General features: G+C 42.5%; 1 protein-coding gene across 2 annotated transcripts; it reads left to right on the plus strand.

Moving 5' to 3' along the window:
• Positions 1-13,621: 13,621 nt before the first annotated feature.
• On the plus strand, positions 13,622-42,625 carry ephb3b (eph receptor B3b). Of its 2 annotated transcripts, none has more exons than XM_076088124.1 (16): positions 13,622-13,640; positions 15,420-15,484; positions 19,720-20,392; positions 23,865-24,020; positions 25,008-25,343; positions 27,705-27,829; positions 28,478-28,634; positions 29,167-29,275; positions 30,777-30,829; positions 31,109-31,231; positions 33,240-33,487; positions 33,950-34,165; positions 35,294-35,443; positions 35,838-36,037; positions 39,003-39,158; positions 41,269-42,625. In XM_076088124.1, exons 2-16 carry the CDS (start codon positions 15,428-15,430, stop codon positions 41,375-41,377), a joined length of 2,868 nt encoding a protein of 955 aa, XP_075944239.1. In that variant the 5' UTR covers positions 13,622-13,640; positions 15,420-15,427; the 3' UTR covers positions 41,378-42,625. The 2 variants fall into 2 exon arrangements, with proteins under 2 accessions (XP_075944239.1, XP_075944238.1); XM_076088123.1 differs by lacking the exon at positions 13,622-13,640 and adding an exon at positions 18,919-18,933 and having other exon boundaries at positions 15,425-15,484; positions 28,472-28,634; positions 30,777-30,841.
• Positions 42,626-72,089: the final 29,464 nt, after the last annotated feature.

Raw genomic sequence — 72,089 nt, forward strand, 5'->3', positions numbered from 1 at the left:
GGTAGATGGAACACATGTGAGCTGCATGGAAACATACTGATATTTATGGCGCATTTCATTTCCTGTGTCCTCAGTTGGAAAGAAAAACAAACTTGCACCTCGTTGTTGTGTATTCCCTTCAGATTTCATCGCCACAGGCCACAACAGAAGTGAACCCAGCTGAACACTTGTGCTAATGGGTGAGCTTAGGCATAAACATTGGGGTTGTTATTTTTTAACTAGCTAAGTTCGCCAGAGGCTGTGTTATAAGGATCACAATGAGGCAGGTGGGGAAGCTTTTGAGCGAGTTATAAAAAAAAGTTAATTATTCTCTCTCGGCCAACCGGGTGCCAAACCAGATGAATCTTATTTGTGTTCACTTAAATATACATATAGATGTCCAATTGTGCGTGTACGTAAAAAAAAACCAACAACAAAAAAGATCCCCTGATTGACCAGTCTTTTTTCACTGTGGTATAATTCATCCCATCAGCCACTGGACAATCAAATTATCCAGATAATATATTTCAAAACTGAGTGGGCTGTCAAAACAGCAAAGGTTAATGTATACACTAAGCATTGACAGTCCATATAACCCGACCTTTCCAGCCAATGACCCCTGCAAATGTATGAACAAAACCCCTGTCCTTTTGATCTACTTACCATCTGTTTATATGAATATCATATTTTTATTTATTTTCTTTTGTCTCCCAAGCCACCAGACCCCACATTTGGTTTTCCAGAATGTTTGGCGCACCACAGTACACACACACACACAGCTGCTGGTGTCTGCCGGTGATAATTTGGCACCTCCACTATACTTCTGTGGTCCTTTTGAAATTCCCAGATGACCTTCTGTGTCTTTGCACACACACACACACACACACACACACACACACACACACACACACACACACACACACACACACACACAATCAAGTTTTAGATACATGAAAATATTTGTGTGTGCGTATAAATGTGCTTAAACATGTGTGTCAGCAAATAAATCAATGGGTGCCTAGAGGCCTTGTGGCTAGAGCTACTGTGTGGTGGTTGTGTGGGGGTTATTGGTGACACCCCTCTCCCTCCTAACTGCCAGCTTTAGTTACACATCAATGAAGGGTGAATAATACATTATCTAGGGTAGCCCCTATTCCTCCTACATATCCCAAGAGAAAGAGAGGAATGGAGAGGTAGACAGATGACAAAATGAGAAATAGACTATATATCTTCCATAGAGAAAAATAAGTAAGAAATATATTTGACCCAGAGCTCCACGATTCCACCCTAATCTCATTTGTCATCCACATCATTCAGCCAAACCATGAAACTTCAACCTAGCTCACTTCCTGTTTAGACAGTGTCCCTCTCCTCCTCCCCTGTCCTGATGTACGACTAGCCTGTCGCTGAGATTTATGCTGCTGTTTAGGTGCTTTAAGGACAACAGGACACCTTCAGATGAAACAGGAGTCAAGGCATTGACTCTAGGCCAGTCAGCCGGTGTGGGTTTAGTGGATTTACTGGAGGGTGTGAGGGTCCTTGAGCATGAATCGTTGATGCTAGTGGTTCTGTAATCATGATGCGATTATTTAAACATATATCTTACTAGGACAGGATAAGTGTTTGTGTGTTAGAGAAAGTGTCTATGCCTCTGCATTTTGGGACCTGCGTCCTTGCCAGTCTGTCTGTGTCTGTACATGTGTATGTGCATATATGTGTGTCAGTGTGTGCGCGTTACTAACTGCTGAATGATTTATTCTTTCTTTCTCTGGTGTTGCTGTCTGGGGCCCTCTGTGTGTCATGCCAATGCGCAGAGGTCTTTATGTAATTGCAGTGGGCCTGTGAAGCCACCTGCCATATGGACTCCAGTAGCCTTGTGTGTCTATCCGTCCATCCGTCAATTTCTTTTAATTGCCCAGAGCCCAGAATCTGTGCCGTGCCTATCCATCGAGTGGTTTCTCTATAGGTTAAATACATTAATAAGTAATAAGGTTTGGGACCTCACCAATCCCTGACCATGATATTGACCAGATAATGCAGAGCTGGGCTGAGAGCAGGTAGTGTGGATGCTACAGGCTCTAGCCTGGCTATTACTTTCCCTGTCCTGTCATTGTCGTCCCCATTTTTATTTACATCCCAAATATTCTTCATCCACTTTCTATTTTATATAAAGGGGGTACACAACGATTAAAATATGTCTCTCAAAGCTACTATCAAATTTTCCATAAAGAAGTAGGGGCCGCCACTTCGCCTTTCCACCCTTTTTATTTGTTTTAGAGAGTACATATGAGAATACAAACCTAAATCAAACCGTTGTCTTATTGAGATCATATTGTTGAAATCTTGGCACTAAAATTAAGTTTTGTATTGTTTGCAAAATAAATGTAGTTATTGTTTTGAGTCATTAAGTCAATCTCCTTGTTTAGTGTAAAGTCATATAGCCAGGTTCCTGGAATCTGTGTGTTACCAAATGTGATGTGTATTTTGGAGGTTAGAGGCTGCATTGTAAACATTGTAATAATTGATTAAGCTAATACAACAACTAGTATAAACCCCTTTTCTCTTTCTCCCCAGCTGTTATTTATTACCTTCAAATTGCATCATACTTTTAGATGCACATGAAAGTGTTGTTGCATCTGCTGTCAGAATGATGTAGCGGATGTTTGCATTTTCTTATGTCGTCTTGCAATCTAGAACCTGCAGCTTATTGCACAGTACCGCTACACTTACAAGAAGCCACTTTGCGGAAATGTTATTTAAATTGCTAAATTGAAAATGCAATGCACGTGTAAGGCTGAGCAGGTATTAGCATTGACATGAGCATATTTGAGGCTTTTCATGGATGGTCCTGACTATGCCTGTCTCCTGGCTGGTTCATCACTGGTGCTGAAGAGGCAAAGTCCATTTGCACAGAGGAGGTCTAACAAGTCAAGTTACTACAGCCGCCAAGTGTGAGATTAATTAACTCAGTAGCGATTAAGAATGCAGGTCCGACAAGAATCTTGGTGGCGAGGGGAGCGGAGTGCGAGAGAGAGACAGAGAGAGATACACAGATATCGTGAGAAAAAGAGCTTCAACTACAACACTGATCAATGTGATTAATATCACCCAGCCATTTGTGGGTATGTGACATTGGAAAACAAAATAGCCATAAATAATAATGATCTCGCCCTTGCATCTCTTACTTTAAGTTAATGACGCCCCACATAACAAATAAACAAATTCATCTGCCTCCATCCGCTGCAGAATTGAAATAAAAGCCTGGTCCCTAAAATAAATCTATAAACCCTTTTCAGCAATCAATCCGCAGCTGTTTGTCATCATAGACCATTAACGGTTGCCCACAGTGCGACGAGTGAAAAAAAGGGGCAGACAGAAATTACGTCGTATCAAGCTATCTCACGCAGGAGAGCAATGCTGCTGCTAAGCTTTTAGAGGCAGCGAAACTGGAACGACTTCACTCGAAAGCTGGTTTGTTAGCCAGCAAACACACACCTAGGTAGGAGAATAAAATAGAAAAAACTGGGAGTAGTAGGCACATGTATGAAGGAGAGACTGTCATAAAGGTAGACACAAAAGAGAAACAAGAAGAAAGAGGAAGGAAGCAAGGATTACTGAGGGTAAAAGAAAGGAAATCAAACGACCTGCACCTTGCCCAGTGTTTTATATACAGTAAAGAGCATCTGGTGTGTGAGTGCATCTGGGCCATTGTTCCCCTTCCTGTTTGTATTTGTAATGTTGCATGCTACATTATGCTTTACTTGTTTAACATAAAGCGCCACTCCCACAATTCTTTGTATGTGAGGGTACAGAGAAAGAGATGTCTGTGCTTTTATGTGATCTTTGTGTATATGGATTTGCGTGGCTATAACAGACAGGATGTGTGTGTGCGACAGTGTCTCAGTCACACAGGCCCACAGAGCCCTGACTTGGCGGGTTGCATTCCTGACTTTAACTGCCCTAACCTTCCTTTTGTTCTCTGTGTCTCATATGTGTCACATAAGTCATTAGCCTAAAAGGCTAATGACTGGGCACGCAGGTAAACTGTAACAAGCCCTCTGTCTTCTTAACAAGCTGATGTGAGAAGCATCAGTCTGCCTGCAGGGTTTGCTCGCCAGCTGGTCCTCCTTATCCTTCCTTTTGAAAAGAAAGGACAGGGGAGTGGGGGTGCGATGATGTGCATGTGTGATGGAGGTACTGTAGAGTATAATTACTCATCAGCTTAAATTCCCCATATGCCATATTCTCTCCATTTTCTTTTTTTTCCCAACCTCCTTCTTTTCTTCCTCACAGGTAAATGAGGGCATACCTGGGAAATGAACATGTCTGGCGGTGATAATTGACTTGATAATTACCCTGCAACATCTTCATAAATCATTCGCGGTTGCTCAATGAGCCTTTAGTATGTCTAGCGGAGTCCACGCTAATAGGGTAGTCCCCAGCTCCTATTTTTGTTCTGTTTTTTTGTTTATCCTGTCTGGGCAAGTTTCCGAGGAGAAGCAGAAAAGAAACAAGCAAACCTCAAAGACTTTTGGTCTCTACCACCACAGTACTTTTTAAACTGTTTTAAAGTAATTGGAAGCCACTGGCATGCTGGAAATGTGGACCGCATCAGGGCTTTGTCCCTAGCTGCAGATGCACAGGCAGCTGTTCCTCGTGTAACAGGAAGTAGCCATCTTTAATTAAATTCAACACGATCATTACATGCTGCACTGGAAGGTGATCTGATATGATGGCAAATGACTGAATTAAGAGAGACTGTATTAAGAGAAACAATGATAGAGGGAGAGCGAGAGAGAGCATGTGTTTGTTAGAGAGACTATTGAAACAGAATGGCAAAGCTGGGTGCTAAGCCCTTTACTTGTGGTGCTCAGCCATTCAAAAAGCCACAGCTTTTATTCAATGCCCGGTTCCAGCTCTTTCTAGGCTACACCCCCAGTGAACAAACAGGATTTGTGCTGTGTGTGTGTGTGTGTGTGAGAGAGTCTTAATAACATGTCTTATTTTCTATTTGACGGTGTGTTTGTGTTATTATTGCTTAATAACGTAGTATGCATAATGTGTATTCATTAGCATTATGCAAGTGTACAGTATGTGTTTGTGTTCCCTTGTGATTGAGTTCTGTTTGTTGAGTCAGCCATTGCTGACAGACGGGATTGTTTGAAACCTGCTATTAGAGGTGTGAGGTAACTGCTAACACAATCCAACTGCACAGGCAGCACAATAGCCCTCCTCTATTGAACAAAAGCGTGTGTCTGTGTGTCTGTGTGTGCGTGCATTTGAGCTTGTTTATGCTTCTACTGCTTCTGAGACACTCAGATAATCACCAGCTTCCACCCAAACAAGCAAATACTCATTCGTTCACACAGGTGAGTGTGTGAGTGCACACAAACACCATTCTCGGCACCAATGAAATGTTTCCATTGAAATTCACACATTACTCCCCAAGGACAAGTTGCTGCTATCACGTTTTCATGTGTTCGGTCTGGGAATCTGTGCCGTTATCTTCTACACAGTCTGTTGCCAGACCTATCGAGCAGTTATGAATGGATGCCCTGGTTGGCACAGGGGCAGTGGAGAGGAGAGGAGAGGAGAGGAGAGAAGAGGAGAAGAGAAAAGGACAGCAGAGAAAAGGACAGCAGTGAAGTAGACGATGGCTGGGCTGCAGTAAGGCAATGAGCAAAAACAGTTCCCATCAGGCTGCATGTTAAACACAGACACTTCAGGAAGACACACACACATACACAGGGCATTGTAGACGTCTGCACACACACATTCACACGCAGACACACAGTCTCTGAAGGCCGTTGCATGTCAGCATGCCAAAAAAACAGTGGCAATGAAAGAAGCACAGGGGCTGTGGGGAATACAAGAGAGCATGCACCAGCTTTCCATCCTCTCCTCTCCCTCCTTTTCTCCCCCCCCCCCCATTTGTTACCTTACTGGCCCCCTTGCCTTTCATTCCCATCTCTTTCTCTGCTTTGCTCCCTCCCTCTCTCTTTGAATATCTCTTCTTTTCTCACCCTTCCCTCCCCTGTTTGTTGCATGACTCCTTGTCTTCACCTTTTTCTCTTTTTGCTTGTGGAATTGTGGAATTTTGCTGGAATCTAGAAATCTAGGGAGACTTCCAAGCTTACAATGCTGGTGTAAATGAGCGTTCACTGAATTACTTTTTTTTCCACAAGCAACCACACCCAAAGCTGGGAATCTCACTCTCTTTCTTTCTTTCTTTGTTTTTCTCTCTCCCTGCTTATCTCGACAAACAAACCCATATTCAATAGTTATTTCCTTTGTGCTGTGGCTGTATTAAAATGGGGAGTAATGCATTGAAAATGACTGTTGTTGGCACATATTCTAATATTATTTTCACATGGTTCATTCCTCATTCATTGCTTTTTGACGTGGATTTTTTAAATTGTACTGCTCCAGACAATCACTAAGTAAATACGAGTTCATTTTCTTTCTAAAGGGCATTTAACATAATGGACACACACTGACCTTGGCAATCAAACCTGTGACGCGTTAGATCCAGCATGGTCTCGGTAAACACAAGGCCACTCTCCCAATGAGTCTTTGCTAGGGGTTGATGATGGCATACTATAAGGGCAGGTTGTTGGCTGCCAAAACCCCATTGGCAGACTTGATATGTTAAATGTGACTTTGAGGTTAGCGAGTCTTGACACTCACCTGTCACAATGTTAGCCTGCAGCACTAATACCCAAAATCCCTTAGAGAGGCAGGCCAGGTGAATTTCTGCTCACAGACAGACACACACGCTCAGCCTAACACAATACTGGGATGCTGCCTTCCTTAAATAACGACAGAGAATAAGGTAGGAGACATAGATAGATAGTTGATGCTTGATTTTGTAAACACAAATTTGTGTTCATAACCATGGATGACTGCCTCCCATACCTGCATGCCTCTCTTTGATTGATTTCATTTTCTTTTTCTAATGAGGACTTCAAATTTAAAAGAGACTGTTGAGTAAGAATGAAGCTTATTCTAAACCTAATTAAATCATAATCTATGTTTCCCTCTTCTCGTTTGACCTTCGAGGCACTTCATATTTATTGGCGTCTGCGTCACCTCACATGATTCGTATCAGGGTTGCGCGTTACTTCGCGCCGTTTGCTCATTAGCCATATCCACTGTGGAGTCATCCGAGCAGTCCGCAGGTTTGGCAAGACAAAGCAGCCAATCAAAGAATATCGGCACTGCTTTATCTCAGAGTAAATTACTCCACCGCCCTCCTTTTATGCCTATCTCTTTGTAGATAAACATATAATGAGGCAATTGTTGAACATCAGTAACACGCTTTAAGTAAATGCCAGAGTACATGGAACATGAGATGGATAGATAAGAAGAAATGTATCTTGTTTTAGAAGATGTCAAAGAATATTTTCTGTCATGCTGGCTGTGTTGTTGCTGAACTATGGTGTTTTTACAGTATATGTTATGCATAGGCGTGGTTAAAAGCGAGGTAATGGCGGAACTGATGTTAGCAGACATGTTGCCTGCTTGTTATCTTGATATGTGTCAAATAAGTCTTTTTATAGAAGTTTGAAATGTGCACCTACGTGTATTCATGCGTGTGTGTGTCTGTGTGTGAGAATGATTGTCTTCTTTGCCTTTCATCTGCGTGGCAAACTACTAAATCAATCAGACTTGGCTGAGGTTACACTTACACTATTGTGTTTTAAATACAAATTGTATTCCAGGTATTGCCGCCCCCCCAGGGAGCGTGAGGTGAGACGGAATGAAATCACCAGCTGTAGTGACACACCCACACTATCATACACAAACAAACACACAGATAGGCAGACAAATTACTCTGTCTCGCTTCCTTCCTTCCACTCTGACTAATACATCCATGCACACTCATGCAAATACCCACATAACCTGACTAGGAGATACATATTTGCATAAACAAATCCTTAAAGCAAAAACGAAACCTGCTTCTTACTTGCTTGTTTGCATTTTTAAGGTGCAGTTGGCTGAGTCATTAGCCAGTAAATTAGGTAAAGGTTGAGGCAATAGTTTCCATGTTAGGTGATATAAACATCCTGTCCCTACAGAAACCTGGTTCTGCGCCCGTTTCCTGGTGGTGGTTAAACATAGGCAGACGTGATGCCCTTAACGTAATCATTTGCAAATTAGGAACACGCCGTTCCAAAATAAAATGTAAGTGGTGAATGTGACATTAAACCTTATAAAATCAATGCTACAATGACGCAATACTTGGTCGATTATTACTCAAGTCTGATTTCTTTTACGACCTTTTTAAATTTTAGAAAAATACGAAAAGAGAAGAGGTAGTTTGCAGGGACAATTTCCCTGTTTATTGTAATTGTAGGAGTTAATTTTCCATTTCACATGAAGTCACTATCAAATGAATGGCCCTAAGCTTGGTTTCCACTGAGAGGCAAGTTAGAGCACCGGGAGCCCCAATTAGTCAACGCCAAACATCTCAGTGCAGTAAACCAGCATGGTCTGAGATGACTCCAGAGGAATATTTCGGTGAGGAATGAAACCCTGTGAACTTGCCGTCAAGCAGTGAGGCATGGCTTTAAAAAAAACAAAAGGTGGTTAGACAATGTCCCAGAACTCTGTTATTAAGTCACCATAATCTGTCACCATAATCTGTATTAGCAGTTTTGTTGAAGGAGCAAACGCTTTCACATTCCCTTCCGAGAGCAAAATGCTAAGTACAGCTCTCACAGTATGGGAAATGAAGCGATTACTAAAAGGTTGCAGGTTCAAAGCTAGCTCAAGTATTCGGCTGAAAACACCACGTCAGTCAGCTACAGTATAAGTTAAACTGCACGTCTCGAGCAATCTGCTGTGCTGTTTGAACACCGGTACTTCCATCTAAAAGCAAACGACGAATTTGCTGATTAGATCGAGGTGCACGGAAAGGAGCAAAGATGGCACTCCTGACAAAATGCAGACACTCACAGTATCGAGGTTTCCCATTGAACCTTTCCAAAATTGGATTTTTTTTAAGGTATTCTAAAGTGCTTGTGTCAGAGGAAGTAGCCAATAAAACAAGTGCTAAAGGCTTCCCCCCAACTGCTAATGTGTGTGCGTATGTGTTATTTCGTCAGTACTGTTGATGAAGGGGCTGTGACTTATTCAATAGCAACTGAACACAGAGCCATTCAATGAACCCACGGGACAATGCAGACAGCTGTGAATTCCGGGTCTCGGACAGGGTGAGGGGTTGGGTGGTTAACTAGGAAGTTGGGGAATAGAAGGGAGAGAATGTGCACATTCACACACGCACACATGCACACACACAAAAGAAAGTTTGCAAGCTGGAGTTTGTGAGGATCCAAATTTTAGCATTTTCATTAAAGTCAGTAAGAAAATGTTGTTCCCTAAATATACTTGCACAGAGAGAAACAGAGAAAGAAGCTTAAAATCCTAAGTGGCAAACATTAGAGTGAATAATCCTAAGAGGTACAAGAGTAAAAGCCACAGTGACAATGCAGTAAACAAAGCAGAAGCTCGAGTTTCAACCGCTTACATTTACGCACACATCGATGACTCAAACAGGCACACGTACAATCACTCATACTCATCACAGCCAGACGCCGGCTTCAAAAAACGTGTACGCATATATGCACATAGTCATTGAAACACACACATGCTGACATGTATTCACAGACACACACACACACACACACGAAAGCACACCTGGTTTTGTAGACAGCTGCCCTTAGGGCTACCTGTTCGTCAGATCCACTGTGCTTAGTAATTAGGAGAGTCAGTGAGAGAAGGGGATAGGGAGGGGGAGAAAAAAAGGGGGTAAAGACAAAGAGGCCCAGTCCATCGGCGGTACAGGAACTAGACTAGACTTCATGAGCCCTTGAAAACGCAATACACTCCTTGGTTGCAGCAAATACCCACACTTACACACACACTCACACATATATGTCATTTCAAGAAGCAGCTGCGCTAGCTCACAATGTCCTCCTTACTGTGATCAAAGCTATTTTCCATTTCAACTGCTCTGCTCCCATAAAGCCTCTGACAGAAAAGAACAATGTTGTGTTTGTTTTTGTTTATTTATATCACAAGTCCCAGAGTTATCTGGTAAGAGCTGCTTGTCAGAAATGGCCTCTGCAGACATGATAGGCCAAGCAGACGGACCAAAAAACCCACATAGTATTAGGCCCCAAGGTATCTTTTGACAAGGGGGAAATAATTGAGGGGATGGGGGCCCAGCAACAAATGCAGAGAGCAAAGACTGACGTTCATTAGACCTCCCCACGGGGAGAGATGATACAAGAGTTACACTGAGTGAGATAGGAACGAGCCTTGAGTTAAAAATAAGAGACAAGGAGGGAGAAAGAGAGACACAGAAAGGTGGAACGAGAGCTTATGTCCTATGCACCAACGGCGTAACCCTGTTAACGCACACACACAGGACAAACCTATTGTGTGACAGCCATTGTGGGATGACTGACAGTGAGTGGAAGCGGGGTGAAGTATTTGTGTGTGTGTGTGTGTGTGCTGATTGAAGGGGGGGGGGGGGTTGTCATGAGAGGCGAGTCCGTTCAGGAATTCCACAGAGGAATCACCTCCTTGGCCTGTCCATGTCGCAGCAACCAAGTACCGTGACTATGTGTGTGGGTGTGTGTGTGTGTGTGTGTGCGCTGAAGGGGAGGTCTTGCCATAAAATGGAGGGGACTTCTCCTAATCATCGCACTCTGGCCCTGCACAAAGGCAAAAAGGCTGCTTGGACAATTTGAATTTGAATAGCATCTCTCCTCCTGCTCTCTTTTTTTCCTGTCTCTCTTCCTCTTTCTCTGCGCCACGTTGGCCAACAAAGATAGCACAGAAAGCAATCAGGCTAATAGCGCTAATAAGTTGAGCGTGGGGTCCTCACTCTCAGTGTTGACACATTTCACTGTTCCTCTGGCTAAACAGAGGCTCAAGTGTTTGGCAACCAGACGGCATAGTATTTTAATGGAGTGGCTACCCCATGCCAGGTTGCCATGTGCTTGGTCTGTTTGACTGTAGGAGAATACAACAAAAGCAATTCAGAGAAGAGGTGGGGAGCAGATAATTAACTAGTGGAGTAGCCTAAGGAAAGGATTTCGGGGAAAGAGTCATCGGGGAAGTTTGAAGTTTTTTCTTTTTTTTTTCATTACTTTTTTTCTGGCTGAAACAAAATCCATGTTTCATTAATACAGCAGTTAAAGCTGGAACGAGAATAAGCCATTTTGTTTTGTGCTTATAGCAGGAAACAGGAAGCGATTAAGTCAGCTTTTCACTAACATTTCAGACATTGCTAGACACTGTAACAATTTTATCTCCGAGGTTGTCGAGACATATCTTTGTGATTGGTTCAGTTATCTTTCAGTTGTCATCGGACGGGGTCACGCTAACAAAGACGAGCATGCTAAAAAGCTCAAAGTAGTTGCGGCAAGATCCAAGCTAAATCCCTCACCTGTCTGCTCCTTGCTACTCGGGCCCCGTGAAACGACTACACATTCCTCTCTCTCAATAATAGCCTTTCTTCCCCTTTTCCTCTTTGGGCCTTTTTTTTTTTTCCTTCTTTAAGAAGTCTGCTTGTTTGAAAAAAGAAAAAATTTAAGAGGCTTGTAACTGTGGGTGCTGTGTGTGTGTGTGTGCGTGTACGTGTGTGTGTGCGTGTGAGTTGGATGCGGCCATAGGGACAAATGCTTCAGTGCCCTCCCCTGTTATTAGGCCTCCCCTGTCATTACGGGATTAGAGTGCAGGGGTTGGCTTTGCATGTGTGCATGCAAGTGTGCATGAACGCATGTATTTGCCTGCATATGATCTCCCCAAGCCTGTTTGTATACCTGCAATTTTTCTCACACAATCAGAGCTAGCAAGGAAACCCCCCCCCCCCCCCCCATGTTTGCTATGCTTATCCCAGGTGAGTTTGACCTCAATCATAAATACCACTTTACTAAAGCAATCCCTGGGTTACTTAAACAGTGACTCTCTAATTGAATAGTCTTCGTAAGCGGTGGGAGGTTGAAAAACATTCCCCTGTACCCGAAAAGTCACATCCATCACAGCACAGTGTGAAAACACAAGCACAGATATAGAGTTCGGCGAGAAAAAGAGGAAGGAAGAGGAAGAGGAAAGGACAAATGAAAAGAGGTCAAACCTATCACTTCCGAGTGGAGGGAAGAGAGAGAAAGTAGTCAGAGAGAAGTGAGTCACAACAGGGGGATAGATTGAGAGAAAGAGAAGGGGAATTAGATCCATCGTTTCACAGGGATGATGAGAAAGAGATCGAAAACAACTAAGAAAAAAAGTGAGTGCGTGCAAAGAAGATGGATTAAGCTTGTGCATCTGTGTATGCTGATCCAGTGCTACCTCCCACATGTGTACGCTTCACTCTCACTGTGCGAGAGCGTGTGTTTTTTACGGCAGTAAATTTGCATGTTCATTTGCCTGATTCACTCCGTTTGCTCTCTCCCCTCCCTCCAACCTACAATCATCCCCTCTCTCATTTTACATTTCCAGGATTTCAAAGGGTGAAGTGAAACATATAGAGCTAAAAGGCAAACGAGAGCACTGCCTGTGTACTAGGGAGGATCCTTTAGTCACACAATGGCTGTTTCTCCCCCAACTCGTTCTTCTGGTTTTTTTTCTATTTACTTTTCTTTTTTCTCTCTCTTGGACGAGCCTATAAGGCAAACCGCCAGCACGGTCTTAGAAGCTTTCAGAGGTTGTTTGCTTTAAAAAATACCTTTCGCTCTTTAATCTGTCTTTGGCTCTCTCTCATCCTTTATCATCCATACAGCACGGGTTTTGACAGTTTGGCACACAGAAGCGGTTGCTTTGAGCGTGGGCATAGCACTACATTTTTTGGTTTGTTTTGTTTCCTCTATAGTTTGTGTGTGCGTGTTTGTGTATTTTCTGTGACTGTGCAAGTGTCTGGATTTTGCTGCACGGTCATGAATATTGCAGTGCTCCTCTATTAGCCGATGTACTACACACGCACGCACACACACGCACGCACGCACACATAAACATAGTGTGCAGAGACAAATGAGCATAGCAGCCACCTACATGCACACACATATGCGCACGCGCGCACACACACACACACACACACACACACACACACACACACACACACACACTGACAGAGTGGGAGCAGCCGGGTGAGGTCGGGGTCATTCGGTGCTTTTGCTTTGGCCCATTGACTCCGGATTGGTGCTCCACTTTGGGCACAATACAGAGCTCTAATGCACAAATGCACACAATTACACCAGCACATGGACACACATGCACACATTCATACACACACGAAAGCACAGGCCTGGTAGGGCTAAACAATGCAGATGCATCGAGAAGAGAAGTGTAACTGCTGCACATGCACTCCCGAATGATCCACTGTGTACACCACTGAGTCAGACCGCACATCCGTGTGTCCGTGTTTTCCATATATCTCTTTCTGCTCTCGTTCTTTCTCTCTTGTCTCTGTCTCCCATTTACCTCCCCTCTTTGCCTGTCAGTGTTCCACCGTGTTGTCATTTTCAGCAAGGTCAGCTCTAATGACAAGCCAATTCACCAAACACACGAGCCAGTCATAATAATAAACACCAGGCGGCGGAGGTGTATAATTTCCACCCCAGCGGCTTACCTACCTGCGTAGCTGTCGGTTAAAGGTCTCAAATCACACACTGTCATGGTCTGAGTCAGCGGAAGTCCCACTGCTAATATGCACTTACACGGTTTGTGGGATGAAAAGACAAGTATGCCCTTATTTGCACAAGAGACAAATGTGGCTCATTGCATCTGATTGCAAAGAGAGCTCTCCGCAAAAGCAGATGGAATTCATGATTTGTTTGAAAGCACCTCCACTATCAGCATAGAGAGAAAATCGGAAACTGACAGGCGAGAAAGGGAAACGATTGTTTGGCTGTGAGCTGGCTAGATCCCTGCGCTGCTGCCTGGACATGATATTCGTTCCCTGCACCACCACTCCCAGAGAGACAGTTCTCGCTGTGAGAAGAGGCTCACGGTGAAGCTTCTAGAGCATTTTGCCCATATTTCCCCTAGACAGGAACTCTCTTGGAAGTCATGTTTTCTCACCGGTGTAATAGGCACATACACATGTCAGGGACACTCACCCAAAGCATGAGGGGGTGAGATTCAATGGGAATTTCCAGCTTTAGGAGCAAGTCGTCTCTACAGAGCTAGACTCACAAGGGGTCTCTTGAGTTCGAAGGTATTTGCGTTTGTCACCGCTGGTGCTCCTGAATGCAGCAGTTAAGGCAGCAGGTGTGGGGGGGCTGGGGTTTACTCTTTTATTTTGCTCCCAAGTCCTTTTTCCTGCCAGCTTATTAGGACCAAAAGAAATAGGAAAAAAGAGGGGGATAAAGGCAGAGAAAACCTCAGAGATGTTGGTAGAGTAGCAAAGTGAGCCGAGAGACTTGGAACATCTCGCACTTCCTCTCACGAACAGGGACGGTTCAAGTTCACTTGCTGGCAGTGCCGTTTCATCATCTTTTACTATCTTGTAGAACAGCACAGCGGTTGAGATAATAAGGGTGGCTGCGTACTGCGCCTTGAGCACCAGGTAGTAAAAGACTCAACATTTATAGTGCTCCTTCACTGCTCTCACAAAGCCGTCGTCTTTGCCAGTATCGAAACAAGAGGGTGAAAAGGGGAGAGGAGAGAATCCTGTCCACCATTTTGTGTGTATTGTGAACATGACGTGTGTGTGTGTGTGGGTGTGTGTGTGTGTGTGTGTTTCTCTGTGTTTGCCAGGAGACAGGCACAAAAGTAAGATAAACTTGAAGTGCATATGTGCTCAAGTATTGGCAGAAAGTGAATCCAATTGAAGTGTTTCGACCTCTGTTCCGCTCAAAAGCTCCTCTTTTGTGACATCTAACTTTATAACCCCCCTCTTCACTGAAGCCTTCTGTTGGGTTGTATATCTTAGGGAGTTTTACAACCTGTTACTCGCTGTACGTGGGGGTGTTATCAAGTGTGTGTGTGTGTGTGTGTTGCGGTGCCCTGTGGGAAGCGGAACCGTTTCTCAGCGAGACTCGCTGTTGTTTCCTTTCCCCTGTATAAAAGCAAACGTCTAATTGAAACTAATTAGCCAGACATGGAGCCGCAGTAAAATGTCACACAATACCTCACAGATCACCCACCTAGATCCTTGCCTTACTGTCTGTTGGTCTTCCTGTCACACCCAGACGTCCAGTACTTCTTTGTGTAATTGAATCTAATATCGCTCTAATCCCGCGCTTTCTGTCATTCATTAATTCACCCAGTTATCTGAGAACAACTTCGGTCAAAGCCTCTTATCTCTTCCGCGGCTCATTTTACAAGTTTTATGACATTGTTGTAAAACCTTTGAAAGTTCAATTGATCTCCTCTGTCACCCTGTTCCTCTTTGTCTGACCTGGTTGTTTTCTGTCTGCTTCCGTTCACAGAGACGCTGATGGACACGAAGTGGGCCACGACAGAATTAGCCTGGACTGCACACCCTGAGACAGGGGTGAGTTGACTGTGCAGTGTGTGTGTGTTTGCATGCCTTTGTGTGTTCGTGTAGAGTAAGACTGATTTATTAATGGAGAAACAGATGGAGAAAAGAGAATTGTGTGGGCAACATAACCGCTGCTTTAGATTTATAATTGAAATTCACATATATGTTCAGGTGTAGACAATAACTTCGACCCTATACTTATTCAAGGGGTACATTTAGTGTTGAGTGTGTGTTTGTGTGTGCTTGTGCTTCTACATACAGTGTGTCTGCATGCCTGTCTGAAGTTAAACAGTCCTGCACAACTTCATTGGCAAATCACTCAACAAGATATGTTTTGGGATTCAACAGGATGTGCTTTTTAGCAAGCAGAACAAGATACACTGCAATCCAATTTCACTGAAACGCCCAGTCACAGATGTTCCCTTCCCCTTGCCCCAGTGCACTGATAACATGAAAAACGCCATTTTCCTCACGAACTAACCTTTGAAACACTAAAATATTTCTTGCCGTTGACCCATTGCACGCCCCGGCATCCAAATCTACCACACACAATGTGCCAGTGACAGCCCCATCTTGCTTTCCCATGTGGTCTCCACAATGGCTTAAAGAGGAGTCTTGACCCTTCCTCAGCTATACTTCAAAGACCCCCAGCGCTCCTCCCCTTGCCTTTGTGTGGCCCTCTGACTTGGCCCTTGTGTTTTAAAAGGTGGGGCCCCATTTTTTACATTTTGTATTTTACCCTGCAATTGCAGCAACATTCCACCGCAGCAGTTCAAAGTCGACCACCCTCCTTATTTCCCCCTTCTTTTACTTCCAAGTAACTGAGCGCAAATGAAGCCAGACACACTAGCATCCTCAGCTGCAACAATCAGTAGGACAAACGCCCTAACAGCCTTTCGTGCCCTCCTTCTCCTTCGTCCCTCTCCCTTCCCATCCGTCCATCTTCCTTTGCCTTCCTCTGTCCCCCTCCTCCTCGTTAAGATACAATGCAGTAGTGATGCTCCCACCAGACCCATGCAGAACGCCTCCCGTTTCGTTTCCAAGCAAACCCACAACAGATGCTCCTTTTCAATAGATATACATACAGTGGAGAGCCTTATGCGCTCCCATTATCAACCAAAGGACTGGAGAAGAGTTTCTCCCCTGCCTTTTTTTGTAGCAGAATGTCCCACAGATGGTGATTCCCGAGTTGACTTTCCACCCTGCTTTCCCTCCTTCTATATTTCTATTACAAAGAGATAATGCTATATTTTTCTGTCTTTATGCACAATGTATTGTGCATATGTTTATTTGTATGCTTTTGGGCTTTTGCAATGGGAGCATCGCGGCCTGTTTTTGCAACGGATGACGAGTGTTTCGGAGGAACCGATACAGTGGCTGAGAAGACAAACAAAACAAAATACTGCAAGAGCTGGAAGGGAGGGGGAGGATAGTGAGATTAAATACAATCCACAGAAATGTCCAAGCAGGGAGAAGGAGACAGCATATAAGAAAACAAATAATACATTTCTAAGAAAAAATCTTCGAAAAAGACTCTCTCACATAGACTACTCACACTCTCCCAGGCATGCTGTCCAGTCAAGTCTGAGTCTCAGCATCTCTGTGTTTTTCACAGTGTTGCACAACACATACCGATAAAGCATCAGACATAAAGATACACAGAGGAAACATAAACTGCATCTAATTGTGACAGTGGGTTTGAGAATGTGCATCTGTAAGAGCACATATAATTATACGTGCAAGGTACTGCCATCACATATGTGTGTGTGTGCGTGTACACATGTGTTCTTTCCCCTCTGTGTCTGCACTTTGGTTTGTGGATTTCTCTATCTCACTGTCTTCATCTGTCTATAGTAATAGAATCAGCAGAATCTGTGTATCATGCCTGTGTCTGTGTGTCAGTGTCTGTGCACGTAGACACCTATCTCGAGGAAAATTGGAAATGCAAGCAACAACATGAGGGCATCATGTTGTTGCTTGCATTTCCAATTTTCCCAATGTCTCTCTGTATTGTGTGTGTGTGTGTTTGTCCATATACTGTATCATTTATCTTCCAAAACAGATGGGTCATGAAGGGGGTATTCCCCTATATAGCAAGGCTTCCCTCAGACTTGGAATGACACCCACAGAGTTTTCCATAACCAAACTGACAACAATATACCAAATTAGTTAGCCTGTGGAGATAATAACCATTGTTATTGCAAGCTGCTTCACAGATCTCCAGCATGCTAAAACATGTTATGAACAAGCTAAAATGTCTTCAAATTAGCCTCAGAGAGCTTATTCATTCTAACATCAAACAGAATAAAGCACACAGAAGCTTGTGGGGGCTACAACATTTCAGCTAATGCCTAAAGCTAATGGGAGTTTATCTTCGTTGCTGTCCAGGTTAGTTAAAGTTAATGCTCACCATGAATTAATTTAAGGTTGTTAAATGGCATAAATTGTCCATAAAGATCTTAAGGTCTTAAACTCCTGCAGCACATGCGTCTACTTTCTCTATCCATAATCCATGGTTTGTTCCAAAGACCCATAGTTACGCCAAAATGCTGCCATATATATTTTTAATGCGGGCCTTTGGACCGGCAAGGAGTGCATCACAGAGGTATTGTTCATCATCACCTTAAAGCAAAGTTGAAAGCTTTGATTGGAAAGGACAAAGAGAAAATTAAGTGAAACCACAAATTTCGCATAACGATTAATCTTGTTGGAAATCGATGCCAAGCAACTTGACCCTTTTTCGAATGACCTATTAATTCATTCATGCTTTGTAAGCAGGCGCTCAGAGTGTTTGGCCACTGGTGCGTGTCTCTGGGGGATGACCTCTCTCTAAACACACACATACACAAACAGACGCACAACTTTACGTACATACCCTCAAACAAACACAGAGCAATTAAACATTCAGGCAGACAGACTCACACTAGCACATTTAAACAAACATGCACATTGTCAAACACACACCCACAAACACTTGGCTGTAACGCTCTTTTGATTTATTACACTAAACTAAATACCCATTGACACTTCATGCTTTTAGCCATCCCATTGACCTGGTCGGTGATTATTGATTCCCTCTAGTCGCTTCCTCTTCGTTCTTGCCGAGCCATCGTTTTAATGCAACGGCCGAGCTACACCCATTCTCCCTCTCCCCCTTATGGCCTCCAGGGTCCTGGATGAATAGACTTGTCTCCACCACATCCATATCACAGCTTCAATTAAGATGCTCAGATAGTAAGAACTGGCTCTGGAGAACAAATTGGTGCCTTCGATCAAATGTTCCGAGGAAAACTTTGATCCTGAGAGTGCAACCATAGACACTTAATTTGTTATAGATGTTTTGGCATTTAAGAGTCAAGTATTCTAATATTTCAGGGTGGCTGAGTGATGTGACCACCCTGTAATCAGTAGGTCGCAGGTTCAATCACATGGATTTAGGTAGCAAGTCCAATGACAGCCATGTAAAATAGTCCAGACTTTTAGCTGAAACTGCACTCAAGCTTTTATTAATTTGTCTAGTGTTGTTTTGCATTGCTATACCTAATGCAAAACACTTATTTGAAAGGTGCTACATATGCAAATAACCTTCCCAGGCCTTAATAATAAATGCACTCTGTTTTTCTGATCGGAAAGGAGAGCAGATCCCTCAGCACACACGCACAAAGATATATTATACACACAGGAATCGCTATTTGAAGTAAAATTATTTAATCTTGGTGTCCTCATTCGAGATTGAAAAATGTGTCTAACAGTAAAGCTTTTAAGTCTAGTTTGCTTGCGCTTATGTAATGAAGCTGGTAATCAAAGTTTAGAAAATTGAATCGCATTTTATCCTGAGTAATTCACCCCCTGGGTACTGTAGCAGCATTGAAAGATGTAGAGGATTGTAAAAAACGAAAATCATGAAGGTTAACCGGCGTCTTCATTAGAGGACGTTGCGATCATTGCTCTGTAATTGAAGCGTAATTGGTTGTGAAGCAGTGTGACTGCTACTTCCAAACAGATATGAGGTAAACATGCTGCGGTGGCTCTGTGGTGAGGGGGTGACAGGTTGCTGTAATTGAGATGAATTTGCAGTCCTCGTCCCTGGCTCCACTAACCAGAGATGAAAAGTGTAGCATGGCAAAGGCAAGGGAATGTTATTGAAAATGCCCAAAAAGCAGAAAAAACTGTCTGAATATCCGTCCAAGATATCAATACACATTTACAGCCTCTGATCTGTTTATGTTTCTCTATTCTCTTTTCAGTGGGAAGAGGTGAGTGGGTACGATGATGCCATGAACCCCATCCGGACGTACCAAGTCTGCAATGTACGCGAGGTCAACCAGAATAACTGGCTGCGCAGTGACTTCATCCCACGAAAAGATGTGCTGCGTGTATATGTGGAGATGAAATTCACAGTGCGCGATTGCAACAGCATTCCCAATATCCCAGGTTCCTGCAAAGAGACCTTCAACCTCTTCTACTACGAGTCTGACTCAGACTCAGCCACAGCCACAAGCCCTTTCTGGATGGAGAACCCTTATGTGAAGGTGGATACCATTGCCCCAGATGAGAGCTTTTCCATGCTTGAGACTGGGCGGGTAAACACAAAGGTTCGAAGTTTCGGGCCATTGTCCAAAGCCGGGTTCTACTTGGCCTTTCAGGATCTTGGCGCTTGCATGTCACTCATCTCAGTGAGGGTCTTTTACAAAAAATGCTCCACCACCATTGCCAACTTTGCCGTTTTCCCAGAGACAGCAACTGGGGCCGAGGCAACCTCTTTGGTTATTGCGCCAGGAACTTGTGTCCCCAACGCTCTGGAGGTGTCCGTGCCATTGAAGCTCTATTGCAATGGAGATGGCGAGTGGATGGTTCCTGTAGGAGCCTGCACTTGCTCGCCTGGCTTCGAACCAGCCATGAAGGATACCCAATGTCAAGGTGAGTGTTTTCACAACAGGTATTTTGAGTCAGTCGAGGATTTTAATACTCAGTGTTTGTCATGGTGGATTAATCTAGAGGTTAGAGAGACAGACTGAACAGGGTACACAAGGTCCAAGCCCTATGTCAACTGCTACCCAAAGCTACCCAAATCCACTCAATGAAACGTTACAAATTTACAGAGCAGTGAGCTATTTCTTTGTTGTTGCATATTTCATCGTCTTTCCTTCCCTGCAAGATGGGGGGGGGGGGGGGGGGATTTCCCTATAGCGATCAATAATGTATCACATTATTACTGCTGAGAAAAGTTAATTTGCATTTTAGGCACATAGTATCTGATGGTTGCATGCATGGTGAATTACAATGAGTGAGTAGTAAGGGGTCAAAGTCTTGCTGAAGGACGCTTCATGTGCACCAAAGGATGTTGTGGACACACACTGATTGTTGGAGAGATTGAAGCGGTATTATTTTGGCTACAGGTCACAGCCACTATCACTAGATTGTCCAGCTGCCACATTATTATGAGCCTTTTATTTGCCTCGTATTCTTTGACACATTAATCCAATGATGACAAGGTAAAATAATACACACTAGATGTACACACTAGATGACACCATCAGCAGGCGACTGTTCACTCCTCTGACCTCAGTTTTGCTTGGCAGCTGGTTGCTAAATAAATGGAAATGCAGGGGAGGCTGTCTGCTTCTGAGAGGCCCTCTGATGGTTTCAGGTCTGATGGAAAACATGACGGGTTCACAGAGGTTGAGAGCAAGGTGAATTTAAACAGCAAGGTCTCGACTAAAATGCAGTGCAGGTGACAGCATGGAAAAGAACGAGGGATAAATGGAAAATGTGTGTGTGTGTTGAGGGGTATGGGGGCGTAAAATTAGGCTTAGGGTGCGCAGGTCAAATGGAGAAAGCAGAATGAGAAGGAGAGAGAGCGGGGAGCTGGTAGGGTTATTCTTCAGCGGGGTTGAATGCGAGGTGTCTGCACATGTACAGTTTGTCTGTGGTTTGCCTGCCTGGGTTCAGAGGGCTCATTTTTCTCCTTATAGCAGTGAGAGATGAGACTGAGAAGACCTTTAAGTTAAGTACCAATACTGGTGATCATCCAGAGAGTGGGTGGATACTTTACACTGGCAGCTTCTGGCAGACCCTAAATATGTGTACTCACCTTTAGAAGGAGAGTGTGTATGTGTGAGAGAGAGCGTAGTAAATCTAAAGCATGGTGTATGTGGTTAAAAACTAATTTGTTTGCTCCTGGCAGCTCAAGGTTAAAGCCCTGGCGACTGGGTCCTGATAAAACATACTCTAATCAAGCTTCAGTGGAAACCACAAGGGATAAATCTACCTCTCTTCTCCTTTCACCTCTCCTCAGGTCCACTCTCCTCTCCAAACCCATTTCTCATCATCCTTTGACCATGACTCTTCTTTTCTGTCCTCATGCAGCTTTCTCCACCTTTCTCTGTACTGGTATTTCCTCTCTTTCTCCCGTTCCTTCTCAATCCAAAGGCCATTGCTCACATTAATACGCCACAAGAGTTACAGTAAGGATGTCTGCATTAATATTAACGGATGAGCCTTTTTTTTTTTTTGCCTTTCCACTTGTTTGCTGCACATTCTGCACCCCCAATATTCTTTACTTTTCTCGTCATGCTCCATACTTTCCAATTTCAGCATATACTCTAATCAGTTCCTTAAGCTCGATGTTCTGCATGAACATAGAGCTTAGGATAATACACAGGGGAGTGTGGAAAGGGGGGGGGGGGGGGGGGGGGCTGCAGAATTAGCATTATCTATGCCTCCACCTCTTCCACCTCTCCTTCCCTTTTGCTCTTGCCCCTTGTCTCTCTTTCTTCCTCATTCTTTAGCCGTTTTTTGAAGGGGAAAATTGATGAAAGGAAGAGGATGACCCCTTTAATCACTGGAAGTTATTTGTCAGCACTTTCAGCCCTTCCTCGAACATTTCTTTTAATGGGATTGCTACATCAAAATCTTTGGGCCAAACCTGTTCAAAAACTCCCCAAACTCTCTTCCCATGGGAGTTGAGAAATTGCTGGTAGTTTACTTTGGGTGAACTTAAATGAACTTGCATGGGTCAAAATACGAAAAATCAAAGAAGTTGTTCCCCCACCTGGTAAAGCTCGAGGTTGTTTCTTATCTGTTTATCAAGCAGTATTTCCTGTTAGTCAGTGGTGTGAAAGACTCTGATTAATGGTGGAAGAACAAATACACTCAGTGCTAATGTACACGGTGCAGTCAACTGGTGGTTTTGTGCTAATATTGAACTTAGAAAAAAAAGAAAAGAAAGCGGGGGAAACAGCAGTAGCAGGAAGTGGTCTGCTGCAGATTTGACCTCCAATCTTTGTTGTTTTCAACAGGGAGCGTAAAACAAATGCAGGAGTTATAGTGATGATTATCATTCAGAGGGACAAACATCGCAGTGTGTCCTTGACATTGACGAGATAGCGCACTAGTGGGTCAGCTAATCAACTGGCCCCTGTAAACTTTGCCTGTCTTACCTGCTCTCATCTTTCTTTATTAAGCGCTGCGGCAAACTCATTCATCTTTTAACGAGACAGTTTATCAAAGATATGGGGCCTGCCAAAGTCGCCGCTGTCTGTGTTTCCCTCCATGCCTGCAACTTATCACCTGAGTTATAAACTTCCAAACAGCGGCTATAAATGTAGAAAGGGCATTCACAAAGGCCAGCGGTGTTTTTATCAGATTAACTGCTTTACTAATCGAGAACCATTTATGGTAAGTATGATGAAGTTAATTTTGCGAAGGTCTGTGAAGGGAGATTTTAAAGACAGAAGGATTCAGACAACAGTCTCTTACCCTAAGTAAATTGAAGTGAATTGAGGCCTAGATGGTGTGTGTGAACAGACATGCATCTTTGTACAGTTGAGGCCAGACTCATGTTTGTATACACTGTGTGCCTCTTTGATTCCCTGTGTGCATGTGTATATGTATTTCATAACTGACTGAATTCAAATGAAAGCACCATGCCAGCACGTTGGCTCTGAGCGTCGTGTATGTAATTTCGGATGACAGTCTCATCGTGTGAGCATGGGTTTAAGCAAACAGCTACATTCTGCTCAAAACACCCTCTCCACTCTTTTTTTTGCACTCTCTAAAAGGGGAAAAGGGAACATGTGGGCTTGAGGGGGAAAAAAACAAATCATATCCATGTGCACACATGTACATCAACAAAAATATGCTAAACACATCAAATAAGCGATTGTAGTCATTTTTACCAGTGAGCTGGAACAGTGTTACCATGGAATGTTCCACTAGTGTTGTGGATGCTTGTATACTAAAACTAAGGCTGTGTGAAAGTAAAATCGATTATTTCGGCCTACTACCCCTTTGGAAATATGACCCACACAAATGTAATATAAGTGTTGCCTTAAATTGTTATATACAATCCTCACTATTACTTATTTTTTTCTTTTCTTTTTTACATCAGCTTGCAACCCTGGCACCTTCAAGTCCAAACAAGGAGACAGCTTCTGCATGCCCTGTCCAGCCAACAGCCGTGCCAGCTCAGGAGCATCCAGTGTTTGCTCCTGTAGAAACGGCTACTACCGCTCAGACACAGATTCTCCCGACTCCCCCTGTACCAGTAAGTAAAGACCACTTTGACCAGATAGCAACCACAAGTTTCAAAGTCACACTGATAAAGTTAAATGTTGTTATTGCAATTCTTTTGAAAACAAGACAGAAATTGATTTATATTTTATATTCATACAGCAATCAAATGTATTGTTAGTCATAAAACTAAATTATTGACTGTGTCGTGAATATTCTCCCAAACTTCCTTCTCTGAATTGTGCTCTCATTGGCTGATTAAAAACCAACAGGAGTAGGTTCCTACCAGGCCACACGGATGGCAAACAAGTCTGCTTGCTTTCCCAACGTTATCCTAAACGTTATCATCCAACTCCTCCCCTGTCTGCCTCTCAGTGAAGTCTATCTGTTCACGATGCTGCCATCCTTTTACAGACAGACAGTGGAGGATTTTTTCTTGTAGCAGTGCCTTCGTTAATAGCAACCACGAACACGTAGGAGCTAATTCATTCGCTGGTGAAGAAAGAAGAAGATCCTTTTTTCTGTTGCTGGGGTGGGGGGCTGATTCTCCCACAGTGCAGTGAGAGATAAGGCTCCAGTAATTGGATAAGAATTGCCGAAGCTCTGCCAATAGTTTGTCTCGGTCGTTCCCCCCAGCACTTTACACACAGACACACACTGGAAATGAGCATGCAATTTAAATTTGAACTGCTGTCCTTTTTTTGGAGAACTGCTGGAAGAGACTCTTGTTATGTGGAAGGAAAAAATGTTGTTGTTAATGCATGAAAAATGTACCAATACCACAGCACAAGGACAATTCTTGGGTCATGAATTGTGTTGTAGGCAGCTATGGAATAATGAATGTATGTGTATAATGATATGTAAACTGTGTTTTGCAGTATGAATCTCTGTCTATTGTCAGTATGTCTCTGTACTGTCAGCAAGACAAATTCTGTAACACCTATTGTGCATGGAGATTAAATTCACTCCGATTCCAAACCTATTTTCCTCATCTTAACCACGCTTTTCTTCTCTTTTGCAGCTGTTCCTTCTGCACCACGCAGTGTCATCTCCAGCGTGAACGAAACCTCACTTGTGCTGGAATGGAGCGACCCACGTGACTTGGGTGGCCGTGAAGACATCTTCTACAACGTCATCTGTAAGAAGTGCCTGCCTGAGCGGGGAATGTGCTCGCGGTGTGACGACAACGTTGACATCTCGCCGCGACACCTGGGCCTGACCCAGCGCCGTGTGGCTGTCCGTAATCTACAAGCCCACACGCAGTACAGCTTTGAGATCCAGGCGGTCAACGGTGTTTCCAACAAAAGCCCCTACACGCCTCAGTTCTCTGCAGTGAACATCACCACAAATCAGGCCGGTAGGTGCAGCTGCAGCCCCTTGGCTTACCTGTCAACGATCAATATTGAACTTGTAGGCACTGCGAAAGGCTTAAAAAAGATGCAAGACAATGTCAGAGAATATGTTCTGCGCTTAAGAAGTAGAGATCAATTTATTGTATGCATGTAGGAGTGTTACATATTTCCCTTTGAACGGGGATTGAGAAGGAAGACATTCTTCTGAATGAGCTTAGAAAGAGACCTTTTTCACACGCCCACAGCATGCTCTGTACTAACACCACTGCAAATAGCAATAGCGAGGCAGTCTGCATTCAAAGTGTTGAACCCCCAGTATACTAGCTGCCCACTGCTTCCAACCCACCACTCCTCCAGCCCACAGCAACAACAGTAACTAGGCCAATGTTGCAATCAGTGCTTGGATGAAAAAATAATGTTTACAGAAGACTGAAATACAGCTGATATATCTACATATATATATTTATACATACTAAACACTAGGGTAGTAATGATAAGCTATTGCTTGTGTTACTTATATCAAATGTCAGATGTACAATCTAAATTAGATTTCAGGGTTAATGATCTGGCATTAAAAAAGGTAGATAGGTATGTAGGTTAGTAAGAAGGTAGGTAGATTATTTTTGCAAATTTCAGTTGGTTCAATTTACCTTTAATAAGGAGAGCTTACTCTACACTTAAGTTTGTGTGGGTTGGTCTCTTTGTTGAGGTTCTCCCAGGGCTCTTAAGTTGTGCCTTGGATGTGTTTAGTCGATTTGTTAAATTTACTATTCCTGCAGGTTTAGACAACACCAAGGATTATCCCTTGCTCCTTCCCCCATCATCTCTCGCCTGTCTCCATTGCGTTTTCCTCCGTTTTCAGGGAGGCCTTCTGTTTGGGGGTCTAATACCCAAAGGCCCTACAGGACCCCGCATGAGGGTTTCATTGTTTTACAGGGGGTTCGGCACTGTCCTGACAGGGACCAATGTCCATCCGGGGTTGCTTGGGGTCAGTTGGGTGCAAAAGAAAAGAGGTGATGGGATAGGAGGGGGCAAGAGAGCATCAACTGTGATCAGATTATCCCCTGGTGTAGTCCCAAGACCATCCCTGCATGTGCATTCACCTTTTAAGAAGCAAAATAAATACTAGGGCGGCGATAAGCCCCAGGGGCCACCTCCATGGTTACTCCAACGTCTTCTCCCGGAGGAGGGCCCCTAATCCCCTGGCTAGAGAAACCAGGGGATCTGCCTAGGAAGCATTGTCTTCTGGGGGAGAAAGGGAGACGTAGTGGGCCTTGGTGGATAGTATGGGGGAGGGAAAGAGGCAGGGAAGGGACGGTTTAGGGCGCAAAGAGAGAGAGAGAGAGAAACAGGGGGATGTCTGGCCACAAACACAGGCAGCCGAGGGAGAAAGGAAATGCAAGGGGGAGGATGAAAGAACTAAAAATGAAGGATTAAAAAGCTTGAAGTAAGGGAGACTGAGAGTGGAGATGGAGGTCTGCATTAGTGAAGAGGAAGATGAAAAGTGAAGCGCCGAAGAGGACAGGGGAAATTAAAGAAGGTGATTGTGTAGGAAATAGTGAAGTGAAGAATGCTATTTTTTTAATAGAAGCTACAACTGAAGATTGACGAACAAAATCTGAGTAGTTGGTAGACTGAGAGGAGGGAGTGCATCAGACATACAAAACAAGCCTGAACATAGAAAAGAGGAAAGAGAGACAGAGAGGCAGACAACACTTGGCCATTAATAGGCACATGTGAACAAAGCATTAGAAGCTCAGGTGGGTGGAGTGCCAGTGTGTTTTATGCTCCTCTGTGAGTGTGAGTCCACCAATGCATGCATGTCTATTTATGGGCAAATTATATAAATTATGTCTATATGAATAAATAAATAAGTAAATAATTCATAGGATGTCTTATAATTTGGAAAACTACCAATGGAGGAAAACATGACTGGTCCCAAAAAAACTTCCTCAATAGTTTGGAGCAAAAGTACAGCAGTAGATTGGCATTAATGCAGTTGAATGCAAAGTGAAAAGTCTGCATCTGTATGTGTGCTTGCCCCTAAGCATGCCTACAGTTGGTGTATGGTAAAGGGAACTACATGTACCAGAGACTTATCCATCAGTTTTTCAGTTTGATTCTCTTGTCACAGGAGAATTAGACATCCCCTCTCCCTCCCCGCGGACTCGGAGAGAGAATTTGAGCAATAGTGGGGAATGGTTCTGCATACTAACTATCGGCCAAAGCTTTCCACAAAGCCCACAGCCTAAGACTTTGTATGTGGGCTTCTGTGGACATAGAAAGGGCATAGAATTTGAAAAAAATCATTACATAGAAAATGATAGCTAAAGCGGATTTTCCTTTATTTGTCTTGCCCTTTGTAGCTCCCTCTGCAGTGCCCACAGTTCACCTGATGGCGGCCACAGCGAGCACCATGAGCCTGTCCTGGCTGCCTCCAGAGAAACCCAACGGAATCATTCTGGATTATGAGATTAAGTACCATGAGAAGGTAAGCAGCAATGTAAGTCAACGCCTCTAATTCAATCCAATTTCATTGACTTGCATGGTCTCTGTTTCATCTGTGCTTCTGTTAATGTGGAAAACAATGCCTCTGCTGATAAACACATGGTTGCAGTGAGGCAAGTCACCATTTCCAATCTTAGCTTGTGTGACTGTCCTCCCATACTTATACCCCTCTTCCTATCACTCTATCCCTCCTTCCATTTTTCTATTTCTCTCCTCCCAATCCTTTTCTGTATTTCTATTATGCTCTGCCCTTTTCTGAAACTCTAATTCCATCTCTCCCTCTTGCCCCCCCTCTTATCCCGCATCCTCTCTCAATCCACGCATTACAAAAGTTCTGGATTTTCTAGGGGCCAAGAGAGCTGTGTCTGGATGCCTCGGAGAAAGAACAAAGGCACTCAGTGTATATCTGCTCTGTTTGTTGTCATATCTTCCTCCCATTGAATTAACACACTGGCTACAATATGTCTCTCTCCCTCTTGCTCTCGCTCTTATCTCCGTATTTCTTTCATCGGCCTGTGTGGTTAGATTGTTGTGTAAGGGAGGGTAGAGCATCAGAGAAGGGAGAACATAGGGGGCCACTATTTGGCATTGTTTTGATTACGATTGCTTCTCTTTGCCTCTGCAGGATCAGGGCGAGGCCATTGCTCATACCATGACTGCACAACGGAGCAACGCCCGCATTGAAGGTCTCAAGACTGGTACACCCTATGTGGTACAGGTCCGTGCCCGAACAGTGGCCGGTTACGGTCGTTACAGCAGCCCAGCCGACTTCAGCACCAACTTGCAAAGTATGTTACTCCCATACCTACTTCATTACCCAGGGATATATTGGAAGATTTGTGGCTTATAGCAATACCTCTATAATAGTGCTGTGCAGAAGTTTATGAGCGTAATGGAGGCTCAAAGGCTTATAGACCTAGAAGCTACTATGCTTATTCATGCAAAAAGACTGAAATCCTTGTAGAGAATTTGACTTATGATTTGATGAAAATCTACTCCGGGCAATCAGTCAAGGTATCAGCCTCACTTTTACTCTATATCATAGTCATCATTAAGCAGACACAGAAAACTGCATTTATTAATCTCAGGTTGCTCTCCATTGTGCTTAATAAAGCCTGAAGAATGCAGGGACATGGTTACTTATGTAAGCATATAAATCTGAAGTGGGAATGCCGTGAGAGGTGTAAAAAGCTTACAGTTAGACTTACGACAGAGCACACATTGGCACAGTCATCAACTATACAAATGGATTTCCGGCTGTGTGGTGAATGTTTGTGAGGAGTCCTCCAAGTAACCACTTTTTCTCTTTGACCCCTAAAGCCGACCCACCAAAGTCATGGCAGGAGCAGCTGCCACTCATCGTGGGATCAGCCACCGCCGCCTTTGTCTTCATCATTGCAGTTGTGGTGATCGCTATCGTCTGCCTCAGGTCAGAATATACCTAGCTCTATCAGCCTCTCAAAAAGTCAAAACACGTAAAAGAGGAGCATGTGTGCCAAAACATGTCTACGCTGACTCATTTACTGCACAATATGTTCAGTGAGGATTTACAGAAACAGATGTGGAAAATATTTTTCCTTCAAGTTAAAAAAAAACCCAGATAGCTACAAATATCAACTTTGTTTACATGTCCTCCAAACCACCACAGAAGAGTCTCAGCGGATTGCTGTGCCACGTGTGAGGCCACTGAATGTCAGATTAGCCTTTTGAATTTGTCAATAGTAAACAGCTTTGGCCAAAATGCTACTTTGCTCACTGGACACAGCATGGCGGAGCAGCTGTTGGGCCTGATAGGTCTGTCCTCATGGCCCGGCACTCAGAATCAACTGTGCGTTTGCCCGACCACAAAGAACCCAGATGTGGCCCTGTCTGCTGGGCCCAATTGACTGGGAAGATGCGAGCGGCTGCTCACACCTTTCAAAAAGCCTGACACTGCATCAGCTGGGTCTAACCACACTCGTTTATTCTTATACCACTCATTTGTCAAGCAGCAAATGCAGTGCATGTGTGTATATACGTGTGAAAGGTTGGCACCCGCCACTGACTTGCGCCCACTGGGTTCCCTCCACAAGCCAGTTCAGGCAGCGTCTGACAAGCGTGGGCATCGGTCACGCTAGACTGAATAATAATCTCCCTTGCTACCCCACCTCTCCCTCTCGCTTCTTCGCTCTCTTCTATTTTCACACCGCTACATTGTGTCTCTCTCAGGGTCTTGGCTTAGCTGCTGCTCTGACTGCCACAGAAGAAAAAGAAGAAAATAGTAGTAATACAAAACCGAATTAGAATTTGAAATAAGATGCAAATCACCATCGGGTATCATTGCCCTGGTTACTGGTTAGACAACAAAGGAAGCACATTAACATGTAATTTCAACAACCCAGCCCCCTCGCTCTGTCATCATCTTTGCCACTCCCCCCTCCTCCGTGAAGGAAGATGAGGATACAGAAACTAAAAGAATGAAAAGAGAGAAGGGAAATAGTGAAAAAGGAAAGAGAGAATGACAGCAAGACAGAGAGAGTCCATGACGAGAAAAATAAGAGGCACAAACACTCAGTGTGATGTCTGTAGGGCGAGTAAGCCGAGACAGCTGAGCTTGCTGTTTGAGTCTGCTTTTGTCTCGTTTGCTCATTTTTATGGGTACCGAGAGTAAGTGGCTTTCACTTGCTGCTTCAGACAATGGTATGATATCTTTTTTGGTTTAGAGTCTTGTTCCAGTCCCAAGTATGAATATTTTTACCACCAGTCATTGATCCAATCTTTTGTTATCTACAGTGCATCCCTTGCTTCAAATGCTACAGCGTAGTGTGGCTACATCTCTGCAGACATTATTCGGGATCTGTTTTCTCCTCCCGCTTTTGTTCCTTTCCGGCATTTGCACCCTGCTGTGTGGAGCCACGTGACTCAGTTTGTGTTTTCATCTTTCTCAACAGAAAGCAGAGAAACGGTTCAGAGTCGGAGTACACAGAGAAACTGCAGCAGTACAGTAAGTCTCTTTGCTGAGATGCTCCTGCCTCTTGCACTATTCACATTCCAAAAGCATTATTTCTATACTTCTGCTTAGTCATTACTACTTAGCAATGGCTCAGCATCCTTAACCACTAAATAATAGCTCACATAGCATGAATTGGCTTCCAGTGCAATAATATAGCATTGATCTATCCTTTGTTGATAAAGAATATGTATTCAGACCTTTACATAGAGTTAAAATGAAGTTTGACGCCATAGATTCACTTTCCTGTTCTTGCCACTGAATCCCCTATAGTAACACCTGGAATGAAAGTCTACATTGACCCCTTCACCTATGAGGATCCCAACGAGGCTGTGCGCGAGTTTGCCAAGGAGATCGACGTCTCCTGCGTGAAGATCGAGGAGGTCATCGGCGCAGGTAACCCACCAAAGCTCCTGAGCTACAGGGGGAAGACTGCTAGTCACCTCCAGGCCATACCGTTAGAGGACTTCACACCAAGCGGTACTTTCACTCAATTCATCGCTAGACCTCTCCTTGCTCCTTCCCCCCCCCCCCCCCCCCCCCACACACTCGTCATCTGTTAGGAACCCTTTTCCAGTTTTACAGATGTCTCCAGCACTCTAAAGCATAACTAGCTGCATTGTGTCCTCTTTAAGTTAGCGTCACTCAGTTTCACCCTTAAGTTGTGTGCCATGCCGTGTGCATTTAGAGTAGCTGCAATACCTTTTGTATGGGGGATTATTATTTTCACCTTATTTCCTTTAAACAGAGCCCAATCCTGGATTGAGAAAAATGCTATGTGAGGAAATTAATTTAGTTTAAATAATTATGAAACAGCAGTCATTTCCAAATGATTAAAAACTTGAATCTAATGGAATCAGATTTTGCACAATGCAAGACTACAGCCCCGTACAGACAGGATTTGTTTCTCTAGGGCAGATGGCAATCCTGTCTGGTTTGCTCTCTTATCTCTTTCAGTATTAATTACAGCCCTATTGTTTTTTGGCCATACTTTTTCTAATTTTACTTCTTATACAGATAGATCATTTGTGTGTTAAAATATAACTATTTGCACATGAATAGATTTGACCTAAACCCATTACTTGGTTACTGACATATAGTTGTTATTGAAAGACCATGTGGAGAATCTGACACTACAGATCCTACATGTGTAGTAGCCTGTGGAGTGTGTTGGATTGTTCAAAGTTACCAAGGGGCAGGGCTAATATTTATCTCCTGCATCCCCGTGAGATATAGATTTCTGTCTGCATGGGGCGTAAGATATAAAAACATTACTTGTCCAGGAATGGTAGTCTCTGACCTTGCCCACCTTTTAGTTTATTGTGAACCTCTTTATTAAAGAGTGCTTCTATGGATAACTACATGTAACCCCTGTTTTTGGCATTATGTGGTTGTGTCCCCTCCTTTAGAAACCCTTCCCAAATTGATATGTTGTAGATAGTAAAGTATTTTATGTTTATGATATATTTTATAGTAATATCTCTGCTCAAAAGCTGCAGGACTGTGCCAATTGAGGTTGAGTTTTCTTAGTATTGTACTGAGCCAAAATGGAGGACGTTGTGATGGCAGAGATGGGAGTCCCTACTACTGCTTCTGCTACTACCATTACTACTGCTACTACTACAGTTCTTCTACTTCTGAGGCCACTACTTGAAACACGTCGCTTCCCAGCATTCGCCTTCAAAGTGACGAACACTCAACCCCTGTCTTCCCTGTCCCCCTCCTCTCCTCTCCCCCCTCCTCAATCCATCCCTCATCCCTCCATCCATCCCCTGCCTACCTTCCCCTGACTTTCCCCACATCGCTCACATCGCCTGATTTCTCTTGCATTCTTGCACACGCTTGGTGTAGACTCTAAACGTAAAGCGTCCACCAGCCCAAGAGCCCCCAAGCTTCTGTCTCCACCTATCTCCTCCTCCTGTGCCCGCTTCTCTAGTCACTCTAAAGCATAGCACCCCCTTTCCCCCACCCAATACATGCCCCCCTCTCCTCCTCTGTCCCCCTCAGCTCCTCACACCCTGTCACCCTGCTTTTACCATTTTTTGCACATTTCAAATAAGTTTTTTTTTTTTTCAACTTTCTCACATTTCATCATTATGCCTCAAACTCAACATGCTGTTTCTTTTAATCCATAGCTTAACAGCACAAAGTCATTGTATGCACCCCCATCACCACCATCCCTTGACACTGGCCTAGAGTCCTGGCTTATCTTGCAGTTCCCTCTGTCCCACCCCTCCTGCTACCCTTCCCTGGCTCCTTGGTTCTAACCAGTTAACTGTCCCCTCTCCCCTCTTTTCCCCCACTCTCCTCCACTCTTCCGTCATGCCTCTCTCCCCTCCCTCTTTCTCTCTCTCTCTCTCCTTCTGTTGCCGTTTCTCTGCCTGGCTCACGTGGGCTCTCCCAGGAGAGTTTGGGGAGGTGTGTCGAGGTCGCCTAAAGCTGCCTGGGCGCCGGGAGATCATCGTAGCCATCAAGACTCTCAAAGTGGGCTACACTGACCGCCAGAGGCGAGACTTTCTGTCTGAGGCGTCCATCATGGGCCAGTTTGACCATCCCAACATTATCCGTCTGGAAGGTGTGGTCACCAAGAGTCGGCCAGTGATGATTGTGACCGAATTCATGGAGAATGGCGCACTGGACTCTTTCCTACGGGTGAGGAACAAAAAACAGCAAATTAGCCCATCCAAATCAGTTTTTAATTATCTCACTTTCTTTGGCGCGATGAAAGGTCTTCTTAAGCACTGCTGCAGAGCCCACAATGGTTATCTGACATATACCGCTTTCAGGCGATTGGTGACATTTACAAAGAGCTCAGTCTCCAATGTATCACTGCCTCAAAGTCACATCAGGCACTGTCTGCCAGAGAAAGGGTAAGGGAGGAACTGAGAATGGATAGGTAGCAAAGAGAAAGACATTACAGTGTGAAGTGATATTAGATGAGAGATGCAGGAAAGAGGGCATATGCAAAGAAAGTACTGTAAAAGACATTGAAAAAAAATAAAAAATAGGTAGGACAAATAAAGGTAAAAGGGAGGCTAACATATATTCCTTTGAACATGCAACCTTGGTCTAGTATCCAATCTATCCTTGCCCTTCTCTCTCTTCCTATGCCAGCTCAACGATGGACAGTTCACAGTGATCCAGCTGGTTGGCATGCTGCGTGGTATCGCAGCAGGCATGAAGTACCTGTCAGACATGAACTACGTGCACAGAGACCTGGCTGCCCGTAACATCTTGGTCAACAGTAATCTTGTGTGTAAGGTGTCTGACTTCGGCCTATCCCGTTTCCTCGAGGATGACCCCGCAGACCCCACCTACACCAGCTCCCTGGTGAGTCAGAGTCAATGTGTGTGTATGTGCTCGAGTTTGTGTATTCATGTTTGGAATCAATGTTTAAAGGTGCTACATGTACAGTTTTAACATCGATACATCACCAATTATGTTAATTTTAGCCACTTTTACAAGTTAACCCACAGCATTGCCAAGTATGAGCGTATTCAAAAAAAATAGATCTGTGTCAAGTCTGTTCCCATGCGACATAACCATTATGGGTAGAGAGGGAGGTTTTTTTCTCTCACTGTGGATGTCAGGTGGAAGCGGAAAAAATAAGATCATTCAAAAGAATGCTGCTGAAACATTGTTAATCGTGACATTTCGAGTCACAATAGTACGTCCACTTTGATGGCTGCATATATATATATTTGCTGCGTTGTTGGTACTGAAGCCGAATCAGCTTTACAGACATTTTGCAATATCCTTTGCCGACAAATTACTGACATGTCTGTTATGAACGACTGATTCTTGATCCTATGTAAAATTGTAAAATTGGCCAAGCAGGATACTAAAATAATAAAAGCCACCTCTTTGGCCCGTATACAGCAGTCTATGCTTCTGGGTCTGTTGACTGAAAGGGCTCTCTTCTTCCACAGTGCAACTCAAATAAAACCTTCTGAATATGTTACAATGGCAAGGAAGCAATGGTGTTACCTATAATTTATAGTAATTTAACTAAAATGTAAATATACTAATACTAATATCCTGGGCACCTGAATCCAATGAGATTAATAAAGTATCTTCTATCTGTCTACCTAATGTGGAAGTGTTTTATTTCCTCTAGGTGAGGTGATTGGTATTTCATGCCAGCACTTTCTCACAGAGTTCAATCTGTCAGATAGTTATACGAAAGGATTCTACGCCGGTGATAGATCAATGTTGAAAAATACAGTTTGTAGCACGTTAAATGTTCTTCTAGCTTCACGTGTTTGTACATATCATTTTCTAACCTTGTACGTACATGGTGTTTGGTTTGTACAGCATGCACCCATGTGTTGTGCATCAACATTTCCCTTAGACTGTGTTTTTCTCACCCTCTCTCTCCCTCTTGTATGTGTGTGATTCTGTGTTTGTGCTCCATCCCTTCAGTATTTCATGCTCACCTACTCATTCGCATATCCACAGGGAGGGAAGATACCCATTCGCTGGACGGCTCCAGAGGCGATTGCCTACAGGAAGTTCACCTCGGCCAGTGATGTGTGGAGCTACGGCATTGTCATGTGGGAAGTGATGTCGTATGGCGAACGGCCGTACTGGGACATGAGCAATCAAGATGTAAGCTGATATGATTTGTTTTTCCATTACGTGACATATGCATCATTTATGCGACATTACACTATATATTATTGATTTCCAAAAAATGTTATTCAGTTGAAATATCCAGCATAAACATTTGCAAGTTTTCAACCACTTCTGCCCAAAAGCCATTCTCTCTCTACATACCTATACACAACTACAACTCAAAACTAATCTTTCTGTCCCTTATTTCTACGCATTCCCGAAATAATTGTTCCTGTTTATCTTTGACTCCATCATTTCCCTCATTCATCCTCTGTCCTCCCTCACTTGCTATTTCCATCAACCCGTCTCTCTCATTGTGTTCCATACTGCGTCTACACCGTACTCTGTGATTAGAAGTGATTGAGATTTCTCTATCGTCCTTTCTCAGGTGATAAATGCCGTGGAGCAGGACTATCGACTGCCCCCACCCATGGACTGTCCCACAGCACTGCACCAGCTCATGTTGGACTGCTGGGTCAAAGAGAGGAACCTGCGACCCAAATTCACCCAGATTGTGGCCACGCTGGACAAGCTTATCCGCAATGCTGCCAGCCTAAAGGTGGTCACCAACAGCGCACAGTCCACCGGGTAAGTTGTCATATAATTCTGAAAGAAAAAAAGTATGTGGGTCACATCAAGTTAAGCTTCAATGCAAATGTTGTGTCTTGTGCATGCTCAGTGGAGCTGGTGATTATAGAAATCGTTTCTCTTAGTTTCTCTGGAGGTCCTGGATTTTAGTAAGTGGATTAGTGATCTTTGTAAAGGGTAATAATGTCACATTATGGTCGTTGCATAATAGATATTAGTGCTGATTGCTTTCTAAAAATCTGCTATGGTCTTCTTAGGTCATATGTTGAGGAGACCTGCTGACTCTTGTGATAGATAACAGTAATAGGTCATTAGTTTATTGAATGAAGTCACTTGACTTTCCAGCCGTGAGAGTACTGGCAGAGCAATTTCATTTGCGCCTGAGCCAGAGCAACCGCGATAATGATTTCCATTGTGCAAATATTTCTTATCCAAGTTAATACGGTGTACGTGAGTCAGCTGTAACGATCTCTCAACTCCTATAAAGTGCAGATTTCTTCCCATACAACTCTTTAATTCTCACAAATGCAGCCTGGGCCATTATGCAAATCCAAATTACCATCACTCAATACAGCCCTTAAAGCAACTCCTCCGCCAACTGGGAGCTTAATCAATGATGTCACATCTACATTTAGCTGCACTACCTTCCTCCACAACCTGTTTCCTGGAAAAAATTTGGAGGATAGAAGGTGGTGGAGTTGGAGCGATAGGGAGGGGAATGACCTACCTATCTGTCCCTGCATCAGGGTCTTTCTGTCTTGAGGGAGGGCTGCAGACAATCCTGGTTTAGGCTCATGGGGGACACCAGGGTCTCGGTTGGCCACCAGAGTGATGTTTTTAGAAGATTAAGCTTGCGGTTAATTAGCTCGATTAAGGCGATGCAAAAAGAAGACGGGAGCGCCTTTTAATTAGCCACTAACGAGATTTTAAACGGGCCAGCGGAGAGGTGGCCTCCTGCCGACAAACCTAACAAGGGAGGAGTGAGAGATGATGCCGCCGTCCTGGTCGGCATTGAAGGGTGGCTAGAGGTTAGCTAACACTGTCTGGGATGAAAGTGCTTTGGTTGTGTGCGTTATGTGCACTTGACATGGCTGCATATTGCATTGTAGGTGTAAAGTGGTTTGTAAAGAGGTTTGGTGATGCTAGGCTTCCTGCACCATCTGTGCTTAATTTCTACTGTTGAGTCTATGTTATAAATGCAGACATTCCCACTTTCTAAACTTCTTAAAAATGCAGAACAGTTTGACAGACCTAACCCGTTGGAAAACAGTTGACAGTCCCAACCTTAGACCTTAAATTTAGGCTTGGTCAGTAACTGTCTCACTAGCTAGCCAACAATATTACACAACTTTCCTGCTGTGTTTCTGCGTTTCTGCTTTTGGCTCACATGTGGCCAGCAACGGTCTGGACCCTTTTGAAGCCAACTTTAGAGGAGGACGACTAACAATACTCTATTAAGAGAAGCCAGGGTCTGGCGTTAACAACGGCCTGAGGCTCCGAAGCACAAGCCTTATTAAAAATCCCTCCATCTACACCACTCAATGGAGCCTCTGTATCACTGTTATTAACTCCCCCTCCATGCCTTTTCTCTTTTCCCCGTCTTTCTCTCTCCATTCCTCTTTTAATTGTTAATGAATCTAATGCCATCAAAAAGGATGACAGGGATCAACAGAGCAGAGAGGAGGGGAGACAGTGGCGCTCTTTCTCTTTGCCTGCTCCCTCATCTGTTTCTCCCCACTCTGCTCACCACACCTCCCTGTCTCCCCCTCCACCATCATCTCCTCCCTTGTTTATCCGCTCCACTTCTCTCTGAGTTGTAGCACAGTTTTATTAAAACTCCCAAGGTGGCCTCTCTATCTACAGCATTGATCAGCCAAGGGGTTACTTTGTTCTTTAAAAAGGCCCTTTAGGGCTGTCAACAGGTGTGCAAGAACATGCAAAACACACTCCAACACATTTTCAGGAATACACACATGAAGGTTTGTGAGTAACTCCTTCCATTGTTGCCACTTCATGGAGGTTCATGTGTCAGTCCTACCATGCAATCACACAAACACGTAAACGACATCTGTGTTTACATTCCACAGATATCATGAAGCGTTCTCCCAAAATGCATTTCCACCTCTGTGGGATCGTGTTACCCTTTTGTCTAGCCAAACTCGGATGACGTTCCTGTAAGAACATGTGCATATTCAATCAAAAACAATGTACATTAAAGCATACCATTTTATAACTTACTAGTTAAACTTATGTTCATACAGGGAGACCAAATCTGGTTTGAGCTGACCAGGAAGAAACACATGTAAAGGATTTAAACCACACCTGCATGTGGTTTGAAAGAGCAACTCAGTACAAACTCTCTCTTGATTGAATTTCAAGTGGGATTTGTTTTTCTGTTATGTCAGTCCCCATGCAACACAGTGGCATCTCACTGAAACAAGACAAACAAGGGCCAACAAAGCAATCCAGACATTTTTAGGGAAACATGGCACATTCTTACATCACTGATGCTGCCAGATAAATGCATTCTTAATTAAGAAAAATATCCACTTTGTTACTATGGCAGCTGTTGTTGTAATTATAGCAAATTATTATAGTTTCTGAATTTGAAATCTGATGTGGTTCCTTGTAATATGTCAATGCGTGTAGTCAAGATTTGACATCTGCTCACACACCACCTTGCCTCACCAGCTTCAGCGCAAGCATCCACCACCCACCATCCAAGCCTCCAGCCAGTCTCTCCACAGTCATGAAAGTGACCCCCCTCCCACCCCACTGCACACAACTCCTTACATGTGGAGGAGAGGAGAAGAGAGGAGGAGAGCTGGAGAAATGGAGAGGTGGCGCTCAGTGGGGGGCGTATGGGGGTGAGGTTGGCCGGTAGAGGCAGTACAGTGACGACCTTAACCCTCTCTCTCTCTCTGTTTCTCTTTCTCCCTCCTCCCTCCCCCATTCCCCAATGTAGGGTATCCCAGCCCTTGCTTGACCGCTGTGTGCCAGACTATACCACTTTCACCACTGTGGGGGACTGGCTGGACGCCATCAAGATGAGCCGCTACCGTGACAACTTCGTCAATGCCGGATTTGCTTCCTTTGACCTCGTGGCCCAGATGACAGCAGAGTGAGTGGAGAGGGAGTGGATGCAGCTAATCAGCCATAAATTGATTGACTGTGCTGAGTTTGAGAGCCAAAGTTGTGTTATACAGATTGACCTTGAGGGAATAAAACTGGTCTCATGGCGAAATTAAACATAAGATGTGGAAAAGAGGCTCCGATTAGACATCAAATCAATAACAGATGTAAAGAATAAAAATCAAAGCACAATATACTGTATATCCGGTGTGCCACGAACAAAAATCATACCTTGAAGACATACTGTATCATGCCATCTACTGTTATGTGTTCCAGCATTTATGTAGACATAAAGAATACTATAGCTTAATAAGGAAAACGGGAAAATGGAAGATTTACTGGAACCATTAAAACACAAGATCCTCCATACTTTTCCTATAATTTGGTAGGTAATCAATCAGAATAGGTTTGCTGTTGAACGGGGAGGATTATGTAATCATGAGGGGACTAATAATCACCTGCTCCAGAAGCTTATACACAATCGACAGATACACAATTTACCAGAGTAGAACAATTCTTCAGCAAGGACTCGTCGCTGCTTCCTTAACTACGAGCTCCAGTTGACCTTGACGATCATCCACCTTCTGCTGTGTTTACCAACAGGAAATGATGTAATGGAAGTCATGGAAATTGGAGGCCAGAGATGATCAAATAAATGAATTACCATTATAATGATAAATAAATTATCCTCATTAGCTGCATAATAGGCAATGGAGGTGGGGGTAATTTGTTTCAATTTGGCCAGGCTGACAGGTGTGGTGTACTGTGGTTCTCTGTTGCCCTTAATGGCCAGTAATTCCTCTAATGGTTCCCATTTATTATCATTTCATCCTCCATCGCTGCACTGATGGGGGTGGCGAAATATGAAAAAAAACAAAAAAAACACCATTTATTTGTGTGAAATTGCAGTGATGCACCCTTATTTGGCTTTGGAGAGGATGGATGTGCAGTGTGTATGTGTGTGTGTGTTAGCACACGCACACACTGTATGTGTGTGTTAGCACACGCACACACTGTATGTGTATGTGTCTGCTTGCTCATGTGTGAGTTTCGGTGCACACTGTTTTACTAAAATGGATGGGGCCACAGAGTCATTGAGACAAGCAGAGTATATGGTGTCTGTGTGTAATATTAGATTAACCAGTATTTGTGTGTGTGTGTGTGACTGAACGGAGAGGACGCAGACTGTGGCAGAGCCCCAACAGTTAGCTAATCGCTGCCCCAGACGCCGTCCGCTCTCTTCTATCGACTGGGGAAATCAAACAAGCGAGCGGAAAAGAGAGGTTCTCGTGATATAATTGTACAGCGTTAAACAAACAGAGCCACGATGATTAGATTATGCTGACTGACTAATGACGGCCAAAGCAGGTGCACTCTCCCAGGCCTTTTCTCCCAGGGTGTAGTAATGTCAACTTTACAGTATGTCAACATTTCACATTTTCCCACTGCACCTTCAACTGACTCTAAAGATTACACCGTAGCTGCTGTGAGCCCTCGGCTATAAGACTCATTTACACTTTCCAGTCTTATTTGCTGTAGTTTTTCCTGGATATCTTTGAGCAATGAGGAATGTGGTTTGCAACAGTGGCTGAGCTAAAGCTGATTTACTGACACACAGACCCATTCTAAGTATGAATGACAGGCCCCTAACCGAGTAATCTGTTTAGTAAATTACAAAAAAAAAGAAGATCTTCTGCTTCGCCGTTTCTATAGCTAAGTGGCAGGCTGGTGTGGACTCTGTGAAGCCTGCCAGCTGCCGAACAGTAGCTAAGTTTGCTCTTTAATCATTAACTATCAGACTATGGCTCCTTGACTCTCCTCATCTTGCCCACCTGCCAGGCAACAGAAGTATGTTGCATTAAGACCAACATTCACTATAGCTGGATGAGTGTTCCCATTTTGTTGACATACCCTCTGGATGCCATTTTATGGGTGATTGCCAAGGTGCTGCCCATGTTCGCACCTGGTTGAGCGTTTGATTACTTGTAGGTGAAAAGTGAAATTTGCATTTCAATTTTGAACATGTGATGTTTGTCTACTTTTTTATTTTTTATTTTTATGACTCAGCCACCTGTTCTTATTTTCTTCTCACGCCACAGGGACTTGCTGCGGATAGGGGTAACGTTGGCTGGTCATCAGAAGAAGATTCTCGGTAGCATTCAGGACATGAGACTACAGATGAACCAAACACTTCCTGTCCAGGTGTGAGCGTCAGGACAAACAGACCGATGCAGTCGAAGGACAGCCAGACAGGAAAAGGGGGGAGGAACTGTGCCAGAGAGAGCCATTGGAAAACCCTAGCTGCCTGACCCATCTCTGCCAATTAGACGCTATGAAACTGGCTTGCAGTGCCTCTGACTATTTTTTTCTCTCGTTATTTCACTACCACTTCCATTTCCTGTTCCTGCTTTTTTTGTTACTCCTCATTGTTTATTTTTCCATCCAATCAGAATTTGTGTGTTTTTGAAAGAGGAGGAAGAGTTACCCCCCTTATATTCCATGCGTGCCTCACCAGCTCTGGTGTGGGTGGACGTTTGCATGCATGTGTGTTTTAGTGAGGTTGGCCTTACCCCTGTAACTGAAATGTCACACTCTGATCCTCACTCGAGAGCCCCTCTCCGTGACCTCTCAACCCAGCTTTGATGGACGTGATGCATAGTAAGGAATGAACGCCCTGGTGTAAAAAATAAGTGAACGAAAGGTTCACACACAAAAAAACAAAACAAAAAGACGAAAGAAACAGCAGAGGTGTTTTGGACCCACAGGAGATAGAGGACAATTCTTTCCCTGATAGAAGTTGTTTTACTGTGCACGTGTGTGTCGTTCTCCATCTTCATATTGAAGGTGTGTAATGTAAAAGGGCACTTGCTGGAGAAGGGTGAGGTGGTGGAAGAGGATATATGATGGGCTGAGATCAACGGTCAAGAAGATGACAGGGGTCAAATAGGTCAAAGGAGGGCAGTCACATTTTTGGACCCTTGTTTTGGATGCTGAATCATCAAAAGGTCACCAGTTGACCTCTTCACCCTGACCTGAAGTGACTCAGGATAGCTCCAAAACGTGGGATCACCTGCTCATCAAGTGTGTTTTTACAGATACAATGTTTTATTTTTGTTTGTCCACAAATCTTTTTTTCTTTCATTTTTTTTGGGCTTTCTTACACATTTTTGGGAGATTTGTGGTTTCTGAATGGCCGGTCAAACTCAAGTACCCCCACTGGACACTTAATGTGATTAAGGGGAGACAAGGACTGTGGCAACACTATAGAAAGACCACTCGGCCTTTTGTGTGCGTTTTTGTATGTGTGCGTGCACATGTGTGCGTATATGTGTGATTAGGTGTGCTTGGATGTGTGAGTACGTCAAGTTGCACACAAGTATACTGTACAATACAGCTTCCGCTATTTGCCACCATGGAGAATTAACGCATGAACTGAACCATGACAAGGAGCAAATATATCTGAAACAATTACGCTATATTCTGTGGACAACTGTTAAACATTCTTTTTTATTGAATCCCAAAAAATGAACTTAGGGGATGGATATATATATATATATATATATATATATATATATATATATACACACACATGCAGAAACTGAGAGAAACCATGATGGACACCTTACTTTCTACGTACTATTATCTGGATTTAGAAATAATCTAAATTTTTGTTTTCATTTCTTGACATCCTGCCCTATGTATTTATTTGTACCTCGCCCACCAACCCCCACTCCCCACCAACACCCAGATGGACTGTATTTGGGAAGGACTTGAAACAATCAGAAGGAAGAGAAACTCCAAGAGGATTCACCTTATGAATTGCTGATTATTAAACAAAAGAAATTGCATATGAATTGGATATTGTATTTTTGTTGTTGTTCTAAACAGCCTGTACATGTTTTGTAACAAAAATACGATAAATAACAAAAGAAAAATGGTGTTTTGACAAAATGGAATTGTTGTTGTGACATGTTTGATTCAGAGTGAAATTAAGAGAAAGTAAAGTAAGAAGAGAGAGAATGGGTAAAGGAGTTAGAGAGGAAGAGATGAACAACACCCACAGTTAGACAACATGTCACCTTTTTGCTCTCCGTCCATTGTTGTGCGATTGTCTGTGCCGGTGTGTTCAAGTTTGTTTGTGCCACCTGAACTGGATATTATGCTTCCCCAATCCATTCTCATTCATCTGTGAAGCACTTAGCAGTTCTTCTAGGCACATTTTCCAAATCTCAACGTCCCTCTAACCACTCAAATGTGGCTTACATAGTTATTAATTGCATCTATTTTCAATCACCTCCAACAATGGGATCCTCCCAATCAATCTGATGTTGGACTGTTAAGGAGTTATTAGGAGGATGGTCCAAAGATGATGCAGCCTATACCTGCTAATCACTTCAATGACCGTAGAGGCGGAGCTCCATTGATAGACCCACTGTTTGCCCTCCTGCAACAGGATCCTCATCTGAGTCCAGAGCTGTCAAGTGAAACCTATTGGTCCTTGTCTGTCAGGTCAATTAATGCAGCAGCCAATCTGGCATTGCGAGGATACGAGCATGCAGTGAGCGCAGACATACGACTGGCTGACCTATCATTATCTCTCTTCATTTCCTGTCGGGCCTGCAATCATCCTGTCTCAGCTCAGGCTGCTGCGTGATTAGTACAGTGCAGGATCAACAGCCCTGGCACGCAGAAAGCCAAAATCTGCAGACCACCTCATCCTAAATGATAGCAGCTGCATCACGGACGCTGTACTATTTGCACTTCTAACAGAGCGGTGTTTAAAGATGTTTGAATTAAAGGATGGGGCTGCACCACTGGTGTGATCTTCCATACAGTCTCCATATTGTTTGGGTTGGAGCTTATCAATGCAATATGTGAATATTATTAGTTAGGTGTGTAATGATAGCGTGATGTTAGCGGCCATGCAGTGTGTCTTCCCATATCACTTTTGTCAGCCTCTCTCAAGTCCCTTCAAAAGCCATGGAGGATATTATGCAAAACAACAATGTGTTTCCAGTTTTATATTGTTTCATCTTATTCCACATACGGATGTTTTCACTACTGCTCGTACACTCTGCAAAGGGCTTACTAACCCGTAACATGTGTAGTACGAAATCAAGTAGTACTTTAACTTTTGTGAACACAAACTATACATGAAGTATCATATCCTTAAATTGTCGTCAGCTCAGATCTTTACTACAATGGCTGAAGGTCAGAAGCGCAGGTAACTTCAGATTTATTATCACAATGAAAAAATGTTAAAAGAGCCTGTTAGATGAGCAAACATCTGTCTTGATATCATTCGGCAGAATTATTCAGTTTCTCCCCAAAGCAAAACATAATTTTGTTAGGAAAAGATTGACAGAGTCTATTTTTTTTAGACGAGAAAAGACCGGAATTAATGCAATCAGAAGCTCACTTTCACCTAAAGTCTCCCGGGAATATACAATAATACTCCCAGCGGCCCTCAGCTCAATCATTTAATCAGCTAAGCCCCTCTGTTGCAAAGTGGCATGTGGCACCAAAAAAGACACAGCTGATGAGCATAAACATAATGCATGGGGGGGGGCATATAGGAGCTAAACACAATCAGATGGCAGACAGTCCCACTCTTAAAAACGTCAGCGTTTTGGAGCTTTCATGAACTATTGATGAGGTGCACATGGTGCGCTGGGGTCTGGAGTTGTGTTCACTAAAGTCAACCGGCCGTGAGTGATGAGCTCAACTGGCACTGTTGCGCATCTTAAAATGATTAAACTGCTCCCACATCAACTGCTAACAATTATTCTTTAACTGGATTTTTCCCACATTTATGAGAGTGTTTAATATTTAAAATTCACATGCAGGAAAGAAACTTCTGACTGCACCCGTTGCTGAAATTAAGATAGACTGTTGTGTTTAAGTGTGTGAGAGAGTGTGTGAAATAAAAGGATAGCCATTTTTTTATTATAGAGACACTTTGATCAGCATAGTTTGGCCTTTGTCAGATGTGGTTATCTCTTTGTGTGCCAATAGGATTCAAACTTTCCCAACATTCCTTCCAATGTTCTCCCCCTATTCTGCATCCTCCAAAGACCATCAAACACACCCACCCTTCCCGAAACCCGATCAGTTACAACCTTCTAACTTTATTTTATTCAGATGTCTGTTTTAAATAAATATATACAGTACTGTCTTTTCTGCTATCTTCTAACAAGCTCTCTCCACATCTGTCTTTTGGTCACTTTTGAAAACCCCCTCTTCATACAAGGAAGTGAGATGTTTCAGAGAGTACTGTACGTGTATAGTGATCTGCGAGAGGGACGGAGTAAAGCGTTGAGAAATGCAATTGTTAATTCCTCTATGAAAAGCATTAAGATGTATTTTAATGCTGCAGACATACACAACAAATTACTAAAAAAATGATGATGCATTCTTGTAGAAATATTTTTAAAATACCCTTTTGCAATTAAATTATTTAAGAAATGTGACCCGATCTCCTGAGTCTTTATGTTGTGTTTTTAATTGATAATTCATCCATGTGGACTTCAAGTATATAGTTCTTCCATGAGGTACAATGCCAACACATAACCGCGCACATGTTATCCAGTCGAGTAATGCTGCTGGACCTTCAATACAAACACATTCACTTTACTGTTTAAATGTATGGCCGTCTCTCACTCCTGTAATCATGACCAGAACTGTATGTCGTTTTTCAGCAGTTATCACAATACCATTTATTGTTGATGAAGTGGTACCAAAAGGCCTCAGTTCAGAAAAACCTACCACACTCCCAGATTTAACTCTGCTTATCACTATAAATGCGCTGAGTGTACCTGTAAGAAGAAATTGTTCATTTTTCATCCAAAGCTCTGTGATTTGATGTTTGTCTTTCAAAAAGGTTTAGCCTGCATCATTCTCCTTGCCCTGGAAAAGCCTGAGGGTATTTAGAGTAACACTGTCTGTAAAAATATCTTTTGTAATGCTGTCTTTCATCATTTATAGCTACAGGCATCTGATGAATGGATATTGATCCTTGGGAGAAGTTACCCAGAGTTCATCTATTTCTAATGCTCCTTTAGTTGCCAAGGCCACTATCCTTAAGTATTTTGCCAAATTTAGCTGCGATTAGCCTGAGTTAAATTGCACATCTGACCAAGAAGAAAGAAAGAAAAATGTAGCTGGCTAATTCCAAATCAGATCCAATTTCCCAAAAGTTACCTTAAAAACAAGGCTCACAAGTTTGCAAGGCACATTTGTCAAAATCAAATCAAAAGGTTTGCAATCCACAGAGCCATGCCAATGCCATGCAACACTAAAGCTCCCCATATTGTATTTCAAGCCCACTAATTTATATGAGCTCCTCTCATCTCTGCAGGCACTGAGCCAACAGTCTTGTTTTTCCAGCAAAAAAAAAGGAAAGATGCTCAGATCATAGATTCTACCTCATCCGCCCCTCACCTTGTCCCCTGGCTCCCATCTTCTCCCTCTCTCTGTCCAATTAAATACAGAGCCTTGGAACGGTTGGTCTCGGTGTCTGGGTAGGCCAGATATTTTTGAAGCGCTCCCCCCCTTGATGCGCTCGGGGAACTTTCAACAGAGGATTATGTGGGTTATTTTTGTGTTGCAGAAGGCAGAATACATTTTATCTCTGATCTCCCCAACTTTTCTACACTGTTGTTGTCAGATGATGGACACACTGTATTGAAGGTCCAGCAGCATTTCATGGGCAAATAATCAACATTTTCTTGGCACCACTTTGGCAGACGAAACCTAATGTAAAGAAACAAAAATAACCATGACTCCTGCATGTGTCCTGAGACAGATTGGGGACCACGTCATCGGTTTTGAGGTGTTTTGAATGACCCGGATAGCGGGTGCTCCTCCAGTGCTCGATACATAGTCTAATATGTCAGTTTGAGATAAAATATGGACCAATGCCAAGATGAACTAGAGCACTGTATACCTCTTACATTCACATGTGAATTCACATTTATATACAGTCACATTACTCCAAGCTGGAGAATATTGATTGTATGCAGGCCTGTTTCATCAAAATATGCCATATAATGTGAGGGGATAATATGGAGACGTCAATTAAGATCAATTTATTATCCCTTCTCGGTCAGTGAGGCGGTATTAGCATAAATATTGCAATGCATTAGCATGTCTTAGCCACATGTCGGTCAGGACGAGGATCAATGCGAAACATGATTACACAGACGGTGAATAAAAAGAAAGAAGAAATCCGCTCCCTCAAACCCTCCTTACCCACTCCTTCCCCTCATTTCCACAGGCAAACTCTGTCTCTCTTTATTCTCTCTTATTCCCTGCAGACGATCCCTCACTCACCCCCTCTTACGAGCTCCCCACAAACACCCGCACACCCATTCTCTGTCTACTTTTTCATCCTCTCCTATCTCTTCTGCCATAATCCCCCTCTTTCACTTTAGCTTGGCACAGCTAATTGGTCACGTCGGTACTGTGACATGGGGACCTGACATAATTGCTGGACAAATAGCGAGGCATTTAGCTTCGGACCTGTCTCAGCTAAGCTGTACACAGACACCAGCCGACCGGAAAGCCTAATTACCACTCCGACCCCGCAACTTGCTAATTGGCAAATACTTCCAACAAAGAGGTATGTGTGTGCATGTGTGTGTTGGTCTGCATCTTTGTTTCTTTCCTTTAGTTAAGGGTCCTATGAAACAAACAGCATCAACAACAAAAAAATACCACGAAACAATAAGCAATGTGCACGATATGAGTCATCAGAGAGATTTGGCTGCAGGAGTTACAAAATGTGTCACTAATGTCCTCATATTGCATTTCTAATGGTCATGGATATTTATTGTTGTTGTATTATTTTGCTGTTTGTCATGACAATGCTAATTAAATGTCCTGTTTGATTAGCTTAGCTCATTCCAGACTTTCTCCACACACCATGCATTTGTTTTTTTACTCTTTTTTTTTTATACCACTCTTCAACACCCCCACACCATCTTTCCAACACATGCTCTTTCTGGCAGACCTGATTGAACTGATTATCCTTTCCCAGGGTTTTTGGCATTCGATTAATTCCTGTTACTTTTAACAATGGATTCATTATGTTGCACCAATATGGGCTTGATTTTCCCTTTATTTGTTTCGGCCTGTTAGCCAGTCATGACTATACATAACTGAAACATTAGTAGTTCTTGTTTAGCAATTTTATTACATACTGTAACTAATATAACTCATTTTTAGAAATAGTCAAGTGTTTTGTACAGAACAAATGCTCAATTCCTAATATATATATATATATATACACGTATATAGTAAGTCAATATTTAGATGGTGGGAGAACGAGTTTTTCCCTTCATCGAATGCTCCCGATGGTCGCTTCCATTCAAAAGAACATCACAAAGGATTATCCTATTGCAAAACCCCTGAAATATTCGACCACCCGCTCACATCGCCCCCTTCCCCAAAAAAGGGGACCCGACCTTTTCTGCACCAGAACAAGAATCCTATTGTTGGGTCTTTGGGTGCAGCTGCATGGTCTTTCTGTCTGACGGGTTGAGTATGTCTGCCAGGGAAACAATATTCAACAGGACTGCGCCTGGGGACCGTGGGGTGACCTGGAGTTCACGGTCAAAACTGGACAGTTGGTGGGAATGTATCACATGTGAGAGGCATGGCAGCCTTCAGGTACGGCAACGTGGGCCTACACGCAGGGGAACAGAGCGCACACATAGAGCAATGCATACATGATGCTCGGCGAGATAATGATCCTGCTTTTTTTCAGCCCCCTGCTGAGCTTGTATCCTCATCATAGTTCACCAGACGTCTAGCAGTGCAGTGTCATTATGCTAACCAAAAACATAAATTATCTCAATACTGCAATGTGAATCTGTACCTATTTTAATTGTATTGATAGGGTTTAGACTATAAACTCAAGGATGGGGACCAATCAATCTTTTAATCAGCGAATTCACCTGTCTGAAGATAGCCTTTTGTTGATTACATGTTTGTCTGTTATTAACAACAATCATTCTTAGTTTAGCTGACGTTATTATGAAGAATTATATCCCAACAAGCATCTGCTGGCCCCTATTTCGCTAATGTGAATAATCCCGCTGCACCATCGATAATCTTGCTCAACAACTAAAGATAATTAATAGCTTGTGCTTTGCACACTTGAAAGACGGTCGTGACATTGCCAAGTCAAGGTCATTTTCCCTCTCCATTGGTGTCATCGGTAGGCATGAAGGGAAGGGCCTTGTTCCTGCCTGACATCTCATTAACTGCTTGTCGATATTTATCAGTCTTAATCAGAGCTGTGGCAGGTCTGGTGTGATTACTTCCTGGGTGTGAAAGCAATCACACCTCGTCCTCCCCACTGTCCTTGATTTACGGAAACAGTCTGGCATGTTTGAGAAAGTTTGAGAGGGACGGGGGGGGGGGGGGGGGGGGGGGGGAAGAAGATGGGATTGAAAGGAGCACATTCCCAGCTTCTGCCTTATCTCTCCTTATTGAATACATACTGCAAAAGATAAAATGCGTCAGCATCCAAGCTTGGCAATAATGACAGACTATTTGTTTTCTCTCTTAAAAATTCAGTAGAGGGTTGTATTATTGTGCGTCCACAACAAATGGGGGGGGGGGGGGGGGGGGGTTTAGAAAACTGTCAAGATTTTACATCTCAGAAATTACCTTGTCACAGGAATTTATACCTCTACATTCGCAATGGAAAGAATTCTTGCACTGACTGTTTCCCCCCCATCAAAACACATATTTATTTTGTCTGTAAAATCATTTTGTCCACCTTAAAAGATATTACCAAAATGATTTTGTGCATTAATTCGACTGAGGTTAAAATATGGTTAGAATATCATAATCAAACAAGAACAAGATATCACAGAGACATATAATAATATTCTTTCCTGTTACCTCAAAACACTTAACCACAAGAAAACACCCAAATACGAAGCCTAAAGCAGTTGATAATAATGCCATCAGGCAATCAACGGGAGGAAAAATAATCCCCTTGTACGAACCATAGCATCAACAAAGGAGACATGCATGAAAGAAATAGAAACTTTGCCATCAAGAGTTGACAGACAAAAAGACAAACAATTGAAGGAAAAACCTGTTTCATATGTGGACTATGGTTTTGTTGAAACAAACTTGTGCAAATTGAGATTTTAATAACAAAAAAAAAACAATACACCAGTTTAATAAATAAAAAGGGGGCAAATTATTTTTTTGTTCACACACAAACTATAATCTTTTACATCTACCATCAGGTGTCCAGTCTTACCCCTTGACTTCGCTAAGGACCTCTAACAAGGCCAAAGTGAAGCAGCCTAATGTCAGGAGGCAGGCAGACAAAGGTGAGACAATGGGGGGTGTTGGCTAATGTGCTAACATTCTTGTGGGCTGTGCAGCTGTGTGGTTTCGTGTGTGTTTTTATGTGGAACCAAGTGTCAACTCATTACGAACTCGGCTTCACCTCTCTGCACCGCCAATGACCTGTAAACAGTACGAGTTGCCCAGAGTTGTCACGAAACAAAGACGGAGGGTAAAACACAGTGCAGCTTGAATGTAAGGCGAACGCAGCGGGAAAGCCAAAGCGCTCTCTGTTCCGATAAAATAGGATGAATCATGGAAAGTGGGACATCGTCCGCTTTCACAGATTAAGAGACTGGCCATGTTATGTAGTTTTTTTTTTTCCTCTTTTTGCCGTTATTATTGTTGCGTTTGCTTTGCGACGCTACACCAATCGCATCACCCGGCTCAGCACCAATCACAGCCACTCAGGCACAGCGGAGGATTTTGATTGGACAAAAATGACCGATATGTGACCCCGCCCGCGGCCAGACACTCGCATCATGGCGGATGGGGTCATACAAAGGCCAGATCGAGATGCATCTTGGGTAAAATGTGTCCTTTTTTTCCGAGGCGGAGGGCAGTTGTGAAAGCAGAAATGTAGGACAGCCGGTAAACAGAGATGCTATCGTTCTGTTAAACTAGACACAGATTTAAATACACTAATCAGACATTCACGCTTTAAGGATAGTTGTTGCTCTCATGCTACATCAGCGAGTGTTGTGTTTAATAGCTGTGTTGAGACAAGCCTAAACACAGAGTGCTCACATATCGCTCATTAACAAAGATTTGCATCAAGCCTAATTTAGCAGAGTGTGCTATCAGGGTGTAAATGGTGTCCAATGAAGAACAATAAAGGCTTTCAATAGAGGCATAGTTAGCAAAGACAATTGCCTCTCATTACATTCTAGATCGTTAGAGCCGTGTCATATTAAAGACATGGAAAATGTGAAATAAAAGTGATGCTCCACACATCAAAGGCTGCCCATAAACTCAGTTTCTATAATACAATTAGAATGTGCTAATTTGTGGGGCAGTATTATCTTGTAGTATGTTGCAAGTCGTCGAAGAGACTTTAAAGGAAATTGGTTGTAAGAACATTTTAACAGCAGTGATGTCCTGTTTGTTCTGCTGTTCTCGTCTACCCTTAATCCTTCTACCCTTAATCCTGCACCTAATGGTTACTGTATATTGGTGTTCAATTACAGACAAAGCTTTAATCCAGTGATTTTCATCTATTGTACAAGGTATGTAACAATCAGTATGGTATGATTGTCAAAATGAGTTCAGTAACTAAATTCACATTTTAGTTCCTTCAGTTATTTCGAATTTCGACATGCTCTGAACTGAAGTATCTTTGTTGATGGTTGTGATTTTTGCATCCTTCAGATACTTGCGCCTGCATTGGACAGGTAACCGCTGTGTGTCTCTGTGACTGTGTGTGGTCATACCTTTGGCTGTTCATGTTTACTTTCATGTCTTCATACTCAGCTGTGCTTGTCTTCAGAGGAGCCAGCTTTGCTGTGTTGACAGAACACCATCCCTCCCTGACAGGAGCAGAAAAAAAGGATTAGCAGCAGGTTTAAAAAATAAAAATCTAGACATGCTTGACAACAACAATACAAGCACACCTCCTACCACACATGCTCCAGTGGTCTCGTGTGATGTGATAAAAACCATCACACGAGAGGCTGAGAGGCATGGCAGACAGTTGAAAGACATGCAGCGATACAGCTCAATCCAATAGCTATCACTTCTCCTGGCACACTGTGTACCACTGAGTTTAAAAAGAAGCAGCACCTGGAACTTTTGTTTCAATAACACAAATGTAAATGTATCATGGCACATTACTCAATTGATTTTATTTCCGCAGACAGTATTCCCAGGAATGTGTAACATTTTATATTTTACTTTGGTTTTCTACAGCGTTGTAACCTTGACTATGAATATGTCATTTTGACGGATTTGCCTTTGCGGTAGAGCTGCATGGCAATTAAAGGAAACATCCACCTTTGGGCTCTCTCACAACGTGTTTAATGCAGCAACTGATCAAGTTAATGTTTAATTTAAATGGATTTTACATATTTGTGTACCCCCATCCTCAACTTTTCTGCTTCAGGTAGTGATTCGGTCCAAGTCATTTTGCGATTAGGTATGGGTTGCACATGTTCCCACAAAAGTCTGTCTACTATTCATTAATTTTAGTTCCCTGCAAGCCCACCACCAAATACCAAGGTACATACATTCCAGAATTGCAAGTTTTTGTTTTTGTCAAACAGTAATTGGTTGGATTTTTCTTATAAGAATGGAATGTCATACACACATATTTCCTAAGAGCTGACCCTCGTGCGTTATTTTTGTGTCACTAGAAACAAAAAAAAATCGCTGCTAAATCGCTCCGCTTAAAGCACTTAGAGGGTCACGTCTCCTTGCTCAAGGGCAGAAAAATAGAAATGACAGGTTGAGTTTGAGAGGCAAACAGACATTTCATTCACCTTCCTGTTTAGACATTCCAAATCGGTTTGAACTGCCGACCCTCTGGTCAAAAGGTGTAGTTCTCTCACTGTTAACTTGCCGCTGTGTGTAGTTGAGATAATGTGACTGTGGTTGCTGGCTGAGCCGGTTTTTACCTCAGGACAAACACCCTCTCACTGGACTGGTGATTATTGCCAGACTTTATTGCCTCTGCCAGGTAGCATTCTCTACATGCTCAGACAAACGGGACTCACAGAAGTGCAACCTTCACATACACACATTACATGCACGCACAAAATCAAGCACTCCTGCACACGGTTCACCTTGAACACAATGATGTTTCTCCCAGGGGATTTTAAGAACAGTGATGGGGAGTTGAATCGATTTGATGTTAGTGGAGAAGCGGTGATTATGGTAATATATCTTTGTTATGGTGTATAGAAAAGAGAAAACAAAACACAGCCAAGCTCTAAAAGAGACGCTAATTTCTCACTGCTCTCCTCTAGTGTTGCATTCTCTTTGATCCCCCATGCCTTTGTCACCCCCTCCCTTGCCTCTCGCCTTCGTTTTAATCCTCAACACCATCTGCCCCCTGCTCTGAGGGTCAAATAGTGGTCATGTTTACTAAAAGGGTGTTCAGCTCTGGTGAAAAATGATGACATACTGTAGGTTTATTACAATCATCGATCATGTTTTTCTGCATCCTCTTACTCTCTCCTCCTGTGTCCTCCTCCACTGTCCTCCCTGACCCATATTCATGACTTGGGGAGTTAAGTGGACGTGCTCCATGTAGCCTATAGGAAACACAATGAAAATGCTGTATCTTCTCCTCCCACGCACCATTTCGTTTCAATGTGACAGCTTATATTTTTGCTTATTTACACATGATGTATGTGCATATAAACTTTTTTTTGTTCTTCTTTTTAGCAGCCTTGTTGAAAGTGGTACAAAATAACTATCAGGTGTTTTATTTTAACATACTGGAAGTACTTTGCACTGATCTGAAAAGTAAGAACCTTTTTGCGCAGGATTGAGACGTGGCACACGTACGCGTGCGATGTGGAAGTGAGGAGGCTGCCAACTGTGATGAATAGCTTTCAATCAGGCCACAAAATGGGTTCACACACCTCTCGGAAGGGGTTTGTCGTATAATTGCTGTTGAGAAGAAAGGCTTTTTGGATTACTTTGAAGGAAATCATTACAGTCTGAAGAAGCTCATCAGTGGATAACATAGAACTTTTAACCTTGTGAAAGATGTTTCAGATAATTATATTAATAAAAAGATCTCTGGAAGTTTAACTTAATGTGTTTGAGATTTGATAGTTGTTGAGTTCTGGAGTTCTTTGAGGATTTGGCAATGAGTATGAGATATTTGATCAAGCCAAGGTGAAGTTACATTTTCGTTAATCATATTTCACCATTGTATAAAGTTGTGTTATTCTTTCCAAAGATTATCATTTTTTTAACCTGCTAATTGAAGATTGAAGATAAAAAAAAAACAGTGAGCAGAAAATAGTGAGAAATTTGGCAAAATATGCATGCTGATATGGTATACATAGTCTTTCTTAAAGACACAGCTAGTTCAGCTTACTTAGCATGGAATGCCAGTCTTGTGCATCTTTCATCATCAGACGGTTGCACCTTTAAACGCCTGAGGACAACATGAACACAAACCTCATCAACAGAAAATTGAAAATGTCTGTCTACGGATAGTAATGGGCGTCATATAAACTGGATATGCAAGAATGCTTTGTGTTTCCCTGTAATTGTCATGTGTATTAGATTAAATAGATTAAATTGTCAATAAATACTTGTGGAAAAATGCCAATGCTACTAATATTCTAACAAGGCTGTCTGGAAAATAGAATCATGAAATAAAACCCCCGAAAAAAACAAAAAAAAGAAACTGCATTCCAGAAGCAGCCGTCACTCTCTTTCTTGCCTTCGCGGTTAGTCTTCCCTGCGTGTCAGTGAGTGAGCACAATTTAACCTCTCCCAAGCCAGCTAACCTGATAAGGACAGGTCCGCCAGCTTGCATGATGGGAGGGAAAGCAATCCCACTCCATCTCCAGTGAGCGCTTAAAGCTTGCCTTACCATGCCGCATAGTGTGAGCGCGCAGGCATGCTTGGCCCTGTCCTGAGGCAATCAACCTGCACCTGGAACCTGGAACAGGAAGATAGAGCCACATCCTCTCTGCGCCTCCAGCCAACAATCAAAAAACACCAAACCTCACCACAAAGCTATTCAAAATACATTTTACAAGCATCATGAAATAATGATGTTGAAATCAAAGAAAGAGGCACTACAAGTATATGGACATCTAGTCTCATGGGTAACCTGGCATCGAGGAAGTCACAGATTTGCTCATCATAAAGGAAGGGTTATAATATGTAACTTTGATCACATTTCACACAGGCTTTGCCTTAACAGACTCTAAAGGGTTAGGGTTTGAAAATACAAGTGGAAAAGATACATATCATGCCTGAGCTGGTGCTGAAGGCTTAACAATCTGAACAATCTGCTGATTTCAGCGCTGGACAGGCAATCGAAAGAGATGTGGTGTGAGCGATTCAGGATGGCCTGTGAAGTTTACCTGCTAAACTACTAACTATACAACTAAAAGACCACATCCCAATATTGTCTGTTGAATATGAAATTATGAATTAATTCAATTAATTATAGAATTGAAGGTACTAGTGTGTATCTAGGCAGTTTGTGACCCACTCTGAGAGGGCACAGGTTAGCACAGTGATGGCTCCCACCTCTGGCTCTGCTGCTTCAGTTCTGGTTTGCTGCCCTCCCCAGTGACCTGGAAGAAGTCAGCAGCCTTCTTTGCTGCAGCTGTGCAATCTGCTATACTGACTGGCTGTTGTCCCTCAACCTCTTACTGAGCAGGTGTTGTGAGATGCTGGGCTCAGCGTTTCTGGGACTCACCAAAGTGTTGGGAAATCTGAGTTACCAGAACTACACAACTTCATCCCCCTTAGTAGTAGTAGTAGTTAGGCCAACCATCATTGCATGGCTAAGGTAGCATGTGGAACGTATGGAGTTTAGCATGCTAACCTGCTAATAATATCTTCTCATTTCAGTATACATACATATGAATACTGCCACATTCACATTTTGAATGTAAAGATCCATTTGTCACACCCACACACATTTAATTAAAGCAAAAATATATTCAATCCAACTTAATTTCTTGGTTATATTCATCATCAATCCCATAAATGTTTGTTTGCATGAGCATATTACCTGCTGGTCATGGGTCCAAACTGACAAACAGGAAGTGAGCACATCCAAATGGGCTATATAGAGTGGGTGACCCAGAAGGCGTCATGTTTGTTGGAGTACAGAGGGGGAGTACTTTTTAACCTCAACAACATATATTGTTAATATGTCTCTGTCAAGATGATACGATAATAATTAGACATAGCTTTTTATGTACATATTTATATTAATATATAATATGAATGATAATATAATAATATTTCATTTTGAACTAACTTAGTTTTTTTTCTTGTAGGAAAGGCCATGCAAGGGCAGAGAAAGATGATAATGAGCATGTGCTATGGTCAGGGACAGAGTCAACTTTTGTGCATGGTAAGCAGCTTTTGTGGGAATGAAGATCCCACCATACTTTCCTCATCCAATGCGTCTATCAATGTTGAAACTCGAGCAGGGTAAGGTGGAACAAGTCAGACACAAGCTTTGACATTGTTGGCCTTTCTGAACCAACGGGGGAACATCACAAGGTAATAGCCAAACTGGGAGCATGGCGCCAAAGGTCAGCATGCCGTTCAGCTCCCATGGGGGTACAGGACATGTTTTGCCCTTGCACATCAGGGTGCTCTGTTCTAAGGACATGAAGTCAACTAGACAGTCACCTTTTGAACTTAAGCCCTGTCCGGTTCAGACACATATGATAGTAGTTACTGCTCTGGCTTTTGGGAGGCAACACAGGGTTAAATGCCTATAGATTACCCAACGAGAAAAGAATATATTTTTACTTTAAGAATATATTTTTACTTTACCATGTTTATTTCTGGAAAAAAGTTGAAATGTTCATTGGGGTGTTCACTTGTCAGCTCTACAGGAAAACTGCTCAGTTTTGGATCATGGGATCAACTTTGTCAAAGAGTGATCCAGTTTGAGGCAGACCATTCAAATTCGGTCTGACCTACCTTGTCTGATAATATTTGGTTTTTCTTAACAGTGTCAATGTCCCATCTCATTGTATGTATCAACGGCAACCCTTTTTTTCTTGCTCTACAGTTTTGCTTTGATAATAAGTGATAAGGTGTATGCCAGAGGTTGTTTGTGTTCTTCGTCTTTCTATGTCTTTGTGGTTTGAATTCAAGTCAAAAAATGAATACAGTGAGCGATTAATCTAAAAGATAAATCAATGATTTTATTATGACAGCATAATAATACATGATCTACTACTATTCTGCCTTTGAAACTCAGTATTCTATGCAACTCAATATTGTTTCATTCGCTTCCCTCAAAGACTGGTACATTATCCAAAGCCATTACCTACCTCTTTCCAATTCAAGCTTACTTTGCCCCAAAGTGGAATAAAACACGATTAATGATTTCAATTACTCTGACCCTGCTTGCCGTTTACAGTGCCTGAAGTCTGGGCGAGGGAGCTGTGCTGCATAAAAGCCGATGGTGAAGGACATTTACTCGGGGAATGATTCAGTGAGGGGACTGGCAGTTTGTGCTGGCTCATCAGTGGGGGAACAGAGCCTCTCTTTGTGTTGGAGCCTTCCTATTGCTCAGCTTGGAAACCACAGCGTAGATTCATGCTGCTGATGCTGCTGGCTTGCCATTCCCCTTTACAGGTTCCAGGATGGGCTACCTGTGTAATTGATCTCATGAAATTTCAGAATGTCTTAAAATGTAAATAATGTGCCCTGGGCTTAAAGAAATGAGAAAAATACATTTTACATCTTCATAATAAAACTACCCTCGGAGGTGAGTCAAAATGAGAATATTAGAAGTGAGGATAGAGGATATTGTGCATATTTATCCTCACCTCAACTACACAAATTCAAGCTTACAAAAGTAAGCTTACATTACAAAAATAACAAAACAACATACCGATATGAACATTATCATGTAATCTTCTGTCATCAAAATTTGACCCTATGCTTCAACTAGATGGGGAAGACCCAACGATTAGCAGAATGTGTTCATTAGCACACATGTTTCCATATTCTGCATGCCTGCAAAGAGCTCGGCTCCTCTGCTTCTAAACTTTATTGAAATAATGTGATACCAGATATGTAAAAATGCATGATATGAAAATCGTAATGGAATCTCATTGAGCCAACAAAGTTGACTATTGTGTTCATGCATTTAAATACAGAAAGAATATTAGTTCAAGTTCGTTTCAGATAAATTACAGTCCAAAATTGCCAAATTGTAATAATTGGTCCACATTTAGCCTGCATTAATCAGTATATTTCATACTACATTTATGACTCACCCGAGCTCATTATTTTTGTTGAGCCAGCATATCGACTGAGTCTCAGTAGCAGAATGAATGTTAGACACATATATCCGATAGCCATGACACCAATTGAATGCTAAAATGTTGCTTTCAGTCTGATGGATGCAATAGCAAAAAAACTGTTGGTTGGCACATTTGCCATGAGAAATTTCTTAACATTTTTAATACAAAGTGCTGTAACCCTGACACTAACCATATCCAAAGTTGATTTAGTAGAGTTTCTGAGATTATGTTTGGAACGGTCTCTCTGATTTAGGGTTGCATGTTTTTTTTCCAGCAGGGTTTCGATTTGAACACGTGCCACCCATACTTGAAATACATGCACCCTTAGCACTGTAAGAGTCCTTGGATCCTTTGGATAATAGCGTACACCATATGAAAAGAAGATGGGGCGGGCGGGGGGGGGGGCTTGGCTTGAGGTCAGAAAATAATACCTTTTTTATTTTCATCTTCACAGGCGAGGCTGAGAAGTCACAGGCATGGCTACAGATTAACTGAGGCAGACCCGCTCTACTGGGTCCTCCCCGTAGTCAAGACCTTCCCTGTCATCCTCACATAGAAAACCCTTTTTACCGACAAAGTTGCCTCAGGACATCTTGAATATTTAAGAGTGAAAAATAAAAATCACTTGCACAGTCAGCAGCCTTGTGGACTGCTGGTTGGTTTTCTTAATTACATGAGCTGTTTTTAAAAGGGGAATTGATAGCTGCTGACCCTGTACAAGCATATTAAATAACTGAAGCAACAACTTTGTGCAAGTTTACCAAATCAAAGTACGAGATCACAGTTTGTAATAGTATTTGGTAAGTAACTATCTACATTAGCCAGTACTTGGGGAGTCGCCTCAGTAAGGTATCATTGAGCGTTCCTGGTGTTCTTCCCTCTGCCATGTCATTGGATATGAGGATTTTCCGACCCCGTGCTGATTGTCAGGTTCACAGAATCCAAGCCTGTCATTCGGCGTGGGTGTTAAATATCAGTGTGTTGAACAATTATTACTACAATAAAAAAACAGGTGTCTCTCTTCAAGCTACACTTCAAAGCACTGCGATGGCCTTTGAAGTCATAGTGTGCCAATACCTGGGTGCAACAGATAGACAGCAATCCCATTTGAGTATAATTCCTCCTTTTCATAAGTCCACCGCGGAACAAATAGGAGGAGAGGAAAAGATAGAAATACAAAACAAAACGTGTTAAGTGGATTCTTTCGTCGCCTGTAATCTCCCTGCGCTGCTGAAACGCCTCTGGAACTCGGCGGTGAGGTCGGACAGTAACAATGTCCTTTTCAGCGGGCGATGAAAGAGTTTCAAGTCATTCCCTATTCTGTGTGGGCCTTTGTGCCTCTTATCCACTTATTCAAATCAGTATAAATGGCAATGTGTCATATTAGCAGGCTAAGCAAAATAAGTAAAAAATGCTTTGATATGTATGGAAACAAAAGTGAAAAGACTAGCAGAAAGGGCAAAGTGAACACACAGGCCCAATCCACTGATCCTCTCTAGGCTGCTTTGTGACATTCCCACTTTGGTAGAGGTTACAGAGAGCCAGCCTGTGTGTGTGTGTGTGTATATTTGTCTGCGGTTGTCTAGTTATGCATATGTGCGCTTAGGAGCAATGTGATTAAAAACTAAGGCCTTTTTATATGTCACATACAATGCTGTCCTCACACACAGACACTTCCCTCTAGATAGATAGGGAAAGGAATTTGGGGAATATTAGTCAACCAGACTGGGGCCTCAGATTGACACAGCGAAGTTAGACTGACAGGCTACGCGAGCAAAAGAGAGAGGGAGGCTCTGGGAGCAGCATCAGGGGGCTGGAGACGTCAGCACCATATCCATCATCTCTGCATATTAGTGAATGCAAGAACTATGAAGCATAATCGTTGAAAGAAACCCTGAACATTCCAAGGTCTTCCCACCCTCCCTCATGCTTTCAGTCTTCCGCCTCCTTCCCCAGTGGCCCTATCTCTCCTTTCACACCAGTGAGGATAACCGTGGCCCTTTTTCACCCGGCCATCCCGTTTTATCATTTGAAAAAACAAAAGAAGAGGGGATAGAGAAAGCAGAGGGGAGAGGGTTGGGGGGGGGGGGGGGGGGGGGGGGGGGGGAGGCCATTCAGATTTCTGAGAATGTTGCTAAACAGGATTAGAATTGGTTAGAATAGGGGTAAACAGTAGCATGCCGCATGGGGGGCCAATGGGATGGGAGTTTGCTTGAAGGGGCTGGGTGGGGAAGACAATGGTTAGATTAGCCATCTGTGGGGCTTCTGGTGCCCGGCGTCATTAACCGGCTTAGGGCCCCACAGTAACACCAGACACCCTCTTTTCCCATAGTATCAAGCCTTGTGAGACTTGTGTGTGTGTGTGTGTGTGTGTGTGTGTGTGTGCCAGGATGGTTGGGTGACAGGGGGAGATAGTTGTGTCAAGGTAATGTCTGATGAATCTGATAATTGCATATTCAAACACACATACGCACATGCACACACGCATAAGTAACTAACGTGTGTTTGCGCACATCTGCTTGCACATTTAAGCCCTTGCTAGGGAGCAGACACACATACACAGATAGATTTAGCATAACCTCCCCATGACACCAACATGCCCCCACCCCTGCCCCCAGTCTCAGTCCCAGTTCGGGGGAACACAGTTTGACATTTGCTTTGTCTCCTTTTTTTGTCTCCCGAGTAAATCGGTGCCATTTTGCATATCACTACGCATTGGTTGGAGATGACACATGACTAACACTGGGACCTTATTCAAGTATTTACCACGGAGCAGAGAGGGGGAGTGAAGCAGAGAATCTAGTCTGTTTACAATGGGCATTGATGCTGTTTTAATTCCCAAATGGGGAAATTAGATCAGGGCCCATTGCCTGCCATGTCCCCTTTGTCTGTACTGTGCATTTTCTCCTTCGCGTCGTGATCATTTTATATTGGTTAACATTGATCTTTTACATTTAATTTTTTGTTTTTGTTTTCAATATATTCACTTGTTTATTGTTAATAGGTTTAATGTAATGATGTGCTGCAGATACAAGTTATGGACATTGAAATATGCAGAGAAGAAATATCGGTTGAACAGATGAGACAAAAACACATAATAGGCCAAACCAACAAAATGATGAACTGAGATGAATTGCTACATGTCTTGAGTAATATTTCAACTTAACTGGCCACAGTCTTCAGCATGACTATAAATCATTCAGGACTGCACAGTTAACAGCTCTGTGTTGACTCATTAAAGCTTACCCCCTGTCAAGTGTTTATATTATGGCCCTGACATAAACGCATGGTTCACTGTATGAGGTGGAAATGCATGCGGTGAACAATGAATGTTGCGATTACTGTGATAACCTGGCATTGCCCTCCTAATTTGTAAAGCTTGATGTCTTTTTGTGTCATTCTGGAATTATCATCATCTCGTGGTTTCTAACATTGATCTTTGGCTGACACTGTCTTATTGACTTCCTCTTTTTTTATGAATGGAGTTTATGACAATGCAAAGGTCAACTACTAAACTCTGTTTGATTATCTCCAATGGTTATTCTGCTGAGTAGCGTAACTTCAATATTGCCACAGAACATGTGATAATGTTGTCATGGAAATAAGGCATGTTACCATGGTAGAAGCATCCTTTGAGTGAACCTACTGTACCGACAAACCCTCATCAAAATATTATTATGTATATGTACATTCTCCACAGATGGAACTTTCCCCCATGACACTTTTATTTCAATTAAATGGAAGCTATACAGGAGGACATTACTGTTATTATCAAGATGTAATTTCCACCCATTTGATTTGCCACAGAGCTCTCAACGCTTCCTTTTGTTACACACCAACAGTCACCTTCACCTCTCGTCATCTGGCTCTTAAATAGTGGTTTACTCATAAGGTCAAGGCTGGGCCAGCATGTCTCCACACTCTCCCCAGAGAGTTCAGCAACAAGACACCTACGTAGGTGTTGTATCTCCTGCTTTTTATGTGTCAATGTCAGCTCACCTTGTCCTCCCTGACATCTCAATTCACAATACTGGTTAAAATGTGGCCTACATAACAGGCAGAGAATATAAATTATTTCGTGTAAATGTCAATGTGGAGAGAAGAGGGGGATAGAGGACTAGTGCCAAGGAACTTGTGGATTATGTAAAATAGGAGAAATGTACTGCATTGGTTTACATATGATGGAAGGGGACATGAGAGGTACTATGGTCTGAGGTTTAACAGTGGTGTCACCATGTAAACACAAAGCTTTGGTAAGAGCTAGTTTGCTTTGGTAACATAAAGACCAAAATAATCTAAAATGGGACTTAAGTGCAGAATTCTCCCTCAGGTGGTCTGGATGTCATCCCTGAGAAAGATCACACCTAAAATCACAAATGCATTATGCACCTTTATTTATTAAATTTGGGAGTCAGTGGGGTCATAAAACGTCCCTGCCGATACATCATCCCCTATTTTTCGTTGTTAGCATTTGTTCTGTATACCACACCATCATACACTTTTAGTGCCCTTGTACATGGTAAGCATTGTCGAGGCCATATTGATGACATTTAAACTAGGCACCCCAATGAGATCTTAGATTTCTGATTGGCTGCTGGTGAATCGAAACAGGAGGATAACTGTTTGCTTTGGACTGATTAGTACCATTGTCTCCATTAACCCTTCTGATGGAACCCTGCAAACTCAAGTGCCACTTTGTGATGACGGCCGATGTACAAACGAGATCCCGATTAATGGATCATAGAACTGTCCATTGGCACTCCACCTGCCAGAACGGTGCTTGAAAAATGGAAATTGGTTGTTGTTTTTTCTCCCCTCTCCCAATCACCTTTCAAGTGATATTTGAAGTGCAGGCAGGCTATTAGTAACATTTGGGTGTGAGCAGCCGGATTAGGGTCGAGGTTCAGCTCAGACCTACTTCCACAGGAAAGCGCTTGTTCCAGTAAAAAAACAGAGCTCTCCACTGCTTGTTTCTGGCCTGTGAATTCAACGGAATTCTCAAAACAAGTGAATGTGTTTAAATGTCCTTCAGTAGCATCGAACTGAATTATTCAACGTCTGTCCTTGCGGACCATATCTGATTCTAAGTGTTGTAGGAGTGACTGTACAATCAGATTCAGAGGACTTTATTATGTATTCCCTCTAGCACTACCTCCATCTCGTTCTCCAACCCAGACCCTCACTGAAGTACACCGATATGAGCCAAGGACATCATTTCTATCTTTGGGGATACATGCTTACGCCTCTACAATGTAAGTATTTAGCAATGAGAGCAGTGTGTTCTAAATGGAATACTTTTCATTTGCATTAAACACAGCATATAATATACGTAACCCTTTGGCACTTAATATTATGACATCCTGACCAGAAAAGTTCCGTTGACAAAATAACATGTAAGTTGTGTGATTTAAACAGGATCTGTTATAAAAAAATAAACAAACACTTAAATGATATTCCAATATAAAATGCGATCATTGATTAATTAGATTAATTCCCTAAAAAAATGAATACAAACTTAATATTAATGTGGTGTACAAATGTAAAGCTGGATACTGTCCAGTGCTTAAGGAAGCTGCTTGTCAGGGTCCCATGAGAACATGAAAGTTCCTTGTTTCTTGTGCCTTAAAAAATATATTTGTACGACAGACAAAATATATTTAAAAGCAGGATTCGAGTTCACAACATGTCTGTTGCATGTACATTGAAGATCCTTTTCCTTGTTCAATTTCTGCATTTTACTATACTACTCTATTCTATTTCTTCCACTGCTTTTTAGTGTTTTAATGACTGTTTTTAATGTTTCAATCAATGTTTTAATTGTTTTTAAATCTCCTTTTCTTTTGCCTTATGTTTTGATGTTTTTAATGGTTTTATGTGAAGCACTTTGAATTGCCTTGTTGTTGAAATGTGCTATACAAATAAACTTGCCTTGCCTTCCCTTAAGTATTAATAAATACTACTGTAAATGAATACTATAAAACTAATGGGTATGGCATCTTCTCATAGAATTACACCTGTATTAACAGTTGTCTCAAGAGGGTCACCATGATAAAGGTATTTACAATGTAAGCCGGAGAATAAACTGGATCATCATAATATCATTATATCAAAATGAGTACAGATCACTAATAATGGAAGGAATAGAATATTCTATGATTACAATAGAATATCTTCTATCACCTCAGTACAGCCAGTGGAAATGGTAATTTGCTAAAATGTATGAAGTGCTTAATTTTAATCCCCACAATGTGATTAAGATAAAAAAGTGATGATGTTTGATTTGGATAAACAGCAAAATGTGTAGACCATGAGCAACTGATTCAAAAGTCTCGTCACACCCCATGTAATTCAAAGAATACAAACTAGTTCTTAATTAATCTTTAGATCTGGCCTTTGTGGCTCACACTATTTTATTGAATTCTCTACAGCGATACTGTCAGGTTGTTTCTTCATGAATGTTTCCCTTCCATCTGGGAGTGATGGAGAAGGCTCCGCAGGGGATTGTGGAGATTAGGTGTCTTCCTAGATTAGGGCTAACAGGGCGCCACAGCTCATCCCCTCGATCCCCTGTGTATTTATACAGCACTTGGCTTGCCCACAGGTGGCTAATATGCCGTTAGCTGGTCCTCCTTCACCCGATGGCGTGTTACACACATATGTGTAAGTGTGTAAAGAAAAAATAGATTGATAGGAAGGGAAGAATAAATGTGCTGAGAGGCTACTGTATAATCAATCAAACAAAGCAATTTGAGTACACATATGTGTTCACAAAGCAACAACAAACAATGGAATGTACATAAAACAAAATTCACTTTCATATTTCCATATAAGCAGGCAGTGCTCCTTTACTAGCTTTATGCAGCCGTGACTAAAGTCTTCATTTGTTTCTCTTTTCTGAACGGTTGCAGGTGTTGTGAAAGGCAACTGAGTAATGTAAAAGTCTGCAGATACTTTTTGCCCAGGTATTGCCTATCAAAGTGTTTTAATAAGCTAACATTTCTAAAAGGAGTCACTTACATATTTGTAGAGGTTCCGGGGTTATCACACCTCTGTCTTGCTAACTGCAGGTAGGTCAAAATGGTAGAGGACTTGGGTTGGAAGAAAACACAGAAACCAGAAGAGCAACAGGTCCAATTATCAATGACATATCTGGTGTATTTGCTTTCATTTCTGTCTCAAACATAATAGTTGTTGAGACTTTGGTGGGAAGAGTCTGGGTCTGTCTATCTGGCTTGTACAACCTGAGCTGGCAGTAGGTGAACATGTACTTTAAATGAACCTCCCTAAAGGGACTGGAATTCTTACTCCGCATCCAGAGAGAGTGTTGGTTAATCCCACAGATGGTTCTTGTCATGGTTTCAAGTGTTTATTACTTTTTTTGGTAAGAATACAGAAAACAAGAGCCAGACGGTTTGCTACACAGAACCATCTGAGAAGCCGTCATTTGAAACTGTTTGGAAAAGGGCAGGCACTTTGAAAAAATACTTTGATGAACCACCTGTCAATCTAACTCTTGCCAAAGCCAGTCGGGAGAAGAGCACAAACACATTTCCATTGAAAAGCCTTCTTTGTTCTTCTCTCAATGAAGAAACAATTCTGATATACCTGATACTTGGCTGCACGGTTGTGTACTGGCAAGAGGGGCCCAGGTTTGATCCGTATCCCTCCAACAGCAGCCCTTCTGTGTGGAGTTTGCAGCTTAGGTTAATTGATGACTCTAAATTGCCCATAGGTGTGAATGTGGTTGTCTGTCTCTAAGTGTCAGCCCTGCAATAGTCTGGATAAGCAGTTAAAGATAATGGATGGATGGCTAACCGAGGCTGTTGCAGCATATATGCTAACCTCTTTAGGAGCCGCCATTGTTGCCTAGAATGAACAGTTACCTCTATGTGTTGTCCCACGCACCTTAAACCACACCTGTAGCTGCCAGTAGCTCTACAGGGAGTTGATTGGTCTGGACACTGTTGGTCCAGACAATGTCGCATTACTTGAATCATGACAAGATGGATATTCTAGTGATCTCTTTATCCTGTGATTCTCGGTTGATCCCACGATATCGCTACAACCCTGCTGCCATGCACTGTAAAGCAAGGAAGTGACACCAGCCCATCAGCCACCCACCATTTCATTTGTGCGTCATTACCACTCTACTGATACCCTCATGCTTCATGCTAGACATCTAATGTTCATGAAAGAGTTACGCAGGAAGCTACTTGTTGGAGCAGAATCCTTGTTGCTGGTCAGAATTAGTGGATACACAATGTACATTTTTGGTTCAAGGTAAATCCAACAAAAATCAACAGCCCAACATTAACAAATTCAAACTGTAAGCATCCTTTTGCGCATCGTAGTGCATGTATCTTCAGTAGTTATGTGTGCATGTACATTACAAGCATCTGACTGCGTATACATCTATCGGTACACTAAGCAGAAAGAAACCAACGACGTGTTTCATGTTGCCACTGTAGTCCAGTAATGGGTTTTTGGTGTTTCTCTGCCTCTTGGGCGCTTGTTCATATAAGCAATTAATTTTATCTTGTGTCTTTATGTCAAGTAGAAAGTATTGTTATTCATCATCTTGAGGAAGTGTAGCTTCTGGTTCACTTGCCATTTTAATCCATTAAACAGTGAACCTGCCATGACTGTAGAGCGGATGAAAGCAAAGAGAAGGGAAAGCCATACTGCTTGTGTACATACAGTAGTAGAACAAAGGGAGAAAGTGAAAATGTGAATTTCATCAGGTATTTCAAGCTTAGACACCATTAAACGGTGTCTCCAGGGAAATAAACGGTTAGTGAGTGGTGCAAGGTGTATACCATTAATGTATATAAGAGGTTGAGGGCAGTCGCCATAACGTCACCCATTGCTTTGTGGACTGTCGTTTTGAGACCTGAAGTTTGCCATTTTGGTGTATAAGAATGTCACCAACAAACACTGTGTAGCCCATTTTGCCACAGCATTGAAAGCAGTGATTATTTAATATTAAATATTCCCTTGCCTTCATCATGTTCACTCGGTGGGAGGACATTTCTGAAGCACAATTAACTGCTTGCGGTTCTGTGTCCACTATTCCTCAGGAAAGAGAGAGAACAAGGCACCCGTGTCCAGGGAAATATAGATGACTTGCATTATAATGGTAATAATTTTGTGACAGAGAAAGGCAGAGTGGTTCAGTGACTAGGAGAGTTTGCGTAGGTTTGTATTGTTGTGGGATCAAGTCCAGCTTATAGCCACTGCTGTGTTTCCATGATCTTCACCATTTATTCTGTCGCTTGCACTAACTTCATTGGAGGAAGCAGAACCAGAAGAACCACATTAAAAACCAAAGTTTCCAGGCATTGTCTCTGCTGTCCATAAGCAACAATCCTCCCACGCACAATAACGTCACTGTAGCTGACCAAATTATAAGAAAACAAATGCTTATGGATTACATAAAGGCCTTGACTTGTTTTGAAGATTTGTTTGTCTCATTGGATAACATTAAATGTCACACTGATAGATGCAGCATTAGCATACTATATACGCCATTATGTATGTATGCAGCAATTTACATAATTCCCTCTAACTGTCTCCTGTTGTGTTTGTTAATTAATTTACAGTGAATGAGTTTATTATCGGGGCCTCTGTGACTAAGGGCCATTAATTTCCTGATTAAAGCAGAAAAATGTGGTCCCAAGCTGCAACAAAAAAGACTGTGTTTCAGCAAGCTTGAAACAGGTCAGTCGTGGTCACGCCTGCCGTAGGACAAAATATGAAGACAGCTTCAGGCTTTGTATTTACTGTTAATAAAAAAAAAGTGTCTGACTACTTGTGGCTCCATTAAACCTGACCCAAGAGTGTAGACTGCGATGCCTCTATTTTTCCATGGGGAGCCAATTTCAAAGTCTTGGCCTCCCGTTTAAGCCCCCCTCTGTGTGCTCTGCTTTTAACTGTTTTATTTTTATTTTATTTTATTGAAAACATAACTCTTTAAGCATTTACCTATCCAGAGAGAGAGAGAGTGTGTGTTGCATACCTCTGCCTTTACAATACACAAACAGTGAGGTAACCAACATTTGAAGAAATAAACTCTGGACTGGGTGCAATACACATAGCATGCACAACAAAAGACATTGTTGGTAAGATGTGATTTGAGCTTTGTAATTGTTAAAGATATACAACAATCCCCTTGGCAGATGTATACTGGTATTCACCTTGAATAATTTCATATAAATCAATTGTCCCCCTTATTAATGAGCTATATCAAGTGTGTCAATAACTCCACTTGTATACCGATAAAACTGTGAACCAACAAAAGTGCCAATATAATTGCATATCTAAATATGTCTGTTAGCACCCATGTAAACAGTCACCAATAACATTGATTGCATTTAGATACAAACAATTGTCTAATATAATTGCAGAACATCCTGCACAACTCTCTTGGTCTCGCTTTATAACTGTGATGAATTAAGAAAACTATGAACATGTTTGACAGCATAATGCAAATTGGTAAGAAACCTGATCACTCACCAATATACTTCCTAATTGGAAATACATTTTGGTACTTGTTCAATCTTAAAATTAGATACATCTGGCAGGGTTTCACAGTTGCCTTTAGTTTTGTTAGTATACACAATTCTCTGGCATTTACAACCCACAAGCCCTCGCTCCCCATGTGGTTATTGTACACTCAGCTTGCATAGTTTGCCACCACGGTGCGCTACAACACATCAACAGTTGGGGATATTACAGCCTTCTCGAGTAACTTGCTGCTTGTTACAGATACATCAAACCAAGCATTCTTTTTTTTTTGTTATCTTTGACAGAAGATCAGCTTGAAACCTTTAATGCAGCGGCGGTGACACCTTGCGAACAGATGTGCTCGAGATGTAAATGAGCGAAATGGGAAGGGATCTCCTATATTTTTGCAATGCCAGTGGTACATTTGGCTAGGAACGATGTTCTAGCTAACGACGGGCCTAGATAATCATAGGAAGAGTGATGATGGTAATAACCATTACTGGGCTGCGTGATAGGCCCCATGGTGATACTTGTTTACAGTTATTAGTCAGCGCACTACCCAGTGCTGCATGACGCACATTAATAATGTGTGTGTTAGAGGAGAGGAGGAAGCGTTCTGGGTTAAATGTCTGCACCTGAATGCCGCCTTTGGATAAGAGTGTCTGACTGTTTATGTGCCAGTGTGATTGTTTTCACATGTTTATGTGCGTACCAATTTGTGAGTCTTTTCATAATGGTAACCCTAATGTGTGTGTGTGGGTGTGTGTGTATGAATGCATTTAGGTGTGTCGGCATGTGTGTGTGTGGGTGTGTTAATGTGTGTTTTTGCAGCTCTGTTTCTGCTCAGTATCCATCTGCAGCGAAGCCATCCATCAATCTGTCGACTCCCCAGCCCACCGTATCACCTTTCCTCTTCGCTCTTGCATTCCTCCCATCTTTTCCTTTTATCTCACACCTACACCCCCACTCTCGCCCCACATCTCCCTCCCTTATCCTACTCTATCCCTGTCACCTACTCACAGTCCCATTTTAAGCATTATCATACCAAGTTGCGGCTGTTGGACAAAATACATGCATGTGCGCTAAATTTGTTCCTCAGGGCTGAAATTACTCTTTCCTTCTTGCCTCTCTGTCTGTACTTTGGATTCTTTCAGTTCTAAGACTTTTAAATCTTCTTCTGCAGATCAAAATAAATGAAAAATTACAATTCAAGCAGGGAAAAGATGAATTCAAAAGTTACAGTTACAAGATCTCCCCTGCTTAACATATTTAAACACACACACACACACACACACACACACTCACATCAAGGCCATTTCCTCCGCTCCTCGGGGCACCCACTGGAAGGAACTAGCTGAGGTCAGTGTAATTGTAGCGCCGTTGATCAATGCTCATTTGCTTCTATGGCTGCTGTCTCTCATTCCCTCTCTTTCCCCACACTGTACCACACTCCAGCCAGCCATGCATCATTCATGAGGAGTGTAAAGAGAAGCTCAGCAGCTCTGGGGCCATGCAACCTCCAGGCCAAGGCTGGCCCCCCAGTGCCCTTTGTGAGTTATGTTCTCTCCCGCCTGTCTGTAAACGTGACAAGGTGTTCAGTTGCGGGGAAGAACTGTCACCTGGGTGAACCGGATTTGACCGTCATAAAACAACTATGGAGTGACTCACGTTCTACGGGGGTGTGAGGTGGTGGATAGTCTCATATGACTAAGATAATGTGAATTACTTTGTCTTTTTTAACATTTGCTCTATCTACATCCAACTCTTAACTCAGTTACTTAGGTAATCTAGAGGGTTGTGTTTAACCTACCGTAAATGTCATTACTTGGCTACAATCTGGTTAAGTCTATGGTGTGATCATCGGGGTCATTGTTAAAGGGTCAGGTCAAACAAAATACAAAAAACTACACACGCCAACTACATTTGTAATTGCAGAAGAAAATAGTCCTCATGGATAAAAGAGGTGCTGTTGTCAACATGGAAAAGGTTTTAAACATTGTACACAGTTACGATATGATGCAGTGGCACTTCCTGAACTACTGTAGCAGTAGTGTTTAGCTGCTGTACATACAAATCTCTGCAAATGTCTACAAAGTTCTGCTTTTACATCCAATTCAATGTCGTCACTAACGTTTGCTCATCCATAACAATGGACACAAACTAGTGAGGGCACCTCTGCAGAAAGTACTTCTAAATTAAACTTTTCGTCCAAACTCTACCATGACATTGCATCTGCTGAGCTTTTCTTAAGTAACATTTTGCAGCTTCGATTGGCACAATGCATTATGCAACTGAGCTGAGCTTATATTTTTTTTATGTTTATTGTGAACATTTATAGTGGCTGTCTATTTAAAAAATATATATACATAATTCATTGCTTTAACTTTTTCTCCTCTATGCCGTCAGGTTAGGCTCTGACTCGCTGTGTTTTGCATACATTTGGATACAAGACACACACTCGCCAACACCGATGCTAGCGCAGCAAATTTTGAAAATATTTCACGAAAATAAAGTCTACTGTACCCTTGTAACCTGGATGCAAAGACTACATGCTTTTTATTTAGAGCAAAGCTTTGACAGCAATGCCTTCTTTAGGGCGATGTTTTACATTTTGATGTTGGGGGGGAAAAGTACAAAGGCCGTCAGAAGTGTGTTTCCGTTTGGATAAGCAGTTATTTCCCCTGCATTAGAAGTAGCTGACTTTTTAGTCAAACGAGGGAGGAACCATCTCATCTTTTTCACACTAGTTTAGTCCGTTGACAGGAGACTGCATGAAGTCAGGGCAAGTAGGCAGATACAATTGCAGGATATCAAAGTCAACAGCTTAACTCAACTAATACTCCTAACAGTACTGTGCATGTACTGTTTAATGTAAGTATTATCATAAAAAACGTGTGGGTGGTACTCTTTATTGTTTTAACTCCCGCATCTCAGGACCTCTGATCTGCATACAAATTTGCACATAAACATAAAACATTGAGCTCAGGAAAAACTGTAATATTTTGCATAAAGAAAACAAATCCTCTCCCTTTGATCTGTGCACACCAATGCCATGAAAGTCAATGTTTTAAACA

Source organism: Anarhichas minor, unplaced genomic scaffold (assembly GCF_050575085.1).
Source record: "Anarhichas minor isolate MPS153535 unplaced genomic scaffold, ASM5057508v1 ptg000010l, whole genome shotgun sequence".
In the NCBI taxonomy this organism is placed as follows: Eukaryota; Metazoa; Chordata; class Actinopteri; order Perciformes; family Anarhichadidae; genus Anarhichas; species Anarhichas minor.

Excerpts from the sequence above, each read along its gene's own strand:
- ephb3b (XM_076088123.1), top strand. The coding sequence starts at position 15,428 with ATGGACACGAAGTGGGCCACGACAGAATTAGCCTGGACTGCACACCCT. Across the intron at positions 24,021-25,007 it reads TCCCGACTCCCCCTGTACCA|CTGTTCCTTCTGCACCACGC; the intron begins GTAAGTAAAGAC and ends TCTCTTTTGCAG. Across the intron at positions 28,635-29,166 it reads CTTCAGCACCAACTTGCAAA|CCGACCCACCAAAGTCATGG; the intron begins GTATGTTACTCC and ends TGACCCCTAAAG.